Source organism: Furipterus horrens, unplaced genomic scaffold (assembly GCF_987537825.1).
Source record: "Furipterus horrens unplaced genomic scaffold, mFurHor1.1.pri manual_scaffold_8, whole genome shotgun sequence".
NCBI lineage: Eukaryota > Metazoa > Chordata > Mammalia > Chiroptera > Furipteridae > Furipterus > Furipterus horrens.
The window spans coordinates 108,571,041-108,624,044 of NW_028327178.1; the positions used below are offsets into that span (position 1 = coordinate 108,571,041).

General features: G+C 49.6%; 1 long non-coding RNA gene across 2 annotated transcripts; it reads left to right on the forward strand.

Annotated features, from left to right (window-relative positions):
- The first annotated feature begins 20,214 nt into the window (after nt 1–20,214).
- LOC150003759 (uncharacterized) lies at nt 20,215–28,078 on the forward strand. 2 transcript variants are annotated; one of them, XR_016512800.1, is made up of 4 exons: nt 20,215–20,271; nt 23,045–23,143; nt 26,127–26,241; nt 27,020–28,078. It is a non-coding gene; the product is annotated as an uncharacterized LOC150003759 (long non-coding RNA). The 2 variants fall into 2 exon arrangements; XR_016512801.1 differs by lacking the exon at nt 26,127–26,241.
- The last annotated feature ends 24,926 nt before the right edge of the window (nt 28,079–53,004 follow it).

Sequence of the window (53,004 nt, forward strand, 5' to 3'; positions counted from 1 at the left end):
TTTCTGCCTTCCGTCCCAAGACCTCTGACCTTTGCAGCCCCTACCCGACAGGGAAGGGAGGAGAGTCAATGGACACACAAAGCCAAGGACGGCCAGGCACGAGGATGTGGCCAGTTCAATGGGGCCCATCATTGGCTCAATGCCCCGGGGGGCTCTGTGCGTGGCCCTGGGTTCTGGGGCCCCAGTTTCCTCATCTGTAACGTGGACAGGCCCTGGCCCCCTCTGCCTCCTGTGCCCTGAGAGGCCGGGTAGCTCAGTGTGCTGCTCACAGGTCTGGGTCAGCAGAGCTGGGTTCAAATTCTGACTGCTGGTTTTGCAGCTGCGCGATCGGGGGCCGCTCAGCAAGTCCCCTCACCTGGAAACACAACGTGCCTCTGAAAGTACCACCTAACGAGCGGAAAGCACTCCTGTACCCACGGCTGCGGCAGTAGCGCCCGGCCATCCCAGCAAGGAGGGGGCCCCTCCAGCTACGCGGGCGTGGGCGAGCATGTGGACCGGCTGGCCGGCCCCGCGTCTGCGCGTCCGTCCGTGGGGTGCGCTCTGTGCTGGCCACAAGCTTCCGCGTTCGTGACCCGACACACTCCTGAAGGGCGGAGGAAAGCGAAGCACAGACCCTGCGACACAACGCAGGTGCGGCCCGCTGCCCTCGCGGTCCCAGCGCGGCCGCCGTGTGCCACCACCGAAGGAAAGCTGAACGCCCATCATTTTTAATCCTTAGGCCGCTCAGGCCCCCAGAGCCAGAAAAAGGGCGACAGAGGAAAACCTGCGGTTTGGAATTTAAAGCCTCAGCCTGCGACCCAACCAACGAGCTCCCGCCCTCGGACCAGCGGCCTCAGGGCCAGCGCACGCCGGATGCTCGCACGTGCGGGCCCTCCAGCCGGAAGGGGCGGGGCCGACGTCCTTCCGGTTTCCGGCCGAGACCACTTCCGGAGCGGCGCTGTGAGGAGGCGGGGTGTCCGGCCGCGGCAGCAGCCGGCTCCTGGTCGCACGTGGGACGCGCCCTGAGCCCTGGGCCTCGACTGAGGGACCGTCCGACACGCCGCGGCGGGGAGCGGTTGGCGCACGTTGGCGACCGGCGGCCCGGCCCGGCCCCGGCTTGCGGGCAGGTGGACAGCAGGAGCGCAGCGTGGCGGCCCGGGGCCCCGGCCTCGGCGGGAGCCGCCGTCCCTCGCCTGCGCCAGCCGCCCGCCCGCCGCCCTGGAAGGCTCTCGCCTGCAGAGGGACGCAGCGCGGCCCGGGGAGGACGCCCTTCCGCCCGCGGATGGGACACCGCGAAGCCCGCTTCCCCCACGGTAAGAGCATGGGCTGCAGGGCGCAGCCGCGGCGGAGGGGCCCCGCGGGCGGACGTGCTTGTGGCCGCGGTGCGTTCAGGTTCCGGGAGGGGCCGACGAGAGCCGGCCGTGGCCGCGCAGCGCTGCCGGTGACCGTGTCCCAGCGGCCTCGCCCCCTGAGCTCCAGGGCCTTCGTGGGGAGGACGGGGAACGAGGTGCAGACGCGCAGACACCCGCCTTGCTGGAGGGGGTGAGTCCACACGGGCCCGGCCGTCGCGGCGAAGCCCACGGAGGGCGAGGATGGACTCACCGAGGGAAGGCACTGCGGAGTGACGAGTCGTGAGACGCCGAAGGGGAGGGGCGCTCGGGGGACCCTCGTTCCGTGCCCTCTCCGCAGGGAATGCCGCTCTTAGCACAGGGCGGCCGGGACGCGACGAGAGCCTCTGTTCTCTCGGCACGCGTGGGAGAGAGCCGAGCGCAGGTGAAGATCGTGGGGACGGGGGTGGCCGCGCCGTCCCGCGGGGAGGGAAGCCGGCCGTGCGTCTAACATGCGCTTAAAGCGCCGTCTGCCCTCCGTGTCCCGCCGTGGCGGGGGGCGTGGCGGGACCGGGTTTGTCCTGCCGGCTTCAACAGGGAAAAAACGAGGCAAATACACAGATCGCAGCGGCTTCCGGGCACTGGAAACCAGGCAGCGCCGCGGTTCCCCTTGAGAGAAGGGAAACGAACGCAGGGCACCCCCGGTGTCGGAGCCGCCGGCCGGGGGGGTGCGCAGGGGCGGTGCAGGGAGGAGGGGCCGCTCGGGGCCCCGGGGTCTTTCTCAGGCGAAGGGGCCAGTGAGTGGGGAGCTCAGGACGCCCCGGGCAGCCGGGTGTGCAGGGCAGAGGACAGGAGCCAGGAGAGCTGCCTGGGGAGAAAGGAACCGAGGCAGGCGGGGCACTGAGTCCTCAGCTGAGACCCCGTGAGCACACGCACGTGAGCAGACCCCCCACGCCGGGGGGCCCATCGCAGGGGCAGAGGGGGCCGTGAGCACCCCCGTGGGACAGGACCCGGCCCGTTCCCGTGAGCAGGGGCCCGGAAAGGTTTTGTGGGCCGGGCCGCCTCGTTTCCGTGCCCCTGCTCAGCGCCGCACTGCCCTCTGAACGGAAGGGCTGTGGGCCCGTGGGAGCAGGGGAGCCGCTGCCCATGGAAGGAGAGGAAGCGCTCGGAGTGCGAACCTGACCTCGTCGACTGCCTGCTGAAACAGAAGAAAGAGGACCAAAGGAGGGGTAGGAGAAAAGGGAAAACGGAGATGACAATCAGCATTCTCCGTAGCATTTAAAACAAGATCCAGTCTTCTCACAGAACAAACCCAGTGACAATGTCTAGGATAAAAACCCAACATTTGGTTTGCTCGGTACAACCAAGAACCAGGGAACTCTGACAACATCTCCAGGGAAAAGGCAACCGAAAGACCACCTGCCGCTGACCCAAATGCGGGGCGCACCACACACCCAAGAGCAGCTGTTCTAATTCTCCTTCATGAGCTACAGCTGAACATTCTTGAAAACTTTTGGCAAAGAAACAAATTACAACTTCACTAAATGAGTTGCAGTATCCTGGATTGAATCCTAGGGACAAAAAAAGGGGGGCGGGGCATTAGTGTATAAACTGGTGAAATCTGAATAAAGTATGGAGTTTAGTTAATAATGTATCAATGTCGGCATCTTAGTTTTGACAAATGTACCATGGTATATGACAATGTAAGATGTTAACATTAGGGAAAACTGGGTGAAGGGTATTTGAAAGCACTGTATTTGCAATCTTTCTGTAACTGTAAAATTTTATAAAAGAAAAAGTTTATTAAAAAACATCAAATAGAAAGTTTAGAACTGATAAAGAAAGTGATAGAAAAATTTCATTGGGTGATGATGGAGGAAAGTGTCAATAGACTTGAAAATAGATCAATAGAAGTTATCTAACTGAAGAATTTAGAGAAAAAAGGATTTTTAAAAAATGAGCACCTCAAGGACTTGTTAGACATTATCAGAAGGTCTAATACACTTATCACTGAAATCCCTAAGAGAAGAGGAAGAGATTCGTGCAGAAAAAAAGAATTAACCATTTTATTGAGGTATGATTGACATACAGAAAAGCTCTAGATGTTTAATGCATTAACTTACAGAGTTATAATCTATAAGTTAAAGTATAGTAAATTAGATAATTGATGTGTTTGGAGCTAAGTGTACCCCCATGCCAATGTCATCACTATCAGTGCTGTAACCTTATTCATCATCACCAAAGTTTCCTCCTGCCCCCCTTTTTGTTTTTTGTTTTTCTTTTTTTGTGTTGAGTACTTACTCTAAGATCCATTATTTTAGCAAGTTTTTTGAATGTATGCAATACCATATTGTTAATTTTAGGCCTTATGTTTTATAAGTCTACACAACTTACTTATTTTTAATGGCCCAAACATTTGTAGTTTGCACCAGAATCCAAAAAAATTTTTTTGAAAGAATTATGGTTAAGCCTTCCCAAATATATCAAAAGACATACATTTACAGGTTCAGTAGACATAGAGAGCTCCAAACAGGATAAACTCAAAAGAAAACCATACCAGACATATGAGAATCAAATTACTCGAAATCCAAAGATAAAGGAAACTATTGAAAGCAGCCAGAGAAAAATCATGCCTTACTTGAAGGGGAACAATGTTGGAGATTTTTCATCAGAAACAATGATAATCAAAAGGCGGGGAAATAAAACAACACCTTCAAAACTATGCAGTGAACTGTCAACTCAGAATTCTAAAGACAGCAACAGTATTTTTCAAGGATGAAGTCAAAATAAAGACATAGAAGAAAATATTAAAATAACTCATCTCCAGCAGAACTGCTCTAAAAGAAATATGAACAAATGTTCTCCAGACAAAAGGAAAATGATATCGGAATAAACTCAGAACATCAGGAATGAAGGAAGAACAACAGAAAAGGTAAATACCTGGGCAAAAATAATAGAATACTTTTTAAAAGTACTTTAAAATATATGTGTTTAAAAAGCAAATATGACATTATCAGAGAGATTTAATCTATATATATGTAATACATATGAAAACTATAATAGAAGGGAACATAGAGAAGGTAAAGATGATTATATGATTATAAAGCTTCTATATTTTACATTCAGTGGTAAAGTATTGATTCTAAATGATTATGAAAAGTTTGGTTTGTATGTCCCTAAAGCAGCAACTAAAATAACATAAAGAGATATAGCCAAAAGAGAAACTAAATAGAATACTAAAAAAAAAGTTCAGACACTTTAAAAGATGGCAGAAAAAGGGAAAAGAGAAAAAACAAATGAAAGGAAAATAATAAAATGGTAGACCCAAATTCAACTATAGCAGTAATTGCAATAAACCTGAATGGTCTAAACACCGCAATTAAAAACAAGTATTACCACATTGGATTGAAAAATAAGAGGACCCTATTAGATGCTGCTTATGAGATATACACCCTAAATAAAATTGTATAGCGACCAGTAAACTGGCCTACAGGACAAATCCAGCCCATGACCTGTTTTAAAAGATGCTTTTCTATATTTTTCTAAGGGTTATGAAGGGGAGGAGAAGGAAGAGGGGACAGAGATCATATGTGGTCACAAAGCCTAAATAACTGGCCCTTTACAGGAAAAGCTTGTCGTCTTCTCATATTGATGGATTAAAATTAAAAGGATTGAAAAAGACATATCAAGTTAACACTAGTCAAAATAAGGTAGAAGTGGCTATATTAATACAGACAAAGAATAATTTAGAACAAAGAAAGTGACCAAGTATAAATAGGGACGTTACATGATGGTAAAGGGCCAGTTCACCAAGAAAACAACACTCCTGCATGCGGATGCCCCCAGTGACGGAGTACCAGACAACACAAGACAAAACTAATTGAGATAAAAGAAATAGGCAAATCTATAGTTATATTTGGGGACATCACTTCTTTCTCAATAATCAACACAATAGTAATTAGACAAAAAATCAACAAGGATGTGGAAGACCTGAACGACACTATCAGCTTGACCTAGTTGACATTTTTAGACCACTCTAGCCAACAGTAACAAAATACTTATTCTTTTCAGGTGCAAGTGGAACATTCGCCAAAATAAATCATATTCTGGAACATTAAAAATTAAAATCTTAAAGGAATTAAAATTATATAGTGGATAACCTCTGACCATAATGGACTTAAAATAGTAATCAATAACAGAAAGATGAAAAATCCTCAAATATTTAGAAATTAACACAACTCTAACTTATGGAATAAAGAGAAAGTATCAAATAGTCTTAACATTCCACTTTAGAAACTAAAAAAAATAAAATTAAAGGAAGTAGAAGGAAAGAACTAATAAAGGTAAGAGCAGAAAATAGTATAATTGAAAACAAACAGAAAATAGGTGAAACCAAAAGTTATTTGAAAAGATCAATATACCTGATAACTCTTTAGGCAGATTGACCAAAATAAGAAGAGAAGACACAGATGATAAATGTCAGAAATGAAAACTGGAGGCTCTGACCAGGTAGCTCAGTCGGTTAGAGCATCATCTTGATACCCCAAGGTTGCAGGTTCAATCTCTGGTCAGGGCACACATAAGACAATTAATGAATCTTTCTCTATATTCTTCTCCCTTCTTCCCTTTCCTCCTCCCTCCCTCCCTTCTTCCTCTAAGATCAATAAATAAACATTTTTAAAAAATAAATGAAAGGTGGAATATCACTATAGATGCTACAGATCTTAAAAGGAAAAGATAATCTGTGTCATAAATTCAACAATTTAGATGAAGTTGCAGATTAATAGAACAGCAAAACTGAAGCAGAGAGCAATAACCTGAATATACTATCAAAACTGAACTCTTTCAAAAAAAAAAAAAAAAAATTCCAAGGAATACTCCAAGCTCAGATTATTCAAAGGCATGTGCTACCAAACACGTAATGAAGTAATGATACCAATTTTACCCAAGCTATTAAAGAAATAGAAAAGATGAGAACACATTACAATTCATTTTATGAAGCCGTTACACAAATACCAAAGCCAAAGCCATTAGAAGAAAAGTAACAATCAGTATACCTCGTGAATATACACAAAAATCCTCAACCAAATATTAGTAAATTGAATCCAGCGAAGCAAAGGTATGACATCTTTACCAAATGAGGTTTATCCTGGGAATACAATACTGGTTGAACATTACAGAATAAATCAATGCCATTCATCATATTGACAGACTAAGGAAGAAAAATCATATCATTTCAATAGATGAGGGGAAAGTACTTGACAAATTTAACATCTATTTATGATAAAAATGCTCAGCAAACCATGAACAGAGGGTGCTTCCTTAATCTGATAAAGGGCATCTATATTTAAAAATAACTACAGCTAACATCACAGTTAATGGTGAAAAGACTGAAAGCTTTTCCCCTAAGATCAGTAACAAGGTAAGAATATCTACTCACTACTTTGAGTCAACGTCTTACTGAAATTTCTAACAAATGTAATAAAGCAAGAAAAAGAAATAGCATTGGCAGGGAGGAAATAAAATTATCTTTTATTCACAGATGGCATGGTTGTCTACATAGAAAATTCTAAGATCCACTGGAATCTACAAAAGTTCCCTAGAATATGAAGTTATTTTAGTAAGGGAATAGGATACAAGACCAATATTGTCTTTCTATATATTAGCAGTGAATATTTAATATGTAAACTTTAAAAAATCAGTTCCACATCCATGTTCATAGATAACAGCGTTATTCACAGTAGCCAAAGGTGAAAGCTTCTCGTGTCCATCAATAGATGAATGAATAAATAACATTCTATTCAGTGGTAAGAGACTGCAAGATTTTCCCTTAAGATCAAGAACAAGGCGAGGATACCTGATTTTGTTATTTCTATTCAACATAGAACTGGAAGTTCCAGCCGGAGCAGTTAGTCAAGAGAAGGAAACAAAAGACATCCAAATTGGAAAGGAAGGAGTAAAATTATCTCAGATGATATAATCTTATATGTACACAAGTTTAAAGATTCCACAAAACAGTTGTTACAACTAATAGGTGAATTCAGTAAAGTAGCAGGATACAAAGTTAACACAGAAAAACCAGTTGCATTTTTATATACTAACAATAAACTACCCAAAAATTAAATTAAGGAAACAACTACCTTTATAATATCATCAGAAAGAATGAAGTGTTTAGGAATTAACCAAGAAGATAAAAGACTGTACAATCCAAACTACACAACATTACTGAAAAAAATTAAGGATGACAAATAAATGGGAACACATCCCATGCTCAGAGATTGGAGGACAATATTATTAAGATGTCTGTACAACCCAAAGCAATCTACATATTCAATGGAATCCCTCTCAAAACACCATCAACATTTTTTGCATAAATAGAAAAACCCATTCTAAAAGTCATATGGAATCTCAGCTGACCGAACAGCCAAAACAGTCTTGAAAAAAAAGGACGTAGCCAGAAGACTCGTACTTCTGATTTCAAAACTTACTACAAAGCTATAGTAATCAAAATAATATAGTACTAGTATAAAGAGGAATATATAGATCAGTGGAATAGAATAGAGAGCCTATGATTGTCCAATGATTTTTGACAAGGACGTCAAGACTATTCAGTGGGGAAAGGATGGTCTTTTCAACAAATGATGCTGGGAAAACAATATCCACATGTAAAAGAACAATGTTAGACCCTAATCTAACACCACATAAAAAAACTAACTCAAAATATATTGAAGACCTAAATATAACACCTAGAACTATAAAACTCTTTAGAAGAAAACATAGAGCAAAAGCTTTATGGTACTGGGTTTGGCAATACTTTCTTGGATATGACACCAAAGACACATGCAACAAAAGAAAAACCAGATGTTCATGAAAAATTTTAAAATTTGTACAGCAAAAGACACTATCCACAGAGTAAAACAGCAACCCATTCAGTGGGAGAAAATATTTGCAAAGCATATATCTGATAATTAGTATCCAGAATATATAAAGAACTCCTAAAACTCAACAACAAAACAACTTGATTCAAAAATAGACAAGATGTACAGTATCCCCTCACTTATCGTGGGTATTACGTTCCAGATACCCCCACGAAGTAGGAACCTTACATTTATTCTACACCCTTAAACCTACGTAACTTTAACAACATACGTGTACAGTACCGCAGAATCCCGCGATATAGCGAAAAACCTGTGATAATTAAATAGAATGTTTTTTAAAATTCCGTGATACAGTCAAGCCGCAATAAGCGAACTGCGATATAGCGAGGGACTGCTGTACAGATGACCAATAAGCACATGAAAAGATGCTGAGGAAAATGCAAATCAAAACTACAAGATACTACCTAACGCCCATTAGGATGGCTACTATAAAACATCAACAAAAAGCTCAAGAAGTAGAATGGTTGGTCGGGAATATGAAGAAATCGGAACTCTTGTGCGCTGTTGGTGGGAATGTAAAATGGTACAGTCTCTGTGGAAAAGAGTGTGGCAGTTTCTTAAATATTAAAAATAGAATTACTGTATGATCCAGCAATTCTACTTGTAGTGTATACCCAAAAGAATTGAAAATGGGGTCTCAAAGAGATATCAGATTACCCATGATCATAGAAGTATTATTCACAAAACATGGAAGTAATCCAAGTGTCCATCAATATATAACAAGAGAAGCAAAATGTGGTATATACATACAATGGAATGTTACTCAGCTTTAAATAGGAAGGAGATTCTAACACATGCTGCAGCATGGATGAATCTTGAGGACATCATGCTAAGTTAAACTAGTCAGAAAAATACCAGATGGTTCCACTTATATATGAGATACTTAGAGTAGTCAAATTCATAAGAGACAAAGTAGAATGGTGGGTGCCAGGTACTGGGGGAAAGGAGAGAATGGGGAGTTAGTGTTTAATGGGGACAGAGTTTCAGTCTTACAAGATTTTCTGGAGGTGGATGGTGGTGATGGTAGCACATTATGAATTCGTTTAATACCACGGAACTATAGATTTTAAAATGGTATTATGATAAGTTTTATGTGAACCACTATAAAAAAAAAATGGGGGGAAAAAAGAATTCACATTATAATTCCTGGAGCAAACATTAAAAACAGAGTGTAAAGATGCATATTTAATAGATAACAAGGAATTAAAATGGAATTTAAAAATACTAAAACATTCCTGTTAACTGAAGAGAAGGCAGAAAACAGACAAGAAAAAAGAAAAAAGCATTAAAACAAATAGCAAATGGTGGCGTAAACACTGCAGTTAAAAGGTAAATATCATTCATTTAGATTTTTAAATTCAGGATACAACTAACTACATGGAATCTATTTGTTTTTATAAGAAGTAGCCAAAACATAAAGATCCAAGTTTAAAGTAAAAGGGTAGAAATATATACTAGGCAAACAGTAAGCACAGTTAGGTTGATATGGTTACATTAATGTCACACAGTGTAGACTATAAGAAAATAAGTATTAAAAATAAAAATGTTTTTAAAAACAGGAAGTATTACCTGAGATTAAAAAGAACATTTCACAAGATGAAAACATTTCCCAATCCATCCGGAAAATGTAACAACCATAAATGTATATGCATCCAATATACCAGAGTTTCAAATGCATGAAGTAAAAGTTTGACAGAACCAAGGGGATAGTAAAATTCACAATCATAGATGGATTTTACACATTCTCTCTGAAATTGGTGTTAAAAGTAGACAAAAAATAAACACATAAAAGATTCCAACATTTAACTACCGTTCCATATTGACACTTTTGAACAGCATACCCAATAGCTATGGAATATAAATTCTTTCACGTTCGTCAGCGTGGAATGTGCATCAAGATAGAACATATGCTAGGCCGTAAAACGTGTCTGTGAATTTTGAAAGACGGAAAACCTAGAGAGGTTTTTCTTTTTCTTGTGTGAACACAATGGAATTAAATTAGAAATCAACAAAAAAGATACATAGAAGAGTTCCCAAATATCTGGAAATTAAGCAATACATGTTTAAAGAACACGTGGATCAAAGGAGAAAACACAAAGGAAATTTTAAAATACTTCTAACTGAATGAAAATTTGGCTGAAAGCTGGTCAGACGCCGTTGCAGCGTGCTTAGTGAGATATTCACAGGTTTTAATTATATGGGAAAAGAGGAAGGCTGGAAAATCAGTGATACAAATACCATGTAAAAAACTAGAAGAAGGAGCGCTAAGTAAGTCCAAGTGAGAGAATAAAGGAGATAAAGATAAAAGCAAAAACCGGTGAATTAAAGAACAAGCAGCAAATAGGACAATGATCCCTGAAGCCATGCTCTGTGTCCTTTGCATTAGGAGGTCTTTCCACTGTGAATCATGGGAATGCAAATTATTCCTGGCCTAGTTTGAGCTCCAGGAGTTATTCTTTCTGTTGCTTTCCAGTGTTTTTTTTCCTACCATCTTGATAGTTTTCTCACACACACGTCATGATCAGCACTCAGCTACAGACTCACAAATGTGTAATGTTTTCTCTGTATTCAGCTTTCTCTTCCTCCCTTCCCTGACTTGCAGATTCTTACCACATGGGCCTCCCTGGACCCCCAGCTCTGCACAACTCCTGCAGACCATTGGACTGTGCACTCCCACTCCCAGAAAGGGAGGGAGGGAGGGAAGGAAGGGGAAATGAAAAACGGGACATATAAAATATACAACACAGTAATTGAACATCAGTCACATCAATTATTACATAAAAAGCAAATAATGTAGATGTACCAGTTAAAAGAAGAGATTGGAAATAAAAATAATACCCGACTCTATGCTGTCTAATAAGAAATACTTCAAAACTTATAAGTAAAATGATGGAAAAAGGTACAATACCCTAACCAAAAGAAAACTGGAGCTGCTGTATTAAACAAGACAAGGTAGATTTAAGAGCAAGGAATATTACATGGATCAAGAGGACCATTTCTTAATGATAAAAGGGATGATTCATTAATGCACCAAATAATAGCACTTCAAAATACATGAAAGCAAAAACTGACAGATTTCAAAGGAGAAATCGACAAATCCAGAGTGAGCTGCATTTTTTTAACACCCTACTCTTAATAGTTGCCAAAACAGGAAGACAGGAAGTCAGTAAAGATATTGAAGACATGACCAATACTGTCAATGACAGTAGAATACATATTCTTTACAGGGGCACATTAAACGTTTATCAGGGTAGGTCGTATTGTGGGACCTAAGACATTCTTAATAAATTTTAAAACACTGAAATTACACAAATAATATTCTCTGACCACAATGGAATTAAGTTAGAAATCAGCATCAAAAAATATCTGGAAAATGACAAATATTTGAAGCTAAAAAACATGTTCTTAAATAATCTGTAGGTTAAAGGAGAAATCACAAGAGAAATGGTAAAATATTTGAACTGAATAAAAATTAAAACATTACTTAAAATTTGTGAGGTGCAGCAGCTAATGCTTAGAGGGAAGTTTTAAGCATTAAGTGCTTACATTAGAAAAGTAGGGAAAAGCTTCAATAACCTAAACTTCCACCTTAAAAAGAACACTAAAAAAGAAATGTAAGTTAAACCAAAGTACAAGAGAAAACTGAAAAATAATATAGGAAACAATAAAAAACAAAAGCTCATTTCTTGAGAATATCAACATTTATAAACTTTGGTCAGATTGATCAGGAGGTAAAAGGTAGGAGACAAATTACTAATATAAAATCAAGATCATCATTAAAGATCCTATAGATATGGAAAGGATATTATGTGAATATTATAAACAATGTTTTGTCAAATTTAGCAACTGAGATAAAATGGGGAAATTCCTTAAAAGACACAATCTACAACAACTCACCCAAGATGAAATATAAATCTGAATAGCCATATAACTATTAAAGAAATTTAATTTGAAGTTTAAAAACTTCTCACAAAGACAACTCCAGTACCAAATGGCTTTGCTGGTAATATTTAAGAAAGAGATAATATCCATTCCTTGCAAACTCTCCCAGAAAATAGAAGAGGAGAACATACGTTAAAACTCATGTTATGAATCCATCATTACTGAGACCAAATGCATTACAAGAACAAAACTGCAGAACAATAACATATATCATAAACATAGATATATATTGCCATTACATATATAAATGTATTTATAATGCCTCACGATGATGTGGGGTTTACCCTTGGAACTCAGGCGGTTTTAATGTTAGAATATAAATGAATGTAATTAATTTGTACAGACCATGTAAGAAAAGCAGATGATCATCTCAACAGGTACAGGAGAAGCTTTGGGGAAAATTCAGTATCCATTCACAGTAAAGGTTTCAGCAAGCTAGGAATAGAAGGGAACTTTCTTAACCCAATAACGAGCAACTACAAATATCTTCAGCTAACATCATAATTGATGGTAAAGGATGGGATGCTTTGTTCCTAAGATTAAGAACAAGGCAAGGATGTCTAATCTTACCACTCAGCATAGTACTGGAAGTTCTAGCTGCTGTAATAAGGCAAGAAAAAGAAGTAAAAGGCAAACTGTGTTTGTGGAAGGTGTAACTATCTGTATAAAATGCCATGGCATCTACAAAAACAAAAAACAACTAGTAATCAATGAGTTCGGTGATGTTGCCAGATACAAGATTGATCTGCAAAAACCAGTCACGTGTGTATGTTAACAGTGAACCTGTGGAAACCAAAACTTAAATCACAGTGCTAGACTTCTGGTTTTCAGTCTGGCATGTAAACAGCTGGAAGCTGACACTGTGTCCTACATCAAATGCAAAGATGAGCAAACTGAAAAATCAAGTCTCCTTGGATCTTTCAGAAAAGTGAGGTCACAGGGCAAACCACAGCCCCCAAACTGAAGAGCACAAGACAAATATGGAGAATCACAACTGGAGCGGAAACCCATAAGCACAAACCTCCGTGGGAACCATGTCACAGTAGGGGAAAACAACGGTAAAGGTAATGTCACGTCGTGGGAGACTTTAGGGAGAAAAACTCCACTGGGACCCCACCCTTTTATCAGTTTTACCTTCGAGAGGTGGATCAGGTGCTCACAGTGAATATCAGAAAAATCCCTAGGCACTCTTGGCATGGGAGGGGAAAGGAATCATTGTGAAATAAGACAGAGCATTCCATTCTTATCCGGATATGCCCTCTGCAGAAACTGTTTAACCAGAGGCTAACCTGTTGGGTTTTATCAGAGCCTGACTGACGGGAGGAAGGCAAATACCCAACTCCAGTCAGTTCTAGCCTTCCATGTGGAGGAAGGGAAATACCCAACTCCAGCCCACCATAGCTGTTCTCTCCCACTGAAGGAGTGGGGGGAAATGACAGGCATGTGTGAAATTCACTAAAGACGTGATCCATGAAAAAAAGGAACTGACAAGCTGTGTTTCATTAAAATTAAGTTTTTCTTCTATGTGAAAAACACTGTAACAGAATCAAGAGACAGACCACAGACATGGAGAAAATATATGCAGAAGGCATGTTTGATAAAGGACTGCTCTCTAAAATACACAAGGAACTCTTAAAACTTAATAAGAAAACTAACAACTTGATTTTTTTTTAAAGGCCCTGGCCGAGTAGCTCAGTTGCTGAGAGATTGAACCAATATGCCAAGGTTGTAGGTTTGATCTCCATTCGGGGCACATATAAGAATGAACTAATGATGCATAAATAAGTGGGACAACAGAGCAATGTTTCCTTCTCCCCTCCCCCCCCCAAGAAAAATTAATAAATAAAAATTTTTTTTAATGGGCCAAAGACATAAGCAGACACCTCACCAAAGATGTACAGATGGTGAATAAGCATATGAAAAGATATCCCACATCATGTGTCATCTGGGAGATGCATATTAAAAGTGAGAGACCACTGCACACCTATTAGAGTGGCCCAAATCCAGAACACTGACAATACCAACTGCTGGTGAGGATGTGGAGCAGCCGTTCATTGCTGGTGGGGATGCAAAATGCCGCAGCCACTCCGGAAGGCAGTGTGGCGGTTTCTTAGCAAAACAAAAGGTCCTCTTATTGTACAATCCAGCTAGATCACTCATACGTTGATAGTGGGGACGTAAAATGGTTCAACCGATCTGGACAACAATCGGGCAGTTTCTTATGAAACTGAGCATGCACGTGACCCAGCAGTTGCACTCTTGGGCATTTATTTAGAGAAATGGAGAATTACATGGTGCCAAAATCTGTACACAAATGTTCATAGCAGCTTTATTTGTAACAGACAAAAAGGAGACAACTCCGCTGAATGTCACGGGGTGAGTAGTTAGGTAAACTGTGGTATATCCATGAAATACTGCTCTGTGGGCCCAAGACAGAACTGTTGATGCATGCAGCAACCTGGAGGGATTGCAAGAGAATTATGCTGAATGGACTTCATCAAAATTAGAAAGCTTTGTTTTTCAGAAGACACTGTTAAGAAGAGACAAAAGCAAGCCACAGCCTGGGAGAAAATATTTGCAAAACACATAATTGACAAAGGACTTTTATCCAAAATATATAAAGACCTCTTATAACTCTTTAATAAGAAGACAAACAACCAATTTAAAAATGGCCTAAAGATTTGAACAGGCACTTCACTGAAGAAGATATATAGATGGCAGATACACACATGAAAGGATGTTTAACATCATTTGTCAGTAACTACAAATTGAAACCTAATAGGATAAAATTAAAACTATAATATAATTTTAAAACTATCATATTATAGGATTTTTTAGCCATTAGAATGTCTGTAATTTTTAAACTGACCACAGAATGTTGGAGAAGATGTAGAACAACTGGAATGCTCATACGCCGCTGATGAGAATATAAAACTGTACAATTGCTTTGGAAAACAATTTGATAATTTCTTAAAAAGTTCCAACAGAAACTTACCATTCAATCCAATCATTCCACTTCGAGGTAGAGGAATGAAGGCTTACAAAGCCTTATACGTGAATGTTCATATTAGTTTTATTGATTAGGGGCAAAAACAGAACAGCTCCAATGTTCATCACTAGGTGAATAAAATAAATCTTGGAATTGCTTTGGATCTAATACTATGTAGCCATAAAAAGGAACAGACTTGTGATACATGCAACAGTACAGGTGAATGAATCTCAAAATCATTCTGCTGAATGAAAGAAGCCAGCTCAAATAATATCATATATACTACACGTTTGGCTATATAAACTTCTAGAAAATGCAAACCGATCTGTAGTTACAGAGAACAGATCACTGGCTGCGTGGAAATGGAGGTGGAGGGAGAGAGGAATTACAGTGAGGTGTGAGTAAACGTTAGGGTAATGGAAATATCTCTTGATTATGGTAATGGTTTCATTAATGTTTATGTATGTCAGCATTCATCAGGTTGTATACTTTAAATATGTGCAGTTTATTATATTTCAGTTATACCTTAATTAATCTCTTAAAATGCCTAACAGAACTGATCAAGAAAAAAGAAGGTGAGGACTATTATCAGAAATTAAAGAGAGAATATCATTACAGATTCAACAGACATAAAATAAAATAAGGGAACATTTTGTGGGACTCTATACCAGTGAATTTAACTACGTATATGAGGTGAACCAGTTCCTTGAAAAACATGAGTTACTGAAACTGATGCAACTTGAAATACATACTCTGAATGGGCCAATATCTGTTAACAAAATTGAATTTGTTATTGAATTATTCCCACCAGGAAATTCCAGGTCCAGCGTGCTTTACTATTGAGTGCTATCAAACACACAAGGAAGAAAGAATACAACTCTTACACAGACTCTTTCAGAAGACTGAGAGGGAACTATTTCTCAAATCATTCTGGGAACTCTGTCTAATCCTGATACCAAAACCTGCGAGACATCATAAGAAAACTGCAGACCAAAATTCCTCATGAAACTGATGCAAAAAGCACTGATATAATATTAGCAAATTGAATCCACTGATATGTATAATGATATTACATCATAATTAAGTAGAGTTTTACCAAGGAATGCAAAGATATAATATTTAAAAGTCAACTCATATAATTCACCACGTTAAAAAGTAAATGGATAAAACCATGTGATCATTTCAAAAGACACAGGTAAAATATCTGACAGAATTTAGTGTCTATTCGTGACTAAAACTTTCAGCAAACTTTGACAAGAAGAGAACTTTTCAATCTGATAGGGGACACATATGAAAATTCTGGTTAACATCATATTTATTGCTGAAACATTGAAGGCTTTTCTCCTAAGATTGGGAACAAGGCAAGAACAGTCGCTCTCATCATTCCTATTCAACACTAATTCAACGCTGAAATTCTCAGCTACTGTATAAGGCAAGACAAATGAACGTCGTAGGTATTGGAAAGAAAGAACAAGCCTCCCTGTGCTTATAGATGCCATGATTTTTATATGAAGAGCTTTAAAGAATATACAGAAATACTACTAGGACTTATAAGTGCTTTTAATAAGGTCATAGGATACAAACTCAATATTTAAACCCAGGAAATAATTAGAAATGGAAATTTAAAATACTTCCATTGATAATAGCATTAAAAACATAAGACACTTAATAATAACTTTAAAGGTATGTAAGACCTGTATGTAAAAAAGTAGAAAACAATGCTAAGAGAAATTAAAGATCTAAGTGGGTGATAGATAAACTATATGCATGGCTTTGAGACTCACTGTTGTTAAGATGAGACTTCTCACCCTGGTGGGTGTGGCTCAGTGGATTGAGTTTCAGCCTGTGAGCCAAAACGTTGCTGGTTCGATTCCTGGTCAGGGCACATGCCTGGGTTGCAGTCCAGGTCCCCAGTTGGGGGTGTGCGAGAGGCAACCAATCCATGTTTCTCTCACACACCATTGATGTTTTTCTCCCTTTTTCCCCCTCCCTTCTCCTATCTCTAAAAATAAATAAAATATTTTTTTAATAAAAAAGATGAGACTTTTCTCGAAATTGAACTATGGTTGTTTTATAGTTTCAACACAATTCCAATCCAAATATCAACAAGACTTTTTGTAGAACTGATAAGTTGTTTCTAAAATATCAATGAAAATGCCAAAGACCTAGAATAGCCAAAACAATCTTGAAAATAACCAAGTTGGAGAACTCACACCTCCTGATTTCAAAATGTACCAGTCGTCGGCAGCCGTCCGTCTCGAGAGACGATGGTGTAGCTTCTCAAGAGTCTATCTGCACCGCCAAGAATGGCTGTGCGGTCCGACTCGGGAGTGACACGGTATCTGTCTCCTCCCGTGTTGATGACGCTGGAGTGTCCTCTCCAGTGAAGCTGAAGCTACAGAGCCTGGGCAGGGTGATATGGAGGGTCTGCTGTTGCCCATGCAGCAGACCCCCCCTCTCTTCGCAGCTGAAGGGTCCAAGGGAAAGACGGAGTCGATACAGCTTGGCTTCAGGTGCGCCGCAGGAGTTGCCGGTGTTGACTACAACGTCAAACCGCCTTAGGGACTCCGGCTCCGGATTTTCTGTCGGGGTTTACTCCCTTAGCCTTTCCCCTGAAGAGGTATGCCGCAAGGCAGCGGAGGTTTTTTGGAGTCAGAGTTTTCCTTCTCTGATGTGCCCTGACTGGAAGATCGAACCAGCGACACTTAGCTCGCAGGCCGACGCTCAATCCACTGAGCTAAACCAGCCAGGGCGGAAATGTACCAGTAAGTGACAGTAATTAGGATGGTGTGCCATTGATGGAATCACAAAGAAACAGATCAGTGGGTTATAATGAAGAATCCAGAGAGAGATTTGTATATATTTTTATTTTTTTACGAAGGTGTCAAGACAATGGCACCTTCACTGAGAAAGAAACATTTTCTCAGCAAACATTTCCTAGAAGATTAGGAAAATGTGTCCAAAAATGACTCTAATCTCTACTTCATATCACACATGAAAATTAGAGATCGATCATAGACCTAAACATAAAACTAGAACTATAAAGATTTAAGCAGAATACATACAAGAATATTTTTATGAACTTGAGGTAGGCAAAGATTTTTTAAAGAGGATGTTAAAAAGTACTGACCACAAAAGAAATATTAACAAATTGGACTTCAAGATTAAAAACCTCTGCTCATCCAAAGTCAACATTGAGACTATAAAAAGGCAAGTCACAGATTGGGAGAATATATTTGTAATACATATATCTGGCAAAGGACTTATATCCAGAATATTTAAAGAATTCTTACAGTCCAATAACAAAAAATTTTAAAAAAACAGAACAAAACTTAAGTGAGCACTTCACAAAAGACGTTAAGTGGCCAGTAAGCACATGTGAAGTTACTCGGTATCATCCCAATAAAACACAATAAAAGCACAATGAGCCACCACTCACACCCATCAGAATGGTCAAAACTCGGAAGGTTGGTAATACCTGCTGTTGGTGAGGACGTGGAGTAATTAGAACGCTCATACATTGCTGGTACACCCTCTCTGGAAAGTAAGCTTCTCAAAAAGTTAAACATACGACTGTCCCATCACAAAACAATTCCAATCCTAGGTGTTTACTCAAGAAAAAAAGAGAACATGTGTCCATAAAAGTGGGCACAACGCAAATGTTTATTAGTGGAGGAGTGAGTACATAAACTCTCTAGTGGGGATTGACTGGGAGAAGAGGGGCTGGGCAGGACAGGGAGAGCAATGGGGGGGGGATGGACAATTATAATACAATAGAACAATAAAAATAAAAATGCATATATTCATACCAGGAGATGCTACTTGGTCTTAAAAAAGAACAAGCAGCCATTACATACAGTAATATAGATGAAGCTCAAAAGCAGTAGATTGTACAAATGAGTACATACTCTGTGGTTACATGTATATGAGGCTCGTGAGCCAGGAGGTTTGATGTACAGTGATTGGCATTAGAACAGCACTTGCAGTGGGGACGAGCGGACGGGCCACGCGGGGACTCCAGACACAATAGGAAGGGCCGTCCTGAGTGGAGTGGTGCTTACACGGGCATCTGCATTACTCAGAACTCATCAGACTGAGTGGAGTGGTGCTTACACGGGCATCTGCATTACTCAGAGCTCATCAGACTGCACACTTCTCTGTGAATTTACTGTGTATAAATTTAGCCTCAATAAAAGTGTTATTACGAACACATATTGTTCAGCCTTCAACTAACATCATTATACTTTTATATACCCCATTTAATGTTCCAGATTTGTTCCTCAAAAAACCTACAACATAACACAAAAGACCATAAAATAAGAAGATAGCAAATTAAAAGCCTATTAACATAATGCCAAAATATTTTTGGGACAAGTAAGACACTGTTTGAACAATTTTTAAAGCATGTTCTTTCTAATATTAAAAATAAAATAGGCCCTAGCTGGGTAGCTCAGTTGGTTAGAGCGTCGTCCTGATACTCCAAGTTTGCAGGTTCGATCCCCTGTCGTGGCACATACAAGAACCAACCAATGAGTGTCTCTCTCCCCCGCCCCCCACCACTACCACCACCAGCCTTTTCTCTCTCAAAATCAGTAAAGTAAAAAAAATAAAAACAGTGGTATTTGTTTTTTTCCAGTATTGTGTCTCATAAAATAAAGCAAGTCACAGTGACTGATTTTACAAACAAATAACCCTAATCTATGTGGTTAGGAGTCTTAGTGGCTTCCCTTGGGAGCAGGGTAGAGACTGAGGACGACACCCGTGCTTCTGAGGGGACAGTGGAGCTCTGTCTCTTGATCTGGGTGCTGGTTACACATGTTTTCTGTTTGTGGAAATTACCAAATTTGGTACTTATTCCATATATACATATCTGTACACACACATACTTAGTTTCCTCAGTGTTTCTTGATTATACTTTTATAAAATTAAAAATAAAAGCAAATTAATTCTAAAAAGTTAACCATAGTGAAAGATTGGCAAATGATGAATAAATTCAAAATACAAATTGTTTTTTGAAAGGGAGAAGAGAACAGAAGACAGAAAGAAGGGAAGGACGTAAGGACAGTGCCTGTCACCTGCGTGGTCTTCACTTCAGGTCAGTCATTATGAAATGCGGCTCCGAGCTTCCTAACATTTGCCTGTAAGGTCCCCCCAACAGCTGGGGAGCTAGGATGGCTGTGGATCGGATGATGCTGGTTACCTCTGAATGGTCCGTAAGGTGGCAGTGGCGGTGGCCAGCGCCGTGACCACTGCTGCTTGCTTGGTGGTGGTGATGCCCCATAGCAGACGGCATGACTGTGGATCTTGGCAAGGCTGTAGTTTGCTGGAACTGTGTGGCAGGTGACAGGCACAGTGAGAGAGAGGAACCTGCCTCGGGGCAGGACTCCACTGCTTTTACTGTCATTCGGGTCTGTCTTCATCTTCATGCTCCTGTTGCATGGATTTTGCCTCCCTTTCCTGTGCTAGGTCCGTCCCATTCTAACAGTTGTCACTTTATCAGTGGCACTGCCTGGGCGGGACCTGGAACCGGGTGCCCAGTGGTGTCCCTGGGCTGGGGAGGTGCTCGCGGCAGGGAGTGGGAATTGCTGGGTCAGCTGGTCGCAGTCCGCGTCTGAGAGGGGACCGGCTCTGCTGCGACAGCTCATGGAGGATAGTCCGAGAGACGGGGGACAGTGGGGTGCGCTGCGGGAGCTGGCCCGCGCTGAGGGCAGCAGAGGGGCCCAGAATGGCCGAGCTGTGCCCCCGGGCTCAAAGCCCTCTGCGGGTGACCCACAGGCTGGCACGAGAGGACGTGCGGCGAGGCCAGGATTGACGAAGAGACTGCAGATCCTCCTCTTCTGAAACTGGCAGGGGGAGAAGACGGGAATGGTGTGTCTGGGGCAGGGAACAGCAAGGACGAAGGCTCGGCGGCTGGCCTGAGCTCTGAATCCCCATGTAGGAGCACCGCCTGGGGACCAGGTTTCAGACTTGGGGAGCAGGTGCTGGCTGGTCAGGCAGCCCTCCATCATCCACAGGGACATGAAAACCAGGGGAACCACATGAGGAACACCCAAACGAATGTAACGATGCCCCCAACTCTACTTCTCAGCCTTCTGCTGGGGCTGTCCCTGTAGAAAGGGGCAGGCGGGTGTGGACTCAAGGGAGGGCAGGTTGGCAGGTGTTCCTGAAAAGGCGGGGGACGGTGGTCAGTTCAGGGAGAGTCTGGTGGTCCAGAGCTCTAGGGCAGGGGGAGTCGGCCCAGGCTCCACCTCCACCACTTCCTAGTCCCGCAGCTGTGTGACCCGGGGCACAAAGCCCCTCTGAGTAGCTCTGTGGAAGGGGTGAGGCATTCCCAGGACAGCAGGCCCCAGTAGAGAGGAGAAAGAGCCCGACGTGTCCCAGAACAGAGTGGCCGCCTGCAGGGGCCCTGGGATGGGAAAGGACGCGGGGGGAGGTGGGCTGCGAGGCCAGCTGACCTTTACCGAGTGAAGCGGCTCATTCCGGTCGCCTCCCCGCCTGCCGAAGCGTCCCAGAGTCCTCACTCTGGAACTCGCTGACCCACCCAGAGGCGGGCACTCAGTTCTTGTTCTCCGTCTGCCCCTAATGTGGGGCAGCAAGGAAGAGGCGTCCTGTGAGGGACCAGTTTGAACAAAGTGAGGAGAGAGAGGAGAAAGAGTCCCAGGAACACGTGGACACAGAGGGCTCCCTCCCTCTCACCTCGGGTCCAGGGCCCTCTCCAGGCGTGGGCCACTGAAGAGACCCTGTTCCTCCAGATTGGGGCCCAGAATTGTCTTGGATGGGCCATGCGGGCTCCTGGTGGGTCCCAGCCACGTGTGTCTGACGTCGGTTCTCCCTGAGCCTTTGAACAAGATGGCGAAGTTGAAGTCTTTGGTCAGGAAACTGCCAGGGATCCGGGTTGGGTAGCCTCACTGGATCCAGCAGGCAGACAGGCCGGAATCGATGCGTCTCACCAGGTGCGTGTCTGAGCCGTGTCAGTGACGCTCAGCCTCCTGCAGACGCCCAGCAGTGCCGCTGAGCCTGGCCATGGCCGGGCCTCCACGTCCCGCTGCGGAGCGGGGGGGCCTGCACACACACTGGTGGGCACCCAGGGACCCACCCAGCTCCCTGGGCCCATCCAAGCTAAGAGAAAAACAGGGCTTGGTATTTCAAGAGTGATTGTTATTTGGGAAAGTAAGAAAACATAGAACTACCTTTTCCTAAAGGATTTGATTTGCGGGTGGCACCTGGATGCCCTTTGCTTTCCTGAAAAAGGCAAGTTTTTATTCTCCCCTCATCTGTTCTTGACAAAGAAGCCAAAGCGGCAGGTGCAGATGCTGAAACCTTGCCCCTCCGGGGCTGCCTGCTGCCGGTGCGGGTTTGTTGTTCAGGTGACCCTTCGGTCTTCACTGGGCCAGCGGAAGCCATTTAGTGAGAGTGCATCAGCAAGCTCCTGACGTGCTTTTGGCAGGACAGGGAGAGAAGAGCCCCCAGCAGGCTTGTAGCAAATCTCTCTTTCCAGAGGGCTTAGGGTGAGGCCCGAGGGTGCGTCCATCGGGGAGGTTTTATGTCATTTCTGCTCTAAATCTGGGCTGCGAGGCAGCAGATCGATGCCACCTAGTTTGTCCCTGCTGTTTCTCAGTGGGGTCCCGGACTCCCCATCGCCCTGGCAGGCCTGGTGCCCGCCTTTGGTGCAGGGAGGGCGCAGTAGTGCCTCTGGCCGGGCGGCCTGGTCCGTCGGAGCGCAGTCCCGTGCGCCGACAGCTGCGGTCTCGGTCCCCGCTCGGGGCGCATGTGGGGGGCGGCCGGTGCATGTTTCTCTCTTGCACTGATGTTTCTCTCTCTCTCACTTCCTCTCTCTTTAAAATCAATAAACATATATATTTTAAAAGCATATCCTTGGATGAGGATTTAAAAAAAAGAAAAATGCAGCTGGGCTGAGCCAGTGTGGTCCCTGGGAGAGTCTCGCTGGAGGAAGTTTACAAGGCCCGGTAAGTGTTTCTCAAGCTTATATACAAAGCAGCCTGGGAGCTGCCCAGATCCATCAGCCGTTGAGCCCTTGGGATTGCAGATGCTTCCCTTGCGGTGTGTGTGGGGGGAGGGGGAACGCAGGGAGAAAGGAGGCCCAACAAGGCAGCAAAGGTGCCTCTCGGGGATGCTCAGCAAGAGGAAGAGCCAGGAGGGGGTGCCCAGGAGGAGGATGACCTGGACTGTGCAGTCCCGAGCAAGGTTTGCCGCAGGCAGAGGTGCCGGTCACCCGGAACGGGTGCCTTGTCCTCTGAGAGCCACTCAGCCAGGTCAGCAGCTGAGTGTTTCTACCAGGGCCAGGAAGCAGCTCAGGGAACGTCACTGCTCCGGGAGGCCTCACCCTTCTTAGCCTGGACTTCAGGGGCCCCTCTGCCCCCAACCAGCTTGGGCACCAGCCCCCAATTCCTGCAGGCCTCATTCTGTTCACCTCCCTGCCCTAGGAAACCATCAAGGGCCTGTCACTCATCTTTCTCTTGTTCTCCTTGGACTTGGCCCTTGAGGCCTCATGCTAATGTCTCCTGACTCCAAAAAACTCTCCTGGCCTTCCCTCCCCTGTCCCCGGGCAGAGTGGTCGTATATTGTGCACCCAGGACCCTGAGTGGCCCCATGGCCCTGGGACACTGGATGTTCTCCAGCTCAGACTGTGATTTGCTGTTCCCAGACGTATGTCCCATTTCTTCAATTGAATGCTTAGTCCCTTGAGGGCTGGGGCTGCCTTTGACACTTCTGTGAGCCCCAAGACACAGAGCAGGACATTTCGCCAAGATCCAAAGCTGGTGGGGACACTGCCTGCTCCCAGTCTGCGCACAGGCCCAACCTGAGAGTGCTGGGGGGCAGTCAGGTCTCCCCTGCCAGCCCCACTCTGGCTGCAAATGTCCCCAGTTCTTGGGGTAAAGACGCAGCCCTTGATGAAGTCTCAGAGGAAGTCGGGAGCCCTGGACAAGGAGGCGGCGGCGGCCGCAGTGCCCGCAGAGAAGCCCGCGCTCAGCTCGGTGCAGAGCCTGGGCCTCGCACTGCAGCCCCGGCCCCATTTGCCTCTGGCTTTCACCCTAATTAGCAGGAGCTTTTCGGAGAAGCAGTAAAACAATGACAGAGCAGCGTGGCCAGGGCGTGGACGGCCAGGGCCGTTTCAGTAATGGGGTCGGCGGGATTGCTATTCCAAAAAGAGAGGGAGCGGGGTCCCTCTGCTATTACGAGCCCAGAGTGAAGCTGTCCCGTCGTCTGCTGGCTGTTGAGGGTAACTGATGCCCCCCCCCCACCGCCACCACAGGGAAGTGCGCCCCAGGCCCCAGGGCTCTGGGCACTGGTTCCCAGAGAGCCCGACTGCTGAGCTCGGCAGTCTGCGGAAGGGCGCGTGGGCCCTGGGCCTGCTTGGCTGACCCCAAAGACCCAGTAGCCAAAGAGGATGATGATGAGGTGGGGACAGGGGACCAGGGGAGAGTGCTTGCTGGGCCTGCGTGTGCCACCAGGACGCAAGGACGCCCCCGAGGGCCGTGGGCCTGTGCGAGGACGAGGGCCGCAGTGCAGTGAGTGTCTGAGAACACAGCCTCGGCCGAGGCGTCTGCGGGGGCTCCCCAGGGAACAGGGGCGTCTCCAACCAGACCAGTTAGAGCTTCGCTAAGTAGGAAGTACCCTCAAGTGGCACAGAGCAGCCAAAGGACCAGAGGTGTCTGAAACTTCATTGTCAGTCTTTGCTGTTGTGACATCCCTGGGAAGGGCCAGGCTCCAGCAGCATGAAGCCTCCGTTTCCTCATCTGGGCTACGGGGACAGTTACCGTGTCCTTGGCCAGCCCACCTCCCACTTGAATTACTCGCACGGGGTGGTTTGTGCAGAAGGAAGCCCAAGGTCGCAGCGCCGTCTCCGCAGCACCGCGGCTTGCTGGCGGGGCCGGGGAAGAACAGGGTGCGCACCTGTCGGAGGTCACATAGGCGCGGCCGTCCTTCTTTTCAATCCCAGTTACAGTCAGCTGAGAAAGTGGCTTTTCCCTTGATGCCAGCATGTCTTCCTGTGCTCCAGGGAAAGAATCCAGACTGTGACAAATATTTGACCACAGTAGTGGCCTAAAAAGGGAAGGAGAGGGAGGCACAGTCATGGCAAATGGTCTGATGAACACACACATGCACATGCAGACACACGTGCACACATGGTCACACGCACACCCACAACAAACCAGTGCTTGGGAAAGCACTCGGTACATGCTAACAGGCCCCACAAATGGCAGGGGTGGTTCTGGTCGCAGCAGAGGCTAGAGATCAAAAAGAAAGAAAACCCCAGAAGCCCCATGAGGACCCGCGTCGGCCCCCGGGAGGCTGCTGACGGCTGGTCAGCCTGTGTTAATTTCTCGGTGCTGTTACTGCCTTTCTCATCTCTCCTGACGCTTGTTGCTGCCGAATCAGCTCATGCGCCACGGCGGACTCAGGTGGCTCTCCCAGCGGGTCGCAGGGCAGTGATAGTGATTTTAAGGCACTGTCTTTTTATGCTGAAAATGCTCAAAAAGGACTTACCTTCTTTCGGCAAGAGGGACAGCTCACCCCAAGTTCCCATCCTTTTAACGCAGCTAGATCATCCAGCACTGGGGAGAGAAGCCGTTCTCCCAAGCAGGAGACGCGAGCGCTGCCCGCATGGTGTCCTGTAGACATCCTGCCATGCACCTGTTCACAGACACCTCCAAGTGCAGGCCCTTCCGCTAGGTGAACAGCCTCGGCCTCTGTTCTGAGGGACGCCCTCAGGGTTGGAAGCAGGAGGAATTGGAGGGGCACCCCCGATCCCCTGGGAGCACACAGGGTGGCCGACCGCCCGTCTGTCATCAGGGACGCTGGCAGTTGGCGGCAGAGCTGGGGACGGAGAGTCCCTGCTTGCTGGAGAGGAGGCAGTCAGGAGTTGGGCTCGCATCTTAAATTCAGCTCGGACTCAATGCTCTCTTGTTTTCTTGTCTGTAAAATTAGAGGGTTGATCCAGATGACCTTTCGGCACTGGCCAATGTGACTCTCTGTAACTCTTCAAGCAGAAAACCGTAGTTTTACTCATCAGTCTGGAGGGGCAGGAGACTCTCCCTCCTAGGTAAGAGGACCAATGCCCCTGTGCTGGTGAAGCCCCTGAACGAGTCATGGCAGGGCCAAGTTCAGATGCTGGCCTGGCTGGGTCAGGGCAAGGTCGTCAGGCCCATCACTGTAGGCCTGGTGTCCCTCCCTGTACAGTCTGGGGTGAGGCTGGGTCCTCTGGAACAGCTGTCCAGAGGCCCTGCTGGGTGGGGGTGGGGGGTGAGGGGAGCCGTGCAGGTTACTCAGGCCAAGCCTGCAAGTGCAGGCTGGAGTAAACGGAACGTCTCAAGTGTAGGGATCCTTTCAGGGGCGTCTACATTTTATTGGAATCAGCTATAAGCAGGAAATCGAAATAGGCCTGCTTCACTTATAATTAGGAGACTCCCCTTATCTACAAAAGTTATGTAGTGTGGGCTTCTAAAAGCATATCCTTCCAGTGGATTAAAATATTTAAATGGTATTTATTGGTTTTTTAATCCAAATCCTTCCTAGCTCATTCAGTACTGAGATGTCAGAGCTTAAAATACATGGCTGACCAGTCACAGAAAAGCGCGTGTTTTCAAGCGCAAACGGTGCTGACCAATGGCGAGTTAGCTCGCGTTTGCACCTGCGTGCGCTTCTGCAGTCCCTGAGTAATGGAGGGCTTTGTAAGTTCTCTCAATCGCGTTCCACTGTGTTTACTGTATTATAAAAATATTGTTCTAGATATTCTAGGTTTTATCATAATTTTACTATGGCAAAAATTTCAAATATAGTGCATTGCAACGGTGAAGAATTTCTCAATGAATTCCATGCAGGTGCTCTTCCTGATTGTCGGAGTGACTTTGAAGCACGTAGCACGGACGTGGGAGATGACAGTCTGCTGGCAGGTGGTTATGAAGCTGATCAGACCACCGAAACGGCACAGAAGGGATGTGATGGCATCTGACAGTGACCATGATTGTGCAGATGAGCGGACAGGAAAGACCATGACACCAACCTCAGAGGATTATACACACATTTCTGGTGTCACTGGTGAACTTAGTGATCCATGGAGTATCAGTGAAGGGACGGATTGAGTTTTTGATAATGATTTCTTTTTAGTTAATCGCTTCTCAAATCAATTTATACCACCTCCAAATGGTACAATTTTATAAGTTTTACAAAAACTCCGCTGAAACTTCACCATGGATGGAAGTTACCGCCAGTAATATGAAGAAGTCTCCCGGCTTACTGACGTTGACGGGACAGACAGAAAACCCACATTGAAGAGATGACTGTCAGCGGACCCTTTGCTTGGAGCACCCATATTTCCTAAAACTGTGACCAGAATGAGGTTCGAGCAAATCCTTCCTTTTTTCATCTTAGTGGTAGTTCACAAGTCTAATGAAAAAAGACTTTACAAAATTAGGTCTCTTTTGGATTACTTTATTCCAAACTTCCAGTCGTTGTATAGACCTCAACAGACGTTATCCCCTGATAAAGCGGTGATACCAGATAGAGGGCATATCGGCTTCAGAACGTATGATCTGGCAAAGATAACGAACTGTGGGATTTCAGTGAGAACGCTTCGTGAAAGTGAGACTGGCTAAATTTGCAGCTTTGAAATCTGTTCACGGGAAGGCAGAAAGCTACAAGAAACTGTATTTTTTATCTTAGAGCCACATCTTTATTCTTGGCATCATATTTACCAGCATAATTGCTATAGCGGTGTCTACTGCTGAAATATTACTGGAAAAGCAAATGATGGTTGTGTCCCACTGCACGCAGGTGAATGTTATATAGTTTATCATACCAAAAAAAGTTATTAAAAGTTATATAGAAGATATGTACAAAGTCTCATTCAATACATTGTGTATAAAGTATATTGAAGTTTATTTAGATGCTTCATTTTCATATTCAATTACAAAAAAATAGCCCGTGATATGGGATGGCTTTGGTATGAAACTGCTGGTCAACAGCGTGTTAACGTGCACGGAAAAGGGGCCCTGGCAACACCAACCAGGGCCGCCCCCACTTCTCTAAAAGCCAGATTTTGCGTTTGAGGAAAATTACCCCTGTGCCTGGTGTGCGTGGGCCCCCGTTACCAGCTTGGAGTATAATTTTGTGGCATTAGCAAAAATGACCCCTTTTACAGTTCTCTGAATGTCCTTGGCCCACAAAACATAGTCTTGACCTTCAGAGAGAGACTGAGATTTCCCAGGGCTCCCAGTTTACCCAGGATACCCCCAGGGCGGGGAGGCTCCCTGGGGCTGAGGGCAACAAGCTTCCATCATGAGGGGTCTGCCAGCCCCTCCCTGGGGGGGGGGTGCCCCTCCTGTTTCTGCGTTGATCTTCTGTGGCCATTTCTTTTTCCATTTCATCAGCAGTTGTGTCTTCCTAGAGCAGCTGTTGAGACGCAGGTAACCCCTGGCTCCTTGGGGGCCTCTCCCGCCTGGGGCTGCTGGTAGGTCTCCTGCAGTGGGGCATGGTGTGTCTCAGAGGGTTCTCTCTGGTGGCCTTTTCCCTGCAGAGAAATGTCAGGTCTTCAGCACCTTAAGACTAGAAGAGGGGGAAGCAGATGAGGGCGAGGAGGGACGGAGGGAAAGAGCCGTGGGTCAGCTCTCCATGACAGGGACTGCAGGGACGGGATTCTTGGCGGTTAGTGTCGGGACGGAGCTGGGCTCAGCGAGGGACGCTCCCGGTGCTGTCCCAAAGCCTCCCTGGAGCTCTGGGCACAGGGAGCCGCACCCCGCAGGCTCCTGTTGGAACCTGCCGGAGGGCGTGCCCGGGGGCAGCAGGGTGGCCGCTGAGGCCGTCCGCAGTCATCGCCGGGAGCTAATGCGAGACATGAATCACCCACCAGCTTCTGGAGTGACTGTCAGAGTTGTCGGGATGGAATAATTAGAAGAAACTGATATCGAGGATGAAGCATGTCTGCCATCGCAGGGCCCGCCTGACTGACAGCTCGCTGCCACATGCGTCGCTCCACCGCCAGGCTGCGGAGACACTGGCCTCGGCGACCCCATCCAGCAGCGCCTTCCCAGCACCCAGAGAGCCAGGCCCGGCACTCGGCCCAGGTGGCGTCTTCATGACCCTACTTTCCGCGGCAGGCACAGGACCGAACCAGTCCTGGGGGTCAGTGACAGATAACTGGTGAAGCCTGACCAAGACCATCCCTGTTTCTGCATCCCGAGTGGCCTCATAGGGACCAAATTAAAACCCATCCAGCCCACCAGCCGAGTGCGGAGGAGCTGCTCTGGGAGGCTATGTGCTGGAAGAATGTCCCTGGATGTGGAAGGCTCCTGGCCCATGTGGGAACGAGGAGTCAAGCGGACGGGCACCAGTGTGGGGCCCCTGAGTGCCCTTGGCCTGCACTGTCAGTGGCCAGCATTTATTAGGCGCGTACTGTGTACAGGGCACCGCTGTGGGTTCATGTTTTCACCCCTCAGCCCTGTAGCGATCCCCTCACCCAGGTTCTCTCAGAACCGATCTGCCTGCTGAAGGGGGAGAGACCGAGGTTTGGAGAAGCTCAGTAACCAGCCCAAGCCCAGGAGCTAGTGAGGGTGGGAGTGGGTGTAATCCCAGGCGTCGCACACTCGCTGGGGAGAAGGGTCGTCGGAGATGGTGGCTGGGGAGACCAGGACAGCTGCCCTGTGGGGGGCAATGAGGAGCTAAAGGAAGCGCTGTCCGTCGGGGCCGTCTCCGAGCCGCTGGGGTGTCGGGGTTGCCGGACCGTGCCAGGCTCACAGCGAGCCCTGGGTGAAGCACCAGCTGCTGGGATTCTCGTTGCCACCGTGGGGTGACTGCGTGCCTGTCTCCCAGGCCTGGAGGTACAGGCGTGGTTGGCCTTCTTGCTCGTGGATTTTCAAGTGGGAGAAGCCCTTTGAGGGCCCCAGGGCCCACTCTAGCTCCTCGATGTGACCCGTCTCCAGAAATGGAGGCTCCACCTCAGGCTGAGAAGGGCTGGAGCCACAGGTGCCCCCTCCCAAGCACCCTGTTTCCTACGTGACTTGGGGAGGCCTGGGCACCTTTGGAAAGTTCAGCAGCTCTTCCCTGGCTTGGGTTTCCCTTTGCTTGTGTGTCTCTGAACCAGTGTGTCCCATGTCTATGCTGACTCAGTCATAAGTTTTTTCTCTGAAGTTTTTTTCTGTTTGGACATGGTGGGATGGCTGCACATACCAGGTGCACCTGAATTCTCTGCTCCGGCCTCAACCTTGGCCTCACGAGTCGCCAGTCTCTCACCTCCTGAATCACAGCAAAGGAAGGAAAAATAGGTGGCCATTGGAAATTCTCATCTGCTTTTGATTTACATTTTTGTAAATGTTCATTACATCCCAGTAGGGGTGTCTGTGTGTCTAAGGCAGGTGTGGTGATGGGGCCGTGGGAATTGTGACCCACCTTAAACATACATAACATTGTTGGCATGTTTGGGGGTCACTGGTATGCTGCAGGCATGAATGTCAGATCACCTGATCTTCTTTGCGGGTGCTAGGAAAAGCAGGTCCTTCTAAACTAAAGAATGAAGCCTTTCGAGTTTGTATCGTCTCCTGCCCTCCAGCTGTCAGGGGCCAGGGCTGAGAAAAGATCGGACACACAACAGACCACAACTTCTCTCTCTGGGCTGCGTCAGTGCGTTCCAGGGCTCAAGCCATTGTGGGAAACAGACTGGGGAAATGCATATCCCCCCAATATCTCACACTTAACAAGCTGGCCCTTCAGGAAACATCCCGTTGTCTGAGCCGTGTGTTCCCCCCATAGTGCACCCCCTTGGCAGCATGTGTGAGGTTCCCTGTGCTTCCTGTACGCACCCGTGACTTCATCTTTCCTGCATATCCACTTGCTGTCAACGGACCCAGTCACTAGTCAGAGCTGTTTCACGCCCATGTTTCCTCGCCGACCATCTGCTGATCAAAGTTTCCACACAAGCTCCACTTTGCCATGCATGGTACCTCCATAGCGGCGCCACTGGGGCCCCTCTTCTTCCCACACACCCCTGCCTGGCACTCCGGCCTCCTCGTCCCAAGAGTGCGCTTGGCGCTACGGACCCGGGCGTTGTTCGCAAGCTGCAGGGGTGCAGTCGTGGGCCCGGCTCTGCTCTGTGTCAGTTTCAGGCACCGCCAGGCCCAGACCCTCCTGTTCTTCCTTAAAGGTCACAAAATCTAATTGGAACCATTGCTAACTGTATATTCTCGTTGTCGGTAAGCCTTAAATAATAAAAATCAGACCAAATGAGACTAATCAAGGGAGATGGAAAATCAATGTCATATTTGTTCCAAGTAATTTCCTTTTAGAAGAGAAAGGGCTCTTGGGAGTGGTTTGTGAATTTCAAAGATGCTTAAAGTTCCATCTAGACAGCAGAACATCCGTGTCAGACCCAAACAGAACCTCATTGGGTGATCTCTCCCCTTATTCCCGGAAAAGTCAGGGCTGTTGGGTAAAGGCTAAAATGGGGTGACAGCCTTCCTTGTGTCTGTTGTAAGCAGTGCTGGCTTTGCCCCCCCAAAAAAATGCTTTTGAAAAATGTGTCCCTTAAGATGGGAGCAAAGAGTAAGTAATATATGGGATTCTTTCTCCTTCCTTCATTATTTTTCTGGGTAACTACTTTCAACTAGAATGCACACACTTAAGGAAAAACCCTAAATAACGAGACTGCAAGCCCTGGCTGGTGTGGCTCAGTGGGTCGGGCGTCATCCCGCAAAGCGCAAGATCCCTGGGTCAGGTCTTGGTCCAGGCACGGGCCTGGGTTGCAGGTTCGGTCCCCAGTCACAGTGCTTGTGGGGGACAACTGGTCGGTGCTTCTCTCCCTCCCTTCTCCTCTTTCTAAATAAACAAAATCTTTTTTCAAAGGTAAGACTGGGACAGAGACATGTTTTAGAGAGAGACACATCCCTCTCTAAGAACACATAAAGTCTGAAGAAAAAATTAAGACTGCGACGGAGACATAGCGAAGGAGGATGAAAACATTTCTTCAACTACTTCACCCTGTTACGTGGGGAACCCCAGAGATACTGACGCACATCTGCAGGTGAGCACCCTGTTCGCCAACTGGTCTCGCATGTGTCCGTGACAGTGGGAGAAGTTACACCAAGGAGATGCGCTGATCTACTTTGATACCAAGACACCAGCTGAGTGGCTCCCCAGATCCTCAGCAGGGGGGCTCCTGAGCAGGAAAGGCACACTCACTGTTGTCCGCGCCCTGACCACGAACACCGAGGACCGTGCACCCACGGTGGCAGGCCTCCAAAGCAACAGTTCTTTCTATAATTAGAAATTCCCCAGGGGAATCTAAACAAACCAGGCAGAAGGTCCATTCTGAGCCCCTTACCCTGCAAAGTCTGACTGACTGTGTGCGGATCCAGCGTGTCCCTGGCACATGCGTGGCCGCTGAGCATGTCTCTCCAGTGGCAGGGACACTTTTAAGGCAAGGGGCCTCCTCACTACCCTCCCCACACTGCATCTACACCGGCTCTGCTGTTCGAGTCAAAAAAAATGACCTGGAAAGCTGCTTGGGGCTTTGGCGCTGCCTTCCTTCCTCCTCCTGGCTCCTCTTCCTCGGTCTCAGAGGCCGTACTGCCATCCTGGATGGACTGGGAACACGCGCTCTGCTGCCCCTTTGCCCCCAGACCTCCTCATGGCAAGCACAGCCCCGCCTAAGGCGTGTTTGGTGTCGCCGAGACGCTGCGGGGCGTGTTACTCCGTGCAGGAGGTTCCACCCTTCTGGCACCTTCTACAACAGAAATAAACAGTCAAAACCGATTTCCCTTTTTCCCTAACTGGATTTAAATTATGTATTAGTATTGACATTTCACATTAGACCCCTATGGGTGCCTGCTTTCCTTGACTGCCACGCTACCTCGTTAGCCATGCAGTTCCCACCCGTGCTCCCCGGCTGCACATGCCCAGCCGTGTGCGTGTCATGCTCCGCAGGCCCCACGCCGCCCCTGGGAGGTGGCCGGGCCCCTGCTGCTCCACTGTCCCAACGGGCGAGCTCGGCTTCTTGTCTCTAGGAGCCCCGATGGGGTGACAGGCACTGGCTGCCCACCTGCCTCCCGGCCGCATCCTTGCTGTGTGAAATGACAAGCATTCCCTAGAGAGCAGACCCACGTTAGAGTCACTTGGCCCAACTGGTCCCCAGTACTTGGCCTCTGAAAGGCTGTGCTCTAGGCCATTGGGTGCTACCCAGAGGGTGCTTTACCCAGTGCTGCCTCCGCCATTTTCCGTCATCCCGAGGTCATCTAAACAAAGATGAGACCCAAATCTGCTGCCTGTCACTGCCCTGGACCACGTCGTGATCATTCAGACCAGGGACTAGGCTGGGACTTACTCATCTGCTGGAAAAATCAGAATCAATTCATTGAGTATTTAACTCCCCCACCCACCTTACAAGATCACTTATTAGACAAAATTCAGTGCAATTAAAATCTGAAATGGAAATGTATAAGCAGTTCAGACTAACGTGCTGTCTGTAAGTCTGCCTGGCGCGAAGCTGGCTAGCTCGTCTTCCTCTGCGTCAGGAAGCGCCCCTGGGAGATGTCACCGCGCAGTACTTTGGGAGACCAGTTCTCGTGGTTTCATGGACTTGAAAATACTAAAATGGAATATTTTTTCTTAAAAGCACCATAATTCAGTCCTGACAGTAATTCAGGCAGTGTGCCCCCAGGTAGGGAGGTTAAGCCGTCCACCACACGCTGCATATAAATGGCCGGATGAGACAGAATCACCCCCGTGGCGGGCAGCTGGGGGGCGACATTAGTTTCTGCAACTTGTTCGCCCGAAGGAAGTGAAACCCAGTCAGATTTGAAAGCAACGACCCCAGGAAGACGCTTTGTTTATTTCGTGACCAGAAGAAAATAAAACGTCTTTCTTTATACACCTAGCCCTTTGGGGATGTCATGTTTTCTGGAAAAAAAAAAACCTCAAAACTGAAAAGCAGAAAATGCTGTTTAACTAGTCTGTGGGTTTCCAGAGGGCAGAGTTCACCAGAAAGAATGTGTCCCGACCAGGAGCGCTATCTTCTGCAGGCGGGGAGGGGCCCTCCCTCTGACTTCAGTGTGGGCTCCAAACTTCACCTCAAAGCACAATTCTGATCTTCAGATGCATCAGACAAAGAGGCGCTGCCATTTTCCCACGGGTTCGAAGGGCGGAATCCGTGTCCTGTGGGCTCCTGGGATGGCTTGGGGGTGGAGGGGTCAGCTGAATGTCCCTGTCTCAGGACCACTGGGGGCAGATAGGGCTTCCATTCCGGGTGGCGGCGCAGGTGAACACGGCTGGCCGCCTCGCACCACATCAGAATTACAACTAAACTACAGAACAGCCATCACTCAGAACCATCAGAAATGTTGCTGAACGGAAGTCCTACAACTGCTGAATTGAAGAAACTGCATAGTGACAGGTTAAAAGGGACAGAGACGTGGCACAGGCTGATCCCACACCCACGTGTGGCAGATAAAAACCAAGAATTATATCAGGAGCAAGGGGTCCCAGCCTCACACCAGACCGCCCCACCCCCGCCAGCCCAGGGTTCCAGTGCCAGGAAGGTAAGTCCCCATTATTTCTGGCTGTAAAAACCAGTGGGGGTAGAGGCGGTGGAAGACAAACTGCTGGGCTCCCTGGCAGTTCCTCTTCAAGGGCCTGCACGCAGACTTGCTCCGACTTGCTTCCTCTGAGCCCCAGCACAGAAGCGACAGCTTGAAAGGCACCAGAGACACACAGGGAGGAAATGAATTGTCCAGCATCAGGGCGAGAGCTGGGGGCAGCTTTCTTCCAGACAGAAGTGCTGGCAGAGGCCATTGTTCCTTTGATGTTCACTCCCCCTACAGAGCCACAAAGCCACAGAGCTGGCAGGTGGGCACCATATCTGAGACTTTATTAACCTGGCTCACACCGTTGGCCCCATCCTGACGAGTCCCTGAGGCTCCACCCCACCCAACTTTTGGGCCCACCCAGGCTGTTTCCAATGACTCTTCCATACAAACGGCTTGTCTTGGCTCATGCTTCATATTTTCCTAAATTCTCTCAAACAACATCTGGCCTTAGTGTACCCCGTGCCTATTGCTAAGTGGCCTCAGGCCCAGCACTAGCAGCAAAGCAGCTGGCCTTAATTCACAGCTTGGACTTCCTTGGGCACCTCCAAGCCCAGCACAAGTAGCAGCCAACTGCAGATCGCTTTGCAGCTTATTTGGGTGGCTTTTGACAGAACACGGGTGGCTGGACCTTGGCCTGCACCTCCCAGGAGACCTCAGAGCCTGTGCACCCAGTGGACAGCTACAGACCACGTCGGAGCACCACCGTCCAACCACCTCTACAAGTGACACTCAAGGAGCAGACTCAGCAGGCACCAGAGCCCCACTGAAGTAATCGCTGCTCTGTGGGGCGGTCCCTGCACAGCTGATCCTCCACAGTGGTCAGAAAGTGGTCAGTGGTCACTGCCAGCCCTTGCAGCTGATGGGCCTGGGAAAGTCCCTCCCATTGACCTGCCAACACCAATCAAGGCTCAGCTACAAGAGGAGGGTGAACACAGCCCCCAGAGTGGGAACACCTTGAGTGCCCAGCTTGGGTGATAAGGGGAGGCTGTGCCACTGGGCCCTATAGGACACCTACTACATTAGACCACACTGCCAAGCCAAGAAGTTGTCGCAGCCCTACCTAACACATAGAAACAAACACAGGGAGGCTGCCAAATTGAGGAGACAAAGAAGCACGGCCCACCTGAAGGAACAGAGCAAAACTCCAGAAAAATAACTAAAGTGGTGACAGGTGGTCTGCTAGATGCAGAGTTCAACACATTGGCTATAAGGGTGCTCAGCGAGCTTAGTGAGACTTCAACAGCATGAAAAAGGGCATGGAAACCATAAAAAAGAACCAGTGAGAAATGAAGGGTACACTAACTGATATGAAGAACAATTGACAGAGAATCAACAACAGAGGGAATGGAACCAAGAATCACATCAGTGATTTAGACTATAAGGAAGCAATCAGAACAATAAGAAGGAAAAAGAAAACCAAAAAATGAGGATAGTGTAAGGAACCTCTGGGACAACTTCAAGCATAGCAGCATATCCATCATAGAGGTGCCAGAGGAAAGGAGAGAGAATAAGAGATTAGAGACCTACTTCAAAAAGTAATGACGGAAAACTTCCCTAACTTGGTGAAAGAAATAGACATACAAGTCCAGGAAGCACAGAGAGTTGCAAACAAGATGAACCCAAAGAGAATCACACCAAGACACATCATCATTAAAATACCAAAGGTTAAAGACAAAGAGAGAATCTTAAAAGCAGCAAGAGGAAAGCAGTTAGTTACCTACCAGGGAGTTCCCCATAAGACTATCAGCTGATTTCTCAAAAGAAACTTTGTAGGCAGAAGGGATTGGCAAGAAGTATTCAAAGTGCTGAAAAGCGAGGACCTATAACCAAGATTACTCTATCATTAGAATCAAAGGGCAGATAAAGTGCTTCCCAGGCAAGAAAAAACTAAAGGAGCTCATCATCAAACAATTATTATATGAAATGTTAAAGGGTCTTCTTTAAGAAGATGAAGATAACCAAAAATATGAGTAACAAAATGGTAATAACAGTCTTCCCTCACTTACCGCGGGTATTACGTTCTAGATGCCCCCGCGATAGGTGAAAATCCGCGAAGTAGGAACTTTACATTTATTTTTGTGTTTATATATATTTTAAGGCTTTATAAACCCTTCCCACACACTTATAAACTGTTCCCAGTCCCTTATTAACCTTTCCCACACTTTTATAAACACCACTTATGTCCTTAAACATATTCTGCACCTTAAACCTACGTACCTTTAACAACATACGTATACAGCACCGCAAAATCCCGCGATATAGCAAAAAATCCACGATAGTTAAATATAATATTTTTTAAAATCCCGTGATAGAGTGAGGCTGCGATAAGTGACCCGCGATATAGAGAGGGACTATTGTAAATACATATCTATCAATAACTGAATCTAAAAGACAAAATAAATGAACAAGCAGAACAGAAACAGAATCATAGATACAGAGAATGTTCTGCTGGTTGCCAGATGGGAGGGGCGTCGGGGGGGTGGGTGAAAGGTGTAGGGATTAATAGGCACAGATAGGTTGTCACAGAACAGTCGTGAGGACCAGAGCACAGCATAGGGAACATAGTGGCCAAAGACAGACGCATGACCCATGAACACAGCAGTGTGGGAACTGTTTGGGGGTGGGGGGGCGAAGGGGGAAAATTGGGACAATTGTAGCAGCATAAACAATAAAACATAATTTTAAAACGGACCACTGGGGACAGGGCATGTCCCCACGGCCATGTGACCACAGGGCACCTTTGGCGCAGGCCCCCCTCTCGGCTCCTTCTCTGGGCAGGCACCCACGTGCACGGCCGGGTCCTTGGGCCCGTGGGACCCCGCAGGGCGGCCACTTTCTTCTGCTTCGCTTGGGTCTTCTCCGCCCCGGCAACTGGAGGCGCGCGGAGAGGGCTGTTTCCTTCCCTGCAAGTCCTCCGCCCTTGCTGTTCGGCCGCTTTCCTTGCCTTCTTCCCTGGACCCGAGCAGAGGAGATGCCCCAACTTCTGCACCCATCTTCCTTGGTGACGAGGGCCACTGTCAGCCAGCACCTCGAGCACCCGTGGGGACAGGAGCCTGTTCTAGGTGCGGCACAGGGTCAGCAGTGGGAGGGAGGGGCTGAGCCGCTCTGCTCCCTGCCCCAGAGGACTCGGCCCTGCTCCTGCGGGCCTGGCTGAGCTCAGGCCCGAGGTGCAGAGGAGGGTCTGGTTGTTGCCCCACCAGTGAGGGAGGACAGGGCAGCTGGATGATGGATTTGATACCAGATGAGGAATCGTGTCACTTGGCAGGGCTGTTAGGTCAGCTGGGCAAGCAAACATTTCAACGAGCACTGAAGTCTTAAGGCCAGGATGGGCAGGGGCTTCCCAGAGAGGTTCCTCCGGAGCCTCTGCAGGGCTGCGCCGCCTCTGCGCCGAAGTCAGCCAGGCTCCTCGGCCCTGAGCTGAGCCGGGCCCCTCACAGCCACGGCGTGCTAGCTGGCACCCGCCCAGAGGCGGGCAGAAGGAGCAGCTGGCCCTCCGCGCCAGCCCTTGCTCCACGTTTACAAGTCAGAGGCTCCCCGTGCCCTTTGTCTGCACTGTCCCCCATCCTGGCCTCCCCAGGGTCACCTCTCCTGTCTCCACAGTGGCGACCGTGAGTGCGGTAGTCACCCAGAAGAGCAGCATTTGGCTGTGCACCCAAGGAGGTCTGCTCACGCTCTTCCCCAAGAACATAGCGGGGGGCTGACACGGAGGCTCCGGGCCCATCTTCTGTGGCGACAAGGAGTGCGTGTAAGAGGCTGATTGGCTGTGAGCAGTCACGGGGCCCACAGCGGGGCACTGTCTTTCTCTCCCCTAAGTCCCCACGTTCCTGGCTGCGAAGTCACCACGTTCCCTCTGAAGACTCCTTCCCGGTCTCACCCTCTGGGATTTTTATAAAAGACCTATGGGCCATTAGGGGCTGGAGCCCACAGCTGTATCACACTAAAGAGCACCACACTGTCTCCGCCCACGGAGATGCAATAAGATAAATTGATAATATGAACGTCACCATCCCCGTGAAAGCTCGTTTATCTGGCAGGCAATCCCTCAGAAGTTTCAGGCAACGAGTACCAATACTCTGAACGGCAGCCTGAGGCTCCGAGGCCTCCAAAGAAGGGCTCCGTTACGCGGAGTGCGGTTCTGCCATGCAGCTGAGCTGCAAGCCGCGCACGGGGCGCGCAGGTCAGACGAGGATCTGCAGAGGGGTGCAGTGTTTCCTACACTCACTCGTGGTCCTGCGCTGGCCCTTTACTTCTCTGCCGCCTTCTCTCAAGCGGAAGGAAAGCGTAAGTCCTGCCAGCCTGAGATGGGGCAGGGAGGAGTGCACCACATCATCTCTGAGCCTGTTTCCAGTCTTCAGACCCGTGACTCTGGCCTCAGACTCCTGGGTCAGTCCGCTTCGTTCCGCGTTTATTCAAATGCAGCTGCGCTCTGAAATACACCAAGTCGGCGGGGCACGTTCTATGCGGTGGTCCGGTTCCGGAGTATCAGCCAGATCATAAAGCGTGCTCTCTGTCGCACTTCCTCCCTTGTCCCTCTCGGTTTTCTTTAGATCCAGAGCTTCTACATCAAAATCTCCAGAAAGCACAGGCTGCGTCGTGCGTGACGTGCGGAGGATCGTTTTACATTTCCACCTTTGGTAAACACGTCCTTGAAAAAGGCCTTTTCAGGGGACTATTGGTTTTGGCAGGACCTTTTTTAGGGTGTTAAGACGGTCAGGCTAGAAAAACAGAGCAGCTGGGGAAGGAGGCCTGTCCCTGACCAACAGGGAGTCTTCCCAGCAGCCACCAGCCCTGCGCAGGCAGAGGTGGCTTCTGTGCAGCGGGAAGCGTCCAGAGGCCACCAGGCAGCGTACCAACTGAAATACCGAAAGCCAGCCATCTTCCCCATGTCCACGTGGGACCTGGGACAGTGAAGAGGCCAGTATCAGGCAAAGATGATGTCCCTTGGCTGACACACAAACACGCTTCCCACAGGTCATCTTGGAATAGGACACACTGTGGGCGTCCCGACTAGGTCACCATCGAGACAGTCCTTCCTGTCATTCCCGTTCAGCTACTTAACAGCCCTTTAAGTCGCACAATACTTACGTTAATGCAGCGGTTCTTTCCGTTACAAACTGGTTGCATCTGTTAGACTACAATCGATTATTGCCTATGGATGGACAAGTTTCTGCATCTATTTGCGAAGTAAACTTACTTAAGTGTTCCTTTGCCTCATATAAACGTGTTTCTTTTAAATCCCCTTTGACCAGTTGTGACATCTCACTGGCTCCATTATTAATGAGCTAAGTAAAAATCTTTGATGATATTTCAAAAACAAAAAACAAAAAAACCAGAAGGACACAAAGCAGGGGAGGGGCGAGAAACCCCGTAAGCAGGAGACTGGCAGAGACTTTCCGAGGTACAGCTTGCACTCAGTGCAATCCCCCCTTTCAGGTGTGTGGTTCTTTGAGTTGGGAAAATGCCCACAGCCCTGTAACCACCGCCGCAGTCAAGGTACAGCCCGTTTCCGTCATTCTCAGTATTTCCGGTGTCATTTGAGCCAGGCGCCTGCCCCACCTCCAGGGAACCCTCCGTCTGTTTTTGGTACCTGTAGCCTTTCCTTTCCCAGAATACATAAATGGCCCCAGACACCGTGTGGCCTTTGTGTCTGGCATAGTGCTTGTGAGAGTCACCTGTGTGACTGCAGGCGTCCGCTGCTCGTTGCCGAGTGAATGGACGTACCGCAGCGTTCCCACTCGCCCGTGCGTGGACACTGGCGCTCCCAGCTCGAGCATGAGTAGGACTGCCATGGACAGTCACGTACAGGCTGTTGTGGGGCTGGGTTTCCATTGCACTGTGTAAATACCCAGCACGGAACGGGTGGGTTGTCATACATGTATGTTCGGCCTCATAAGAAAGTGCCTTCCAAAGCGTCTGCACCGCTTTGCCTCCCCACCGCAGGTCTGCACGCTCCAGCACATGCCGGCCTCCGGCTGGTGGGCTTTAAATCCCAGCCACCCAGCTTCGTGTCTGGTGGCGTCGCGCCGTCATTTCCCTCCCTAACGACAGCGACGTTGTGCATCTTTTCCAGACGTGCTTACTGTCTTTTCTGATGAAGTGTCTGTCTGTCTCTTTGGCCCGTTGTTAAACTGGTGCTGCTTTCTTCTCATTGAGCTGTAAGGGTGTTCCGTGTGTTCTGCGTACGAGTCCTTTATCGGTCATGTGTTCGCCAGTCTGCTCTTCCCGTCTGTGGCTTAGCTCATCGTGAGAGTAACAGTGCCTTTCGAGGAGCAGAAGTTTTTACATTTTGATGAAGTTCAACTTACCAACTTTTTCCTGTTATGGCTTGTGCTGTTTGTGTCCTGTTTAAGGAATTTTTCTCCAACCCAAGGTCACAGTGTTCCCATTTTTTAATATAAGTTTAATAGTTTGGGGTTTTCCGTTTAGGCCTATCATCCATTTCAGGTCCGTTTCTGTATATGATATGAAGTGTGGATAAAGGGTTGTTTGTGCTTTAGGGTTTGAAGTATTTTTTTTTTTAATATGGACATACCCCAAATGTCCCAGCACCATTTGTTGAAAAGACTAATCTTTCTGCTTAGTGACGTGAGCCAGTCAGAGAACGACAGAGAGCGTATGCTCCCACTGATATGCGGCAGCTAATGAACAAAATGAACAAAACAGGGAGACTCACAGATACAGAAAACGCACTGACAGCTGGGGCGGGGGGGCGGGGGGACTGGGTGGCAAAGGCGAAGGGATCAAGCAACACACACACAAGCTCATGAACCAACAATCGAAAGACCGTTCTTTCTGGACTGTGCTGCCTTGGCGTGGGGTCTGTCCCGCCGCTGCGCGCGTGCGGTGACCGCTCTGACAGCACGCCTTGCAGTCAGCCAGTGTGGAGTCCTCTGGTGCTGCTCCTCCTTCTTCACGTTTGCTTTGGATATTCTGGGGCCTTTGCTTCTCTGTCTAAATGTATAAGTTTCTTTTTTAAACAGAGCCGGCTGCGATGTGGTCAGGGCCTGTTTTTCCCGTTGAGTTTCTAGTGCCTTGAGCAGTGCCTGGCACATAGCAGGTGCTCCGTAAATAGCTTTGAATGCAAGAACGAGAGGGTATACACAGAGGGGCCCTGCCAGCATATGGCGTGTGACTTGGGGGCGGCTTTGACGAAGTCTCAGAAGACAGTGTGACTGCTTGAAAGCTATTTGGTAGTTTCTTAAAACTCAGATGTTCATTTATCCGGAGACCCAGAAATTCCACTCGGTATTTATCCATAGAAATAAAAACATATGTCCACAGAAACCCTGTGCAAAAATGTTCATGAAGCTTTAGTCATATCAGCTCCCAGTTGGAAACAGCCCAGGTGTGCGCCAGCTCACCCACGGTAGTCAGACGTGGGGTCCACCCTCGGTGGGACACTGCTCGGCCACGAAGAGGACTGGGCTGAATCCTGCTGCCAGCTGGGGGGTGGGGGGCAAAATCCTGTGGTGAGCAAGGAAGCCAGACGCAGAAGGTACATACCTCACGGCTCCATTTAGGTGACTTCCAGCCTCAGTGAAACAAAGCTATGACGAAGGTCAGCGTGGGCCAGGGGAGCATCGCCGGGAAGAAGAATGAGGAGAGTTTCTGGAATGATGGAAGTGCCCCAACCCAAACTGACTGAGTATATAATTAAGATCTCCATGTTTCCCTGTATGGAAATTATATGTCAATAAAGTCATAGAGTAATTTCTTCTTCCAAGGAAGTAATTCTTGGGCTCCCAGCGCTGGAACTGAGCGAGGACTTCCCACCACAAGGGCACCTAGGACCAGAACCTCAGTCCTTAGTGGCGAAGTGTAGAGTCGGGGCCAGGATTGAGCTGGGCAGCATCTCTAGCCTGAGCACTCAGCTGGTCCGCATGCTGTCCCCTGCCCGCATTCTCAGTGATGCTCTGTTCTCCTCGACAAATACTTGCCATTGCGGGGAAGTCACAGGAGAAGCAGAAGTCAACCATAAAGACACAAGGAGGGGTCCTGGCTCTTGGCGGTGACAGCCCCACCCAGGGGTTGAGGATGCCCGAAGGTTAATCTCATGAGCACCCACACCACGAGGAGCCACCATGTAGACAGTATTCAGGGGGCTAACTCCGTCCTCTCCCATCCCATGGGAGCTGCCCCAGGGGTCAGTAGGAGCCCTGAGAGGTCACAAGGCACGCCGCGCCTCCTCGAACCCCTCACGCTGCTCAGAGTGTGACTCCGGAGCTGGGGGGACAGGGCCTGTCACTCTGTGCGGAACCTGGGCCGAGCTGTGGGGTCTCAGCTGGGTGGAGGGAACACCCCTGATAGATGGGTGAGCAAAGGGAAAGGTGGGTTTTTCATGGGACAGAACTCAGGGAAAAGGCAAAAAGCAGACGACGGTGACGACAACTTGGACCGTTCCACGGCTCGCGTGTGCAGCGCAGCCTGCGTCCCAGAAAACCGCTCTTCGCTGGACGAGAAGGACATTCTTCCCCCACGCAAAGAACAGGCGTGTGAGTGCTGACTTCACAACCCAGCCTTGGGAAGGCCTGTGTTTGAGCCGGCAGTCGGCAGTCTTATTTGCACATCAGCTGTCCGCTTTGTCTTTGGTAGCCAACTGAAACTCTGGGTTTTAAGTCATCCGTCGAGAGTCCTGTCCCACCCCCACCCCATTAGAATAATGCTCAGGGACCAGTTCTCCCCAGCGCAAGCATTTTTTAATTAGATTGAGACCTTGGCACCTGGTGATGGTATTTCTTCACTGAGCACCGTCTGGGTGACACGAGATGATGAAATGGAGAGAAGACTGGCGGAGGGGGAGACCGAAATGGCACTTGGCAGGGCCCGGGTCCTCGCTCGCCTGCCCCAGCTGGCGCTCCCGGCACGAAGAGGCCCTCGGGGCCCGCTGGGGCGCACATGGGCACACACTGGCCTCAGCTTCTGGGCAAAGGCTGGGCGATCCAACCAAGTCATGGGATTTCCACGTATTTCTGTACGTGCAGCTCCCCGTGGGCAGTCCGTAAAGGCGGCAGCGGCTTTGTCTTCGTTATTTTCTAAGGACCGTTGGGTCTGTGTTCTGTGAACGCCTCTTTCAAACTATATGGAATGACTAAGATGTTGGACATGGTTTCAGAGGCAAGAGAAGGACTTTCAAAAAGCCGAGTCGGGCTGCTTCGGAACCCTGGCAACTGACCTGCCTGCGGCCGCCGCCGGGTCCGTGCGTGGCGTCTGGGGCGCGTCACAGAGCTGGGTGCCCGGCCTGCGCTCCGTGCAGGGACCGGCTCGTCACTGGGACATGCCCGAGGCCAACCACGCGGCACTTTCCAAAGAAGGGGAGACGTGGGGGGAATGAGAGAGTAAAGGGGAGGCTGGAGAGTTACGTCGAGGGGAAGAGACAGGAGAGAAGAGACACAAAGAAGAAAGGAAAACAGGAAAGAAGAATAGAGACGGAGGGGGAGGGGAGGAGAGAGGAGAACAGCCGAGAACCCCTGGGCGGCTCGGGGGGGCCCTACAGAACCAACTCGCTCTTTGGAAAAATCAAGCATTTTTCTTGCCTTGTTTTTTTTTTAAAAATAATAATAAGGGCTACATCTCAGGGAAATTGAAAAGTTGATGAGAGAATATTTCTCTTCATAGAAACCTTTCAGTTAATAGAGAAGACAATTGAACTAGAATGTCACTATTTGAAATAAAACTGTGGGGATGCAATCAGCAAAATCGAGGCTGAAAAATTCTATAGCATTTGATCAGCTTCCTTCAATAAATTGCAAGGACAGAAAATAAATCTATAGATTAAGAGCTTGAAAGGTCCATCAACCAAATCACCAATTATAATGTGTGGATTTATTTGGATCCCAAATTAAACAAACGTCCTTTTAATTTTATGAGCCAGTCGGGGAAATCTGGATGCAGACTGGATATTTGATTTTGAGGAATTGTTCCCTTTTATGGGTGTGAAAGTGGTATCGCCTTAATGTTTTCTGAAGAGTGCCTATCTTTTAGAGACACGCATAGAAATGTTCATGATGTTCGGCATTTCCTTCAAAATACCCCACAGGCAGGGGCGGGGGCGGACGAAGCCAGTGTGGTGTCGGTGAGCGCTGCTGGGAACGGCGAGGGCCCCCCGGGGTTCACGAGGCCACTCTCTCTGCCTTTGTGTGTGTTTGGTGTTCTCCTTGTTGAAGAAAACAGAGCAGCAATCTAGGAAATGGGATGTCACCTCAAGACCAAACTTGTAAAATTCCTCCTTGATGAAATACGTTAGCGCACTGTCAGGAGATGCTCAAGTGATGGTGTCGGAGGGAGTCCTGGAGAGGGGCTCTGGCCGCCGGTGATGAACTGGGGGGAGTCTCTGATGCTGTGTCCCGGTCCCCTCCAGAGTTGGGGGGGCAGCATGGCAAATGGGCTCTGCCAAGCAAGCCACACCTCAACTCGGGGCGCCCGGGGACAGAAGCCTCATTTCTCAGGGATGCCCGTTAGGCGGACAACTGGAATTGTCACCGGTGCTCCCCACCCTTGATTCCCCAGTAAAAAGTGGTTTGGAGGATCAAAGCCGTTTCCCGCCCGGCCACCCGCCCACTCCCAAGAGGAGACCGTGTTTCAGCGTCCGCTCTTAGGAGACCCAGGCTGTCAGGAGGACTAAGTGTTAGCCCCTGGGTTCCCCAAACCTGCCCCCCCACTCATGCTATCAGAGGTGCTGTTCACAAACACAAAGGCATTGATTTTCCAATTGATCGAGGTGCAGAATGCTTCCTACAGTCATGCCTCTGGACAGGCAGGGAATAAAACGCCCCTCCTAATGAGCTCACTTACTTTGCTTGATTATATTACTTTATGACACCACGTGTATATCAACACCCCCTCGCAAGGACATCTCCCCCTCTCAGCTGCCAGCTCTAGGCAAGGCTGCCAGTTAATGCTGAGATCCGTCTTGCCACATGACGTGTGAATTTGAAAAATCATCCTTAGTGGCCTGCCGCCACCGCTGCCACTTTTTTTTTTTTTAACGCCACGGTGTGGAATCTTTCCTGCAACCAGGAAGACTTGATGGATGGAGTCGGAACCCCTCGGATTCGGGGATGGGGTTTTATAGAGGGTCCTTGTTGATGAGCGATTGGTGAAAAATGCAGCGAAGGCCTAATTGTTGGTCGTACATATGCTGTATTTTCCCTATCGATTATCTGACAGTGAAATGAAAAGGATTAGCTTGTTAGCTCATATTTAGCCGTAAGTATGCCCGTGTGCTTCAACCCAGGGTGCCTGCAAGAGGCTGATTCTTTGAGATGAAGAGCGAGGTCCGTTTGGAGCTCCGGACAGTCTGAGCGCCATCCCTCCTCCTATGCAGGGACGACTGGATGCGCCCCTGCCTCCCAGGGGCCTCAGAGAGACTCTGTTCTGCCAGCCCCCCGCGGCTGTGCGGGACCTCCCTGCACCCCCCGGTGCACTGGGCGATGGAGACTAAACAGGACTTCTGTTTGAGGCCTCGGGTGGCCAGCCGGTCCTTCTCCATAAGCTTCGGGGGCAGGGTCTGCAGTCGAGTGGTAACCAACCAAAGGGGGTGCTTCTTAAAATAAAATAAAATATCCCCCAGTGAAGCCCCAGTTCTCCGGAACTCCCAGGAAACGAACCAAGGGGGCTTGCCCGTGGTGACTCAGAAGACAGCAGAGCATTTGCCCCCTGGAGCACGACAGAGACTTGTTGTTCATCTTCTTGATAACTTGTTTTTTAAAAAGGAGGAGGAGGAGGAAGGACCATGCCCTTCCCCGTCTAACAGTGCGCGCGGGACACAGTTACTTCTTCGGTGATGCGTGAGGTCGCCCTTCCCTCGCCTCCCGGATCGCAGCCTGATTGGCCACGGGGCCCGTCTGCGTGTCTGTCACTGTGGGAACACGCTCTAGAGCCGGGCGCATCTCCTGCCTCTTCCTGTGAGGCTGTGGGAGCCCGGGGCCATCTGGGCCTCAGGGCCTCCTGGGAGAAGCCCGCTCCTGTAGGCCAGCACGCGAGCTCGGGGGACAAGTGCAGCGACCCACGCGGGAGGGCGCTGGGAGGCCGGCATCGGGCACACAGGTGCCAGCCATGCCTTGGCTCTGCCGTCCCCGGTTCTCTGCCAGAGGCGGTCGGCCGGCCACTGTCGCAGAGCACGTGCCTGAACAGTGGTGGCGAGCTTCTGTGGAACTCCTCTTTGTTCTAGACTGAGGCCTGGGAGTGCTCAGGCAGCTGGAGTGGGGCGCGTGGGGGCCTCGCCCTCCCGCCACTGCGGGTGGGACCTTATCTGCTTGCTCTGAGCTCCTCGGGTGTGACCTGGCAAGGTAAGGCCTCATTCCAGCCCTGCTGTTCCTTCTCAGAGCGACCTTGGACAAGCAGTCCCAGCCCTGAGCCTCAGTGCCCTCCTCTGGAAAGTGGGGCACGACCCTTAAGCTGCAAGGTTGAGCCAGAGAGTTGGGATCTTAGGAGACACTTCCTTGCAGACTCCTGGTACTTGGAAGAGGCTGCAGGAGGGTAGCCATCACTCCTCCGGTCCATACAAGCCAGGTGCCCCCAGGCTTCGGTTTGGCTGCGTTGTTGAATTTTCACTTCTGCCGACAGCCCGCCTGTCCTGTCACCTCTGTCCCCCTTCGTCCCTGGCTTTCTGAGCTGCCGTGGAAACCTCTCTAAGCAAAACAGTGAAAGGGAGGGGTGAGTCGCAGCCAGGCTCATCCTCGATAATACATAACTTGGCCACTAAAGCAATTACTTAATGGAATGTTCCCCAGTAAGGAAAGAGGGTGCTGGGCTCATCGAGTGGGTGTCCGCTGAGCGCCAGGCCTGGGCCAGGCACCTCGCCTCACCCAAGCCTCCCTGGCACGTGGGCCCTGCAGGTCTGCCCTTCCCGGACATCCCCATCGGTCAGTGGCCACCGATCATGGCCAGGTTTCACTCCCAAACCACTTTACCTTCAGGCAAAGCCACGCCCTGCCATTCCATTTCCTCGCTGCTCCAAGCCACGCTGGGCTGCGCTTTGGGTGAGTTTAGCTGGTGGGCGTGTTCTGGTTCCTGGCCACACCTGGAAGGAGACAGATGACACCAGGGGTACTTAGTGGTGTGACTGTCCCACCTGTGGGCCCCAGGAGTAACTCACGCTGTCGGGCTGCCCAGGAGGGATCTCTGGTGGAACACCTGCCGGCACAGCCTGGCCCCCAGCGCCCACCTGTAAAAGCCCGGAGGGGCCCGCGGCCTCGCTGCTCTGTCAGTCTCTGTGGCAGACTGCCGCTCTTCCTCCCCAGCTAACGCCAGAGGGCTCGGGGGTCAGAGGAGCTCCCGTTGAGGGCAGGGTCACCTCTTCACTCCCTCCAGTTCTCAGCAGCCTGAGACCAACCTGGGAAGGCCAGGGCTGTGAGGGGCAGCAGGCACCACAGAGCAGGGGGCATGACCCCCTGCAGTTGGCATGTCGTCTTGTAGACCAGCACCGTGCATGCCAGGACAGTGGGGACATGGGCGGCATCTCTCGGAATAGGCCAGTGACAGCACCCCCAGAGTGGACAACAGGGTATTCACCGAAGAACCCCAAAAGGGAACTGCTGAAGTCTGGGTGCCTTCACTTGCTTGTATTCCCTGCCCGTGATCAGGCGTCTCAGATTAGGGGAAAACGGGACTCAAAAATACACCCACTGGACCTTCCCTAAGAGGTCAGCACTGTGCGGAAGAAAGAGAAAAAGGTCCCCAAATCTGACTTGAGCAGTCCCGACCGTGGCCGCGCACAGCCCTCCTGCAGCAGCAGCCAGAGGCCCACAGGAGAGACTTGCGTAACAACGTGTATTTCCAGGACGTGCCACAGACACATTTGAGTCCCATTAACCATTTCTGGAAGCTTCAGAAAACCAGCGGTCAGCTTGCCAACTGCCGAGTCCCAATCACCCGTTCACTTCTCGGGGGGAGAGAACAGCCTTAACTGGCTGCCCCCCGCGATTCCATGGGGTCTAGTTTCTGCTTGAAAACAGCGTGAAGGCCTCTGCCTGGAAGACGGAGTCAGAGAAAAGCAGGGCACACTAGGCAACGGCTGACTTTTTGGTGAAGGACACTGCGATGCCGTTTCCCGGTAACACTGAGCGCTCGGAGCAAGGCCCGCGCGTCCGCACGCTGACACCCCCTCCCGCTCTGCTCCCGAAGGTCCTCCGTGGCCGCACTCCGTACCACGGCTCTGCCCTTATCCCCACCGCCTGTCAGTGGCCCCCGCCCCCCGGCCGCGGTGGGCAGCCTGCTCCCGCCAAGGACCACAGAGCGGACACTGCAGACTCTGCAGGCAGGCCACGTGGGCTGTCACCCCGCTCCCCTCTGCTCCCGCTACACGGAAGCACCCACGGGCAGCACGTGGGCTCGTCCGCGAAGACGGGGGGCTGGGTGTGTGCCGGCCCTGCTCTAGGCTGGGCTCCGTGCGGGGGGGGGACACCAGCTGTTCCCGCCCAGCACCTCAGAAGTCGTCACTAAGTGGTCAGTGATGGCACGTGCGTGACGCAGATGAACCAGCTGCCCAGGAGGGATTTCGGGTTAACCACTGCCCAAGAAGAGTCTCCACTTGGGACGTAATGCAGGGCAGGGCCAAAGTGGGGTTACCGTTGTTGGAGTGGGAAGACAGTACAATAACAACACAAGAATAAACTGTTCTGCATACGCATAACTGTAACCCTACTTTTGCACCAGCACCCCCTGCATTTCAGAAAGGCGATAACTTGGTAAGAAACGAGCGGCGTGAAGCACTCGGGTTATGTGAGGCGCTAAGGGCCCGACCGCAGCCGAACGGAACGCCTGCGCGGGCCCGGCCGCTGGTACGCAGCGGGCTCCCCAGATGAGCACAGCGGACTCCGGGAGCCTCTGTCGCTTCGGCCTTGCAGACTCTGCTTTCATGGCAGGTGCGGTGGCAGCCACCAGCCCGGCCGCCCTCAGAACTGCCATGGGATTCTGAATTTGAGGGTCCAACTGATGTGAACTGGCTCCCCGCCCGGCGCGGGAGTAAAGACGAGGCTGCTGAGGCAAGAGCCGGCAGGCGGGGCCGCCCCACCCCGGGACAGTCTGCAAAGCGAGCTGTGAGGACGGCAGGCCGAGGCGGGCCGGCCCGGAGCTCAGTCAGCGGTGCGGGGCTTCTGCTTTAACGGGCCGGCCGCTCGCCGGGATGCACGGGGCTCTCGGCAGTGCCGGAGGCAGCCCTGGACCGTGCCGCGCGGAACTTTCGGGGGAGGGTGGCATCGACAGCCTGTTGGCGCCTGCCACCCCGCCTTGTGCCCTCCTCTGGTCTCCCCTTGTCCTGAACAAGACAGCTTGCTTTGTCTGCCAAGGCCTGCGTTGCCACCTTCCCGCCCGTGGGTCCGAGGCCAGGTGGGGCGTGTTGGTCTTTATCCTGAGAGCAGGGGGAGCCACTAAAGGCTCTATGGGAGGGGAGGGGGGGTAGATAGATTTACTGAAAGGAATGTTTGTAGCTGCTTTATACAGAACGGGGACAGGAATATGTGGGGAGACCAGTGGGGACAGTGCAGAGGCCCAGGGACCGCTGGGGGTACGCATGGGGTGGGGAGGGGTGAGGAGGGACGGGGCAACTCCAGAGGAGCGCAGGACAGCGCAGGAGCACCCTCATGGAGCAGGGGGTACGGGTTGGAGTTGCGGGACGGGACTTCTGCGGACTTTGGCTGTGGGCTGCGATCCTGTGGGCTGAGGCAGGACGTTGGCAAGGAGGCCATGCGATGGGGGACATCCAAGTCTGGTCTGGGGCAGGTGGGGTCGGAGCCCCTTGAAGGCACCTACTTGCATCCCCCATGTTAGCCGATGCTCCTTTTCAGTCCAGAGCTGCTGGTTTCACACCAAAAAACATGCACGTTGCGCAGGTAGTTCTTCAGCCAGGAACGAACTGTCCCCCAGCTCGACTCCATGGAGACCCCAGCCCATCCTTCTAGCCCGCTCTTCCTTCAGGATGTCCTGCCAGGTGACCCAGCCTCCCCACAGCGCCCCTCACTGAGGTGGTAGACAGACCCCGAGACCCAGCTACCACCTCCCCGGGCCAAAGCCAGCAGCACGCCCCTCCCAAGGCAGCGGCAGCGGGGGGGGGGGGGGGGGGGGGGGGGCCAGCTCCGCCTCCCATCCCGCCCTTGGGCTAGTCACACGCACAGCTTAGTGCCCTGCCTGGATGCTAAGTTCTGGAGGGCAGCAACCCGGCCTGGTAGGCTTGGTGGCCTTCACAGCCCCACACCGGGGTCTCGCTGGAGCTGTCACTCGCCCAGGTGTTGAGGACAACCCCCCCTGGAGCCTGCGGGGCAGAGCCACAGAGCACCTCAGTGTTTGCATTCCAAATAGGCCACGGGAGGCACACGCTAAAGCACCATTCCATCTCGCGCCGCGCGCTGGGGTCGAGCAAATGGATCTGTGCAGAAACGCTCTTTAAAATGCATTACGTGCATGCGTTTAAAGAGCCGCCCGCTGTCGGTGAATTTCAAAGCGGAGCAAGCGGGTGATGAACGACCTCTGGTTGTTAGCAGCGGGGGAACGAGGGGCTGGGTCTGTCTGCCGGTGAATAACACGCGGACGCCTCTCACCTGCAGGGCTGTGCCCGGCAGGGCGCGACCCCGTGGGATGGAATGTGAAAGGAGGTGCGGGCGAGGGCCCATTCCAGCGCTGGGTAAGTTTCGGGTTAGTGGCCTCTGCACAGAGGAGGCTTCTGGGAGGCCACCTCAAGGCGTGGACAAGCAGACATGATTGGTTTGGGATTTTGGTTTTCTTAACTCACCCATCAGAGTCCATTTTTGAACGTCGGTGTCTGGGGAGGCACGTGAGACAGCGGAAGGCGGGGAGGAGGCCGGTCCCGCTCACCTGCAGTGCGTTGGTTCCATCCCGTTTCCGCCCCTCCTGGAGCGCTCTCCATAACGAAGACCGAGGGCCGGCTCTCGGCAAGCCGTTATCCATATGCCGTGTGTGCAGACCACAGTGGTGGGCGCTGTGGAGAGAGGTCAAGAGCCCCAGAGGCCATCCTGACCCCCCAACACTGTCGCACACCACTAAGTCCAAAGTGGGGGCTCGGCGCCAGCGAGCGAGCGAAGACACGAGGAAGGCGCGGTGGCCCCGGGGGCGCGGACGGAGTCGGGGTCTGTCAGTGAGACAGTCTGCGGGGAGCGGCTTTCCTTTCTGTGCATTGCCCATCCGTGCGGGGCACCTTTGGGTGCTGTCACAGGGGTATGCACAGAAGCAGGCACAGGATAAAGGACGGCCTGGGCGTCAGGGGGAGCTGGAACGCGATCACCCTGGAACGGGTGCTCGGGGCAATTACTCGTTCACATGGCCCCTTCCAGGATGGACAGCTTCTCCGCTGACCTCTGCAAGCAGGGTTTGTGACCTTGGGCAAGTTATTTGCTTCTGGGGGCCCTGCCGCCCCTTGTGAAGATGAGCAGCACCTGCCAACCAGCCCCCATGCCCCGTGGGCCCTCGTCACACCTGCCACTTTGCTGTTCCGACCCAGGAAATGGTACACTCTGCCGGGCGCTCGCAGGGGCGGGGGCGGGAGCCGCAGGCTGTGGGCAGACCTCTGGGTGTGCTGCCTGCTGGCGCCATCTTGGTTTGCTGAGCTCGGGATTTCCTCAGGGGTTCCTTTTAACAACTTTGGGCACATTTTCCCAGCAGGCCTCCCCCCTCCTCCTGCTAAGGAGACAGCAGAGCAGATCCCGATGACAGCAGCTCTGGGGCCGCACTGCCTGGGTTGGAGGTCCAGTCTTTCCACCTGATACAGGTGTGACCCGAGTGCATGAGCACCCAAGGTTCCTCACAGAACAAGGAGGAAGATAATGCGAAGCACCTGATTCTTATTGTCACTGTTACTGTCATTGCGATGGCGTTCCAATGAGAAGGTGCGTGTTGCTTGACATGTATTGCCCCCTCCCCGCCCCCACCGTGTCGAACTTGGTCTTCTTTGGTGCCCTCGGCCCAGAGCGCAGAGCGAAGCTCCAGGCCTTGGCGTTTGCTTGGCAGCCTCATGGGGAGCACCTCCAGCACCTCCAACTCTTGTTGTTTCTGGAGGAAAACAGCTTCCAAAGCCCAGCCATCTGCACAGTCCCACCCGTTAGACTGCTGGTACCGGAGAAGCCCCCCACGGGTGGCAGGGACCATGGATATCCAGCCTGCAAGTCCCTGGATCATTGAGTAGGGGTCCCGCCCCCGAAACCACAGCTCTGCCTGCCCTCGGGGCGGAGCGCTCTCTCTGGCGTGGGGCCGGGCGCCACAAAGGGCCAGTTTTAAACACCCAAACA